The sequence below is a fragment of the Enhydra lutris genome, unplaced genomic scaffold (assembly GCF_002288905.1).
Source record: "Enhydra lutris kenyoni isolate GAN:26980312 unplaced genomic scaffold, ASM228890v2 scaffoldscaffold4, whole genome shotgun sequence".
Taxonomy (NCBI): Eukaryota; Metazoa; Chordata; class Mammalia; order Carnivora; family Mustelidae; genus Enhydra; species Enhydra lutris.
Window position 1 is genome coordinate 1587182 of NW_019154088.1, and position 69190 is coordinate 1656371.

Genomic DNA, 69190 nt, shown 5'->3' on the forward strand with positions numbered 1-69190 from the left:
TGCCAGTACTATGTCAAGTTGATTCTTTCAATTAATCTTCACAAAAGTCTAATGAGAGAAACACCATCATTACCAGTGTATAAATGAGGAGACTGAGGCTAATATGTTTGGACACACACACTGTCAGTAGCAGAGTTGATGTTCTAACCCAAGTGCATGGGCTCTAGAATCTATATTCTTTTTTTTTTAAAGATTTTATTTATTTATTTGACAGGCAGAGATCACAAATAGGCAGAGAGGCAGGCAGAGAGAGAGGAGGAAGCAGGCTCCCTGCAGAGCAGAGAACCCGATGTGGGGCTCGATCCCAGGACCCTGGGATCATGACCTGAGCCGAAGGCAGAGGCCTTAACCCACTGAGCCACCCAGGTGCCCCTAGAATCTATATTCTTAACTGTGGAATACTGCTGCCCTCACTGTTAATATATATCAGGGGGAACCTGGGAGGCTCAGTTAATTAAGTGTCAGACTCTTGGTTTTGGCTCAGGTCATGATCTCAGTGTTGTGAGACTATGCCCACAGAGTTGGGCTCTACACTCAGCCAGGAATCTGCTTGGAATTCTCTCTGCCACTCTTACCCTCACCCCTACTCATGTGCTCTCTGTCAAATAAATAAAATCTTTAAAAAATGTAAATCAGCATAAATTTTTGATACACACTTTGGAAATATAAATCAGTCTCCTTGATAACTGCCAATAGATCTAGACCTAGTATTTCTATGACAAAAGAAGTCTATTAAGAATGGAGAGGGCACGGATTGCATGGAGCACTGGGTGTGGTGCAAAAAACAATGAATACTGTTATGCTGAAAAAAAATTAAATAAATAAAAATTAAAAACTCTGATATAGACTATTAAAAAAAGAAAAAGAAGTGTGGATTAATAAATAAAAATTTATAACAATTTATTTTTTTCCACATTACTTAAAATGAATTAAAGTAGATCAGTGTGTCAGAAAATAATGACAAGAAAAACAAATTTTCAGTGCATATTTCAATATATTAAGAAAGGTTAATGGTGTTTTCTTAAAAAAAAAAAAAGAGAGAGAGAGAGAGAGAGACTAGGCTATACATGTAGTGCACATTCTCAGTAGCAGGAAGCACTGACTCTAAGCCAGTAGATGTTTCTCATCTGGATCTTTGAGTTGGTTATATTATCACTGTCATAAAACATCCTGATGCAGGTTCTTTATATGTAGAAGAAGTAGATGTTGGAGAAACAGGCCCAAGAACAGTTGTCGGTGGCCTGGTGAATCATGTTCCTCTTGAATAGATGCAAAATTGGATGGTGATTTTACTTTGTAACCTGAAACCTGAAAAGATGAGGGGGGTAATATCTCAAGGAATGGTGATGTGTCCTAGTTCACTTGAGAAGGTTGAAATCTTGGCACCTCCTAATGGGTCTATTCCTGGAGACAGAATTATTTTTGATGCTTTTCCTGGAGGCCTGACAAGGAGCTAAATCCTAGGATGATTTGGGAGGAGATCTAGCCTGATCTTTACTAATGATGTGTGTGTGACTACATGTAAAGGAGCTCCCTTTGAGGTGAAAGGGAAGGGAGTGTATAGGGCTCAAACTATGACCAATAGTGGAATAAAATAAAATTAAATGCTTCATTTACTGAACTACATTGGAGTTGCATTGGTGAATGAAATCAGCAATTGTCTCCCTCACAGTATTTACATTCTCACAGAAAATGAGGACAATTAAACATAAACAAAATGGTAATTTACAATAAATCTAAGGAAAAAAAATCAAGGTAAGTAAGAGTGGGAATGCCAGAGTTTTCATTTTAAATACAATGTTAAGAATATGCCTCACTGAGAACAGGACTTTTGACCAAAGACGTAAAGGAATACATGGGAGCATCCATGTGTACCTCTGGGAAAAGCAAAACACAGAGAGAACAGCCAGTGCGGAGGCACTTATGTGGCTGCTGCCTGATGATATTCAAACAACTCCTAGAACTAATGTGGAGTAAGGTGGAAAGTGGTTGGGATGATAAGCAACTGTAGGTGGAGCATAAATCCTACAGGGCCTAAGACACACCAGCACATGGCTTTCTCTTCTGAGTGAAGTGGTGAGGGTGAGTTTTGAGTAGAGGACTGGGGTTAGAACAGCTCTAATTGCTCCTGTTGGAAAAAGCAAGGATGGAAGCTAGGAGGCCAGATAAGCAGCAAGTTCACTAATTCAGACCAACTCTGATGATGGCTCATTCCACAAATGTACACTGTAAGATAGAAGTAGTCAGATGCCAGGTATATTTTGAAATTGTAGCTAATAAGATTTCCTGAAGATTATTTTTTTTTTCAAGTTTTTATTTAAATTCCAGTTACTTGGAGAGAGTCCCAGATGACAGAAGAGTAGGAGGTCTTAATTTCTTCTGGTCCCAGGAATTCAGCTAGATAGCTATCAAGACATTCTGAACACCTGCAAAATCAACTGGAGGTGGAAGAAAAGAATAGCTGCAACTCTATGAATAGAAAAGCGACCACTTTCTGCAAGGTAGAAGGTGTAGAGAAGTAAATCTGAGGCGATTTATGGGACAATAAACCACAGGGGCAGGGAGCCTCTGTCAGCTGGTACTAGCAAGTGATACAGTGGTGGAGCACAAAATCAAAACTTTTAGAAGTCTGCTCCAGTGAGGGACGTTGTTCAGGCTGCTAAGTTGGGCCGAACCCTAGCCTGTTTGAACCCTAGGCCAAACCCCCTAGACCAGGGGTGCCTAAGTGCAGCAGAGCACCCAGGCATCAGAGCGGAGAAGCCAGCTACAAAGACTGAGCCCAGGAGTGAGCTCTCAGCTCAGGGTTGCCATAAACCAGAAACCACAGCACAGTCAGGCCACTGCTCTCTGACCAGAGGCCCAACAAGTGGCAGAACTGGCAAGAACCCCCTTCCTCCCTGGGAGGAGTGGCACAGGAGTGCACCACAGGAATCTACAGGGTTTCATAACTCAAAAGGGGGCCATGTGCCTGAGATAGAAATGCTGAGTCACAGACTGAGTGAGCACAGAGTGTGGCTAGAGACCAGGGAGACAGGAGTGATTGATTGCTTTTCTCTGAGGGATCACTGAGGAGTGAGGCCCCGAGCTTTCAGCTCTGAGGACAGATATCAGGAGATTGCCATTTTCATTCTCATCCTCTATAGGTGCAAAGAAAGTCTTCAGAGAACAAAAACCACATAGAACAAACTGGAGCAGATTACTTAGCCTGGCCCTCTGGCAAGGGTGTACAATTCCACCTGGGGCAAAGACTTGAGAATCAATGCAACAGGCCCCTCCCCCAGAAGAACAGCAAGAGTATCCAGGCAAGACCAAGTTTACCAATAAATGGGAACTTCAAAACTCCAACAGTGAGTGAATACAACTCATAGAATTCATGGCTTTTTCCCCATGATTCTTTAGTCTTTCAACCTAAATGTTTTTTAAAATTTTTTTCTTTCCTTTTTCAAACAATTTCTTATTTTATCAACATTTTAAAATTCTTTTTTATTTTAATTTTTCCAATTATACTCTATCCTTTCATTGTATTTAATCATATATATGTATGTACCTATGTATGTGTGTGTGTGTGTGTGTATATATATATATATATATATATATATATATATGAACACACACAATGGAATATTACTCAGCCATCAGAAAGGATGAATTCCTACCATGTACATTGTTATAGATGGAACTGGAGGGTATTATGCTGAACAAAATAAGTCAATCAGAGAAAGACAGTTATCATATGGTTTCATTCCTATGTGGAATATAAGAAATAGGACAGAGGATCATAGGGTAAGGGAAAGAAAACTGAATGGGGAGTCATCAGAGAGGGAGAAAAAACTATGAGAGACTCTTAAATATAGGAAACAAATTGAGTGTTGCTGGAGGGGTGGTGGGTGGGGGGATGGGGTAATTAGGTGATGGGCATTAAGGGGGGTTACATGCTGTGATGAGCACTGGGTGGTATATGCAACTGAAGAATTACTGAACTCTACACACTGAAAATAATGATGTATTATATGTTTCTCTAATAAGAAAAAAAGTTAGTTTTGTCTGTTGTATTAGCTTCCTAGGGTTACCATAACAAATTACAACAAATGATACAGCTTAAAACTACAAAAATTTATTCCTTCACATTCTGTATGCAGAAGTGTGAAATCAAGGTATTGGCAGGGTATGCTTCCCTCAGGAGGCTCTAGGAAAGAATCCTTCCCTGGCTCCTCCAGCTTCTGATAGCCTCAAATGTTTCTCAGTTTTTCCTGCATAACTCTAAACTCTGCCTACCTGTCTTCATGTGACTTTTTCTCTGTGTAGCTCTACATCCTTTTCGGACTGTTAGGGGCACTCTCACTGAATGTAGGGACCACCCTCATCCAGTCAATTCTCATTTAGATACTTACCTTAATTAGCACTGCAAATATCCTCACCAAGTAAAATCACATTCTAAAAGTTTCAAGTAGACATAAATTCGGGGGGAAACTATTCTACATACAATGAGGCCAGACACTTGTTTCCAGGCTATTTTCGAGGCATAGCAGAGCTATCATTTCATTAATTGCTTTGTTATCTTTGCATTACATTCTTACATTAATTAATTAAATGCAATTAATTAATTAATTAATTAAATGTAATTTTAAAATTACATTTTTAACCTCCATTTTCTATTTATTCACTGACTGTAGAAACTTAGTGGGGACCAGTCCATAACAATTGTCTTGACATATCTGATCATACCAGGTCCTAAATACTGACTCCTTGTCCAGAAGAATACTTAAATCTAGATTGTTTCAAGTACTGCTCTCTACACTACCCCATCCCCTTCAAGGTTTGAAGAAAACCATTACCCTCCTCTCATGTACATAAGCTGTCTCTAGGCACAATAGAGCAAGTTGGCTTTAAGAATGATCCCTGCCTTCTCATTGGGCTGCACTTCTGATAATAAAGCTGTCTTTGCTTAAAACCAGGGTCTCAGGGGCACCTGGGTGGCTCAGTGGGTTAAGCCTCTGCCTTCAGTTCAGGTCGTGATCTCAGGGTCCTGGGATCAAGCCCCGCATCAGGCTCTCTGCTCAGCAGGGAGTCTGCTTCGCTCTCTCTCTGTCTGCCTCTCTGCCTACTTGTGATCTCTGTCAAATAAATAAATAAAATCCAAAAAAAAAAAAAAAAAAAAAAAAACAGGGTCTCAGAAATTGGCTTAACGTAAATTGGGTGCACAGACAAATTTGAGTTCCCTAACAAATTTGGTGAGCCAGCCAGGACTGGCCTGTGGCCATTATATTTATAATATAAATATAAATATAGATATAAATATAAATAAATAATAAATAAAATAAATCATTTTTAAAATTCAATTCCTTTGAGTGACTTAGAGTTGAAAGTTTCTGTATCACTTTTCTTTGACTCAAGTATATGAGAGCAATAAATTAGCCTTTGCATTTTTTTGTCTGTGGAGTCAGCTTCCCGACCCTCTATTTTAAACAATTTCTGGATTTGGAAAAGAGGTAATTTACAATGGGTTTCCAGAATTTGGTTAATACTGTTAGAGGTAGCACAAAATTATAAAGACATGCATAACTCCTAAAAACAGACTAGTTGGAATCTGTTCCTTTCCCTCCTAGCTGTGGAAAGTTAGGTAAGTTATCAAAGCCTTCTGCCTCTGTTTCCTCATACAGAAAATGGGGATGAAAACAGCACCTCATTTATAAGACTGAGAAATTCAAAGACTTCCTAGATAGCCTAATCATTTACTTAATTAATTTTTCAAATACTGTCCTTTAGATACAGATGGAAGAACTGCTTTTGGCCGCTCTCTCTTTAGTAGCCTCAAATAAGTCCTACTTTCCTTTAGACACACCAACCTATCTGACCAATTATGCTCAAAGTAAAATCATTTGGCAGAACAATTCTGAGCAAAGGGTTCAGCCTTGCAAATTAAAATGATGAGAAGTATATATATATTTAGTTCCTCTTGAAATTTGGAAGGTTCATCCATACTTTTAGGGAAGTTAAAGATTTAGTTTTGTAAATTTATGGTAGGCAATAGATTTGAAAATCATGAACAATGATTTTGAAATATGGATAATTTCTAGGTACTAGTCTGCTTTGCCTTTTTCAGAACACTCTAACTCTTAATGGTGACCTAATGAGTTGTGATGTCCCCTGGAATTCTGGACTTAGCTGATGGGTATTAGCAGATGGGAAGCCCTTAAAATAACATTAAAATTTGTCTGTGAAAATGGCTATTTTGGATAATGGTGAGATGGTAATCAGCTTGACTGCCTCTTTGGAAGGTATAGGCTGCATATTTGTTGCCTTTGGGGGACCGCAAAGACTCCAGACTATTCTTATAAATCCTTCCTAATTCTTGCTTTTTGTTAAAACATGAAAGAGAAACACAGATTACAGCCACTAGGTGGCAAGCAAATGTCTTGTAAACTTCCAGTTTTTGCTTAGTTTTAACACCTAACTTTAGATTAATTTTCTTAGCTTTCTTCTACAGTTTTAAAAGATTTATCTCTACCCATTGGGAATGTTCATAATAGCTCCAGTGAAATTAACAAATTTTTCCATGTCAAATAAGCCAAGTGCGATTGGTAGTTGTTATCATCCCCAATATGTGTCATTTTTATAAAAATGTGTAAAATATTCACCACACTGTAGAAAAATTAAAATCAGTAATTCTCCTTACTAGTGTACAGATGTGTCAGATCTTTTGTGACATATATCTATTTTGTTCTTTAGCATTCAGGAAAAATTTCAAAAGGTATTAAGTCCTTGACATGTCATGATCTAAAATATCAAATAAGATGTTGAAAAATAATAGTAGAACATAAGATTATCATAGCTGAAACATTATGCTGAATGGAAGAAGCCATGCTCAAAGGCTCCTTACTCGCACAGCAAAGAAAACAATAAACAAGCTAAAGGGCAACCTGTGGAATGGGAGAGGATATTTGCAAATGACATAACTGTTAAAGGGTATCCAAAATATATAAAGAACTTATACAATCCAACAACAAAAATCTCCAAATAATCCAATTACAAAAAGTCAGGAGACATTTTTCCAAAACAGACATCCGGGTGGCAACAGACACATGAAAAGATGTTCAATGTCACTCATCATCAGGGGAATGCACATCGAAGTTACAGAGATACCACCTCACACCTGCTGGAAGGGCTAAAATTAACACAAGACATAATATGTGCAGATGAGGATGTAGAGAAAGGGAAATCCTCTTGCACTATTGGTAGGAATGCAAACTGGAACAGCCACTCTGGAGAACGGTGTGGAGGGTCCTCAAAGAATTAAAAATAGAACTACCTTATAATCCAGCAAGTGCACCACTAGTTATTTACCCAAAGAATACAAAAATACTTAATACACTATTTATATCACCATTATCTACAATAGCCAAATTATGTAAACAGCCCAAGTGTCCATTGACTGATGAATGGATAGGAAGAAAGAGATCTATCTATCTATCTATCTAGGAATATTACTCCAGCATAAAAAAGAATGAAATGTCACCATTTGCAATGGCATGGATGGAGATACAAAGTATTATGCTAAGCCAAAGTCAGGCAGAGAAAGAATATGTGGAATTAAAAAAAAAAAAAAATGAGCAAAGGGGAAAAAAGAAAAAGAGAAGCCAACCAAGGAACAGATTCTTATCTATAGAGAACAAATTGATCGTTACCAGGTGGGGGTTGGGTTAAATAGTCATAGGGATTATGGAGGGCACTTGTGATGAGTATTGGGTGTTATATGGAGGTGCTGAATCACTGTTACACACCTGAAACTAATATTACACTATATGTTAACTAACTGGAATTTTAAAAAAAAAGCTTCTTAAAAACGTTATTTAGCATATGATTCTAATTATATCACAGTCTAGAAAAGGCAAAATAGGTATAAAAAACAGATTACTTTTTTCAGAGCCAGAGGATAGGAGAGAGGTGGACCACAAAGGAGCACAGGGGAATTTGAGGGTTGACAAAATTCTCCTATATTCTCAATGTGATAGTTACATGAGTATGCATTTTTCAAGACTCACAGAATTCTATACTAAAGAGTGATTCTTGGAGCACCAGTGTGGCTCAGTTAGTTAAATGTCTGACTCTTGATTTCAGCTCGGGTCATGATCTCAGGGTTGTGAGCTCAAGCCTTCATCAGGCTTGTACTGGATATGGAACCTGCTTAAAAATTCTCTCTCTCCCTCTCTCCTTCTCCCTCCCCAGTCGTGAATGCATGCGTTCACTCTCCCTCAAAAAAATAATAAATAATAAAGAGAGTGATTATTTTATGTTCCTAAATTGTATTTTGAAAATGAAAATAAAAGCTTGATACTGCTACTAAGAATTAATTGTAGAGGAGGAGTCAAGATGGCAGAGAATTAGCAGGCTGAGACTACTTCAGGTAGCGGGAGATCAGCTAGATAGCTTATCTAAAGATTGCAAACACCTACAAATCCAATGGGAGATCGAAGAGAAGAAGAACAGCAATTCTAGAAACAGAAAATCAACCACTTTCTGAAAGATAGGACTGGTGGAGAAGTGAATCCAAAGGGACAGGAAGAAAGACCGCGGGGGGAGGGGCCAGCTCCCAGCAGGCGGCGGAGCAACAGAGCACAAAATCAGGACTTTTAAAAGTCTGTTCCACTGAGGGACATCGCTCCAGAGGCTTAACCGGGGTGAAGCCCACGTGGGGTCAGCGTGGCCTCAGGTCCCACAGGGTCACAGAAGGATCAGGGGTGTCTGGGTGTTGCAGAGCTTACAGGTATTAGAACGGGGAAGCCAGCTACAGAGACAGAGCCGAGGAGTGAGCTCTAAACTCGGGATTACCTTGAACCAGTCGCAGGCTCGGTCAGCTCGGAGCGCGGCCAGAGGCCAGGGTGATGGGAGTAATTGGGCGCTGTTCTCTGAGGGTGCACTGAGGAGTGGGGCCCCAAGCTCTCGGCTCCTCCAGGCCAGAGACTGGGAGGCTGCCATCTTCATTCCCGTCCTCTGGAACTCTACGGAAAGCGCTCAAGGAACAAAAGCTCCTGAAAGCAAACCCGAGCGGATTATTCAGTCCGGCCCCTGGTAAGGGCGGTGCAACTCCGCCTGGGGCAAAGACACTTAAGAATCACTACAACAGGCCCCTCCCCCAGAAGATCAACAAAAAATCCAGCCAGGACAAAGTTCACCTACCAAGGAGTGCAGTTTCAATACCAAGGAGAGCAGCAGAATTCCAGAGGAGGAAAAAGCAAAGCACGGAACTCATGGCTTTCTCCCCATGATTCTTTAGCCTTGCAGTTAATTTAATTTTTTTTTCTTTTTCAATTTTTTTTTCTCTTCTTCTGCTAAATTTTTTTTAACTTTTACCCTTTTCTTTTTTAACGTTTTTTAACTAGTTTATCTAATATATATATATTTTTTTCTTTATTCATTTTCTTCTTTTGTTTCTTTTTTTTTTTTCTTTCTTTCTGAACCTCTTTTTATCCCCTTTCTCCACCCTCATGATTTGGGATCCCTTCTGATTTGGTTAAAGCATATTTTCCTGGGGTTGTTGCCACCCTTTTAGTATTTTACTTGCTCCTTCATATACTCTTATCTGGACAAAATGACAAAGCAGAAAAATTCACCACAAAAAAAAAGAACAAGAAACAGTACCAAAGGCTAGGGACCTAATCAATACAGACATTGGTAATATGTCAGATCTAGAGTTCAGAATGACAATTCTCAAGGTTCTAGCCGGGCTTGAAAAAGGCATGGAAGATATTGGAGAAACCCTCTTGGGAGATATAAAAGCCCTTTCTGGAGAAATAAAAGAACTAAAATCTAACCAAGTTGAAATCAAAAAAGCTATTAATGAGGTGCAATAAAAAAATGGAGGCTCTCACTGCTAGGATAAATGAGGCAGAAGAAAGAATTAGCGATACAGAAGACCAAATGACAGAGAATAAAGAAGCTGAGCAAAAGAAGGACAAACAGCTACTGGATCACGAGGGGAGAATTCGAGAGATAAGTGACACCATAGGACGAAACAACATTAGAATAATTGGGATTCCAGAAAAAGCAGAAAGTGCGAGGGGAGCAGAAGGTATATTGGAGAGAATTATTGGAGAGAATTTCCCCAATATGGCAAAGGAAACAAGCATCAAAATCCAGGAGGTACAGAGAACCCCCCTCAAAATCAATAAGAATAGGTCCACACCGTGTCACCTAATAGTAAAATTTACAAGTCTTAGTGACAAACAGAAAATCCTGAAAGTAGCCCGGGAAAAGAAGTCTGTAACATACAATGGTAAAAATATTAGATTGGCAGCAGACTTATCCACAGAGACCTGGCAGGCCAGAAAGAGTTAGCTTGATATATTCAGAGCACTAAACGAGAAAAACATGCAGCGAAGAGTACTATATCCAGCTAGGCTATCATTGAAAATAGAAGGAGAGATTAAAAGCTTCCAGGACAAACAAAAACTGAAAGAATTTGCAAACACCGGGGCGCCTGGGTGGCTCAGTGGTTAAAGCCTCTGCCTTCAGCTCAGGTCATGATCTCAGGGTCCTGGGATCGAGTCCCGCATCGGGCTCTCTGCTCAGCAGGGAGCCTGCCTCCTCCTCTCTCTCTGCCTGCCTCTCTGCCTACTCGTGATCTGTCTGTCAAATAAATAAAAAAAAAAAATCTTTAAGAATTTGCAAACACCAAACCAGCTCTACAGGAAATATTGAAAGGGGTCCTCTAAGCAAAGAGAGACCCTAAAACTGGTAGATCAGAAAGGAACAGAGACAATATACAGTAACAGTCACCTTAGAGGCAATACAATGGCACTAAACTCATATCTCTCAATACTTACCCTGAATGTGAATGGGCTAAATGCCCCAATCAAAAGACACAGGGTATCAGAATGGATAAAAAAACAAAACCCATCTATATGTTGCCTACAAGAAACTCATTTTAAACCCGAAGACACCTCCAGATTTAAAGTGAGGGGGTGGAAAAGAATTTACCATACTAATGAACATCATAAGAAAGCAGGAGTGGCAATCCTTATATCAAATCAATTAGATTTTAAGCCAAAGACTATAATAAGAGATGAGGAAGGACACTATATCATGCTCGAAGTATCTGTCCAACAAGAAGATCTAACAATTTTAAATATCTCTGCCCCTAACGTGGGAGCAGCCAACTATATAAACCAATTAATAACAAAATCAAAGAAACACACCAACAATAATACAATAATAGTAGGGGACTTTAACACTCCCCTCACTGAAATGGACAGATCATCCAAGCAAAAGATCAACAAGGAAATAAAGCCCTTAAATGACACACTGGACCAGATGGACATCACAGATATATTCAGAACATTTCATCCCAAAGCAACAGAATACACATTCTTCTCTAGTGCACATGGAACATTCTCCAGAATAGATCACATCCTGGGTCCTAAATCAGGTCTCAACTGGTATCAAAAGATTGGGATCATTCCCTGCGTATTTTCAGACCACAATGCTCTGAAGCTAGAACTCAATCACAAGAGGAAATTTGGAAAGAACCCAAATACATGGAGACTAAACAGCATCCTTCTAAAGAATGAATGGGTCAACCAGGAAATTAAAGAAGAATTGAAAAAATTCATGCAAACAAATGATAATGAAAACACAATGGTTCAAAATCTGTGGGACACAACAAAGGCAGTCCTGAGAGGAAAATATATAGCATTACAAGCCTTTCTCAAGAAACAAGAAAGGTCTCAGGTACACAACCTAACCCTACACCTAAAGGAGCTGAGAAAGAACAAGAAAGAAACCCTAAACCCAGCAGGAGAAGAGAAATCATAAAGATCAGAGCAGAAATCAATGAAATAGAAACCAAAAAAACAATAGAACAAATCAAGGGAACTAGGAGCTGGTTCTTTGAAAGAATTAATAAGATTGATAAACCCCTGGCCAGACTTATCAAAAAGAAAAGAGAAAGGACCCAAATAAATAAAATCATGAATGAAAGAGGAGAGATCACAACGAACACCAAAGAAATACAGATAATTATAAGAACATACTATGAGCAACTCTACGCCAACAAATTTGACTATCTGGAAGAAATGGATGCATTCCTAGAGACATATAAACTACCACAACTGAACCAGGAAGAAATAGAAAGCCTGAACAGACCCATAACCAGTGAGGAGATTGAAACAGTCATCAAAAATCTCCAACCAAACAAAAGCCCAGGGCCAGATGCCTTCCCAGGGGAATTCTACCAAACATTTAAAGAAGAACTAATTCCTATTCTCCTGAAACTGTTCCAAAAAATAGAAATGGAAGCAAAACTTCCAAACTCATTTTATGAGGCCAGCATCACCTTGATCCCCAAACCAGACAAGGATCCCATCAAAAAAGAGAACTACAGACCAATATCCTTGATGAACACAGATGCAAAAATTCTCACCAAAATACTAGCCAATAGGGTTCAACAGTACATTAAAAGGATTATTCACCACGACCAAGTGGGATTTATTCCAGGGCTGCAAGTTTGGTTCAACATCCGCAAATCAATCAATGTGATACAATTAATGTGATACATTAATAAAAGAAAGAACAAGAACCATATGATACTCTCCATAGATGCTGAAAAAGCATTTGACAAAGTACAGCATCCCTTCCTGATCAAAACTCTTCAAAGTGTAGGGATAGAGCACAGACCTCAATATTATCAAAGCCATCTATGAAAAACCCACCGCAAATATCATTCTCAATGGAGAAAAACTGAAAGCTTTTCTGCTAAGATCAGGAACACGGCAGGGATGCCCATTATCACCACTGCTATTCAACATAGTACTAGAAGTCCTAGCCTGAGCAATCAGACAACAGAAGGAAATTAAAGGTATCCAAATCGGCAAAGAAGAAGTCAAACTATCACTCTTTGCAGATGATATGATACTATATGTGGAAAACCCAAAAACTCCACTCCGAAATTGCTATAACTTGTATAGGAATTCAGTAAAGTGTCAGGATATAAAATCAATGCACAGAAATTAGTTGCATTTCTCTACACCAACAACAGGACAGAAGAAAGAGAAATTAAGGAGTCAATCCCATTTACAATTGCACCCAAAACTATAAGATACCTAGGAATAAACCTAACCAAAGAGGCTAAGAATCTATACCCAGAAAACTATAAAGTACTCATGAAAGAAATTGAGGAAGACACAAAGAAATGGAAAAATGTTCCATGCTCCTGGATTGGAAGAATAAATATTGTGAAAATGTCTATGTTATCTAAAGCAGTCTACACATTTAATGCAATTCCTATCAAAGTACCATCCATTTTTTTCAAAGAAATGGAACAAATAATCCTAAAATTTATATGGAACCAGAAAAGACCTCGAATAGCCAAAGGAATATTGAAAAAGAAAGCCAAAGTTGGTGGCATCACAATTCCGGACTTCAAGCTCTATTACAAAGCTGTCATCATCAAGACAGCATGGTACTGACAGCCATTTGTATGTCCTCATTGGAGAAATGTCTGTTCATATCTTCTGCCCATTTTTTGATATGATTATCTGTTTTGTGTGTGTTGAGTTTGAGAAGTTCTTTATAGATCCTGGATAGCAACCTTTTGTCTGTACTGTCATTTGCAAATATCTTCTCCCATTCCATGGGTTGCCTCTTTGTTTTCTTGACCGTTTCCTTTGCTGTGCAGAAGCTTTTGATTTTGATGAAGTCCCAAAAGTTTATTTTGGCTTTTGTTTCCTTTGCCTTTGGAGACATATCTTGAAAGAAGTTGCTGTGGCTGATATCGAAGAGATTACTGCCTATATTGTCCTCTAGGATTCTGATGGATTCCTGTCTCACATTGAGGTCGTTTATCCATTTTGAGTTTATCTTTGTATATGGTGTAAGAGAATGGTTGAGTTTCATTCTTCTACATATAGCTGCCCAGTTTTCCCAGCACCATTTATTGAAGAGACTTTTTTCCACTGTATATTTTTTCCTGTTTTGTTGAAGATTAACTGACCGTAGAGTTGAGGGTCCATATCTGGGCTCTCTACTCTGTTGCACTGGTCTATGTGTCTGTTTTTATGCCAGTACCATGCTGTCTTGGTGATCACAGCTTTGTAGTAAAGCTTGAAATCAGGTAACCTGATGCCCCCAGTTTTATTTTTGTTTTTCAACATTTCCTTAGTGATTCGGGGTCTCTTCTGGTTCCATACACATATTTGGATTTGCTTCAGCTCTTTGAAGAATACCGGTGGAATTTTGATTGGAATGGCATTAAAAGTATAGATTGCAAGGGGAGGTGAACAATGAGAGACTATGGACTCTGAAAAACAATCTGAAGGGTTTGAAGAGGTGGGGTGTGGGAGGTTGGGGGAACCAGGTGGTGGGTATTAGAGAGGGCACGGACTGCATGGAGCACTGGGTGTGTTATAAAAACAATGAATACTGTTATGCTGAAAATAAATTTTAAAAAATGATAAAAAAAAAGAAAAAGAAAAAAAAGTATAGATTGTTCTAGGCAATATAGACATTTTAACAATGTTTATTCTTCCGATCCAAGAGCATGGAATGGTCTTCCATCTTTTTTTGTCTTCTTCAATTTCTTTCATGAGTGTTCTGTAGTTCCTCGAGTACAGATCCTTTTCCTCTTTGGTTAGGTTTATTCCCAGGTATCTTATGGTTCTTGGTGCTATAGTAAATGGAATCGATTCTCTAATTTCCCTTTCTGTATTGTTCATCATCACTAGCCATCAGGGAGATTCAAATTAAAACCACATTGAGATATCACCTTACAAGTGTTAGAATGGCCAAAATTAGCAAGACAGGATACAACATGTGTTGGAGGGGATGTGGAGAAAGGGGAACCCTCTTACACTATTGGTGGGAATGCAAGTTGGTGCAGCCTCTTTGGAGAACAGTGTGGAGATTCCTCAAGAAATTAAAAATAGAACTTCCCTATGACCCTGCAATTGCACTAGTGGGTATTTACCCCAAAGATACAGATGTAGTGAAAAGAAGGGCCATCTGTACCCTAATGTTTATAGCAGCAATGGCCATGGTTGCCAAACTGTGGAAAGAACCAAGATGCCCTTCAACGGACGAATGGATAAGGAAGATGTGGTCCATATACACTATGGAGTATTATGCCTCCATCAGAAAGGATGAATACCCAACTTTTGTAGCAACATGGACAGGACTGGAAGAGATTATGCTGAGTGAAATAAGTCAAGCAGAAAGAGTCAATTATCATATGGTTTCACTTATTTGTGGAGCATAACAAATAGCATGGAGGACATGGGGAGTTAGGAAAAGGGAGTTGAGGGAAATTGGAAGGGGAGGTGAACAATGAGAGACTATGGACTCTGAAAAACAATCTGAAGGGTTTGAAGAGGTGGGGGGGTGGGAGGTTGGGGGAAACAGGTGGTGGTTATTAGAGAGGGCACGGATTGCATGGAGCACTGGGTGTGGTACAAAAACAATGAATACTGTTATGCTGAAAATAAATAAAAAAATGATTAAAAAAATAGTAAAAAAAAATCAGAAAAAAAAATTTCCAAAACCAACTATGTAGGCTTCCATTTTTCAACAATTTATAGGAAATAAATATAATATTATATGTTGGGTGAAATATATTTTCTGTTATGTATTAGATTAAGTAATTATGTTGTATTATCATATATTCATGTGCTCAATTAAATATGTAATATATTAGTATATAAATGAAAAAAAAAAAGACAGCATGGTAGTGGCACAAAAACAGACATATAGATCAATTGAACAGAATAGAGAGCCCAGAAATAGACCCTCAACTCTATAGTCAACTAATCTTCGACAAAGCAGGAAAGAATGTCCAATGGAAAAAAGACAGCCTCTTCAATAAATGGTGTTGGGAAAATTGGACAGCCACATGCAGAAAAATAAAATTGGATCATTTCCTTACACCACACACCATAACTCAAAATGGATGAAGGACCTCAATGTGAGAAAGGAATCCATCAAAATCCTTGAGGAGAACACAGGCAGCAACCTCTTCGACCTCAGCCGCAGCAACATCTTCCTAGGAACATCGCCAAAGGCAAGGGAAGCAAGGGCAAAAATGAACTATTGGGATTTTATCAAGATCAAAAGCTTTTTCACAGCAAAGGAAACAGTTAACAAAACCAAAAAACAACTGACAGCCTGAGAGAAGATATTTACAAACGACATATCAGATAAAGAGCTAGTGTCCAAAATCTATAAAGAACTTAGCAAACTCAACACCCAAAGAACAAATAATCCAATCAAGAAATGGGCAGAAGACATGAACAGACATTTCTGCAAAGAAGACATCCAGATGGCCAACAGACACATGAAACAGTGCTCCATATTACTTGGCATCAGGGAAATACAAATCAAAACCACAATGAGATATCACCTCACACCAGTCAGAATGGCTAAAATTAACAAGTCAGGAAACGGCAGATGCTGGCGAGGATGCGGAGAAAGGGGAACCCTCCTACACTGTTGGTGCGAATGCAAGCTGGTGCAACCACTCTGGAAAACAGCATGGAGGTTCCTCAAAATGTTGAAAATAGAACTACCCTATGACCCAGCAATTGCACTGCTGGGTATTTACCCTAAAGATACAAACGTAGTGATCCGAAGGGGCACGTGCACCCGAATGTTTATAGCAGAAACGTCTACAATAGCCAAACACTGGAAAGAACCTAGATGTCCATCAACAGATGAATGGATAAAGAAGATGTGGTATATATACACAATGGAATACTATGCAGCCATCAAAAGAAATGAAATCTTGCCATTTGCAACGACGTAGATGGAACTAGAGGGTATCATGCTTAGCGAAATAAGTCAATCGGAGAAAGACAACTGTCATATGATCTCCCTGATATGAGGGAGTGGAGATGCCACATGGGGAGTTAAGGCGGTAGGAGAAGAATAAATGAAACAAGATGGGATTGGGAGGGAGACAAACCATAAGTGACTCTTAATCTCACAAAAGAAACTGAGGGTTGCTGGGGGTAGGGGGGTTGGGAGAGGAAGGGTGGGGTTATGGACTTTGGGGAGGGTATGTGCTATGGTGACTGCTGTGAAATGTGTAAACCTGGCGATTCACAGACCTGTAACCCTGGGGATAAAAATATATTATATGTTTATAAAAAATAAAATAAAAAAAAGAATTAATTGTAGACTTTTCAGGAGTATCAATCACCTCTTACCCCTCTCTTTCCCCCATGGACTCTGAATCAATTTACCCATGGATTCAGAAACAAGGCAGAAACCATTATTAGTGTTAGTATTGATAAAGTTGTGTTGAACTTTCAACCATGTAATACAGGACTGTTTACAAATTTAATTCACTCTTTCCATCCAAGGACTGTAAGCTTTCTGAAACCCTGGATGTACCTCCTGGCACACTGTGGGCTCACAAAATATGTGAAGCAAAGTTGGAAGCACTGTATCTGGGGCAAAAGAGTAACTAAAAGTTAATACACATTGACTAGGGATTATCTACAAAATGTACTTTTTTAACACCAAATAGTAATTAACCAGGCACTCAGCTAAATGGCTATGTGAGGCATCATCTGTATGCATTTTCTACATATAGATTCCCAGTAATAGCTACAACTATAATAGCAGGAGTAATAACTACAAGCATTCTAGTAGTAGTAATAATGATTATAAAGATTAAAAACATGCCAAAATAATAAAAGAAACATATAAAGTTTTGTAGATTAAGTAGAGTTTATTAATTTTTTTCAAATTTGCATGAGAAGAAGCAGTGACGAGAGGATTTAAATGCATGTCTTCCAGACTCTACATGTCATGTGTTTAATTACTGACAAGAAAAGGGGTTTGCTCTTTAGCAGTTACACCTACTGGTTCCTTTTACAGAACATGAAATAGCTTCAAAATTCATTCCTTAAAATGTCCACACAGAAATTATTTCTTCAGAAACATCATCTACAAAGTGTGTTTTGAATTTGTATGTCGAGTCCTTATCTTCTTCATGGCTGATTTTACTTCTTGATTCCTTAATGTATAAATAATATGATTTAAGAGAGGTGTGAAAATTGTATAAAACACACAGAGAAAGGGCCATACATACATAAAGACACAGGGGGCAAAGAAGAGAGTCACAACCATGATGTGTGCTGACAGAGTGGAGAAGGCCTTGGCCAAACCACCAGCAGCACGGTGCCTGACTGAGTACATGATGATCCCATAGGAGACAAGCAAGAGGAGAAAGCAGACCAGGGGCAGGAGGCCACAGTCAGCAACAACCAGCAGTTGTAGCAGGTAGGTTTCTTCGCAGGCAAGTTTGATCACAAGGGGGAGGTCACAGAAAAAGCTGTCCACCACATTGGGACTACAGAAGGGCAAATTCAACATGAAAGCCATCTGACTAGATGAATGCACAAATCTAACTGTATAGGAGGATAACAGCAGCTGAACGAGCATTCATGGGCTCATGATGGTCAGGTAATGGAAGGGTTTGCATATGGCAACGTACCTGTCTATTGCCATGGCTACAAGCAACATCATCTCACCGCCCCCCCCCCCAAGGAGGTACATGAAGAACATCTGAGAGTAACATCCCCACCAAGAGATGGTCTTTCGGTTAGGGGGTGATTTTTTTAATGATTTCTGAAATGGCCAAGAGAGTGTACCAAAAAGCAAGGGGAATTCAAAATATACATTTCTGAAAGACAAAAATAAAAACAGCACATGAAATCATCATCGTGTTGTGAACCTGGAATCCAAAGACCTCAATACAACACCTAGCTGAGCTACTCATTGAGGGCAACACAGGATAAGTATCTCCTTTCCAGGGTTAAGTTTCCCCTTCAGTAAAATAAAAACAATCAGACTGCATGATATTGAATGCATCTTTGTACTTTAAAGATGTTCATAAATGTGATTATGATGGTGGTGGGTTCTACATTCATAGAATAATATTGATTTTTTTTTTGTCCTGGAAATGATAAATGCAGAAAATACAGCAAGGTTTCTAAAGACCCATATTTTGAAAGAGATTCTGGTAAGGAACTATTAATTAAACCTTAAATTATGTCTTACTTGTAAGTTTTTGTGTCCTGAGAAATGTATCTCCTCTTTCCTTCTCCGTTCTTGCATGAAACCCTCAGAGCTCATGCTAGTAACAATGATGGTTATTGCCCACTTTGTAAGAATGTAACCGTGTAATTATATATATGACATATATTATTATATATATTAACCAGTAACCATAACAACCATATATAATAACCATTATATATATAACCATATATATATAACCATATATATATATAAACCACTAACCATATATTAACCATATTATATATTAACCATAGTTTATATATATATATATAAACCAATATTATATATATATTAACCACATATATTAACCATATATATAACCATTAACTACTTCTCTCTACTTCTATCATTTCTACTTCTATATATTAACCATATATATATATATATATATATATATATATATATATATATATATACCAAGTATATATGGTATATATATACCAAGGATGCCCAGGTCCACAGAGAAATGGAACTGAACTTACTTCATTTTCAATTTGTATTCACTCATTCACTTGTTGATGGTTATATAAAGGATTGCTGTTTGGACTGTGCATTTTATTCCTCACAAGCTTCAAAATGACAAAATGGGGTGGCTTGAGGTAACTGCTTCATGTGGATAAGAGAAATACAGTTCTTTCACTACAGTCATCTAAATTTATGCCATAACTTTCCCATCAGCCCATGCTTATAACACCACTGGTTTTACTGGTTTGTTCAAAAAGATTATTTTCATCATTAATGGTTTTTTGGTTATCTAGATTCTTATAAATCTTTTTCAGCAAACAAAATATAGTCTTCCTTTTGTGTCATTATTGCTTACCAGAGTGGAGAAAATACTTTTAGGGGAATGTGCCTCATGTGAATCTGGGGAATAGCCTTGCATCTCCTTATCCTGTACTCCCACCAATTCCCTGCAATTTATGTTCCCAATCATCAGAAATAGAAGGAAGAAGCATCATGATGCTCTGCACTCTGTTTCTCTGAGACACCCCATGGGTACATTCATCCAACAGAGGATGTATTTTTTTCCCCGTATACACATGTCCTCTAGCCAACTTCCTACTCTGAGAACCTTGGATTGATGCAAAGTGCTAAGTCTTATTTAATATACAAAGTTATTTCTTTCTGTGTCTAGGACAGTTATATCTCCTTTCAGTTTTATGCCTAACCCTTTAAGGATTCATACTAATGCTTTTGGAATTCTCATTTTCGAAACTGCATTCCAAGAGAAAAGGACAGACTTCAAATATACATGCAGTAGTTTATACACATTCTAGCATCTGGAATACTGCACAACTACTCAAACATCTATTGAAGGAGTGAATGAATGAATGAAATATATAATGAATATTCAGGATCTAGATTAAAAACAGTGTTAATGCAAAATCCATGTAAATTACGAATTTTAAGCCTATTTTTAATTATCAAATTGAATGTAAGCAATTTTAAATAGAAACAGAATAACTGTTCAAAAAAAATTGTTAGAAGAATTTTCCCTAATTTACTTTAGAAAAATATCAAAGTAGCTTATACTAATGGAAGAGAAAACATGCCACACATAGCAGAAGGATAACTCTTAGCATTTTATTTCCTGGATAGCCTTTGAGAAAAGTAATATACACATTAGCACAGTGTGTGTGTTCTGAGTGTGTGTGTGGGGGGGTATTAGTATATATTTACATTTATATGTTTTTTATTAAGACAATAGTGTTCGATAGAATTTATTGAGAGAATAGTATTCACATGCATAGTTATTTTCCTTGGGTTTGTCAATATGTTAAAATTCTATTCCTATGAGTAGATGAAAATCTACAGCATTTTACAACTATATAGAATTCAATTTTGTTGATGATGCACAATGTAAATGCCCATGAGTACAGTTTCCTTTAAGGAATTGAATATTACTCATAAAACTTTGTTTTCATCCTATTTCTGTCTTCTTTAAAAACCTGCAATTACATAACTCTATTATCAATCCCCAGTTCACCAAGGCCTTCAAAATCAGCCTCTCACCACTCTAGATATCCAGTACTGTTTTCTAATAGTGCAAAAGCACAATATCTGTTTTAGTAGAAACAAATTCATGGCTTTCTGCATTCCCCTTCCATTTTTTCCTATCTCTACATGTTTTCTTCTTTTTAGGTAGATGAACTTCTCCATCCATAAAACCATATTCTTAGGGACACCTTGAGACTTCTTTCCTATATAATAGAACTTTCCCTAGTACAAAACCCATAACAATTTCCACTGTACTTATGGTCCGTCTCATGTGCTCTACCATTTATGTATTCTCCAGGTATACCGTGTGCATTAGGTATTAATATTCTGAAATTGAAGTAACACTAGAACAAGAGCTAGGAAAATCTGTTCTTATGTGAGTTCATCATTTCTGCTTTTGTGATTTTTCTTTCCCCAGATCATTTTTAAGCTCCTTGAAAATAGACAAATTACTCATATTCTCCACAATACATGTTATAAAGGCCATCAATAGAAATGTTGAAGTGAGTAAAAACAGACAGATATTTAACAAGAAAAACTTAAAACTTATGTCTCATTAATCAGCCCATTTTGTTGAGATTCTCAACGAGTGACCCTTTGCTTATTTGGGTAGTCTGGACAATATTTTTCCCTTTCTTTCAATGCGTTAGCCTCACACAATTTGTCCAATTTCATATGATCTAATCATGAACTAAGAGCTTCAAAAATGTTGTTGCTATTATTGGATTCTGCTCAACTTCTAGAAATCTTAAATATCTAAAAGTACTTAACTTGTAGGCTCACACGCACTCTCCTTTCATCACTATTTATAATTTAAAAATACTGAAACTCTCTAAATAGCTAATTTATTCAGTCCCTATGTTAAAGACCTGCTATGCATCATTATGCAATACACTGAGGATATTTATGTGCTAATTTTAATTAATTAAAAGGAAAGGTTAACTGATCTATTTAGAACGTTTTAAGTGATATATACTAATGAGGCTGGAAAATGCTCAGAAGTATTATTAAATGGAAATAACCCAATTTTGAGATTATTTACAAAGACTGATTAGACCTTTAAAAAAAAAAGAAATGATGAAAGTATGCAAAGTAAGAAAAAAGAAAAAAGAAGGAACTTTGAAGAGGTGGGGGGGGTGGGAGATGGGGGAACCAGGTGGTGGGTATTAGAGAGGGCACGGATTGCATGGAGCACTGGGTGTGGTACAAAAACAATGAATACTGTTATGTTGAAAATAAATTAAAAAAATGATTTAAAAAATTTAAAAAAAAAGGAACTTTCAAGAGAACACACTGAAGTAATAAAGATTGAATTGCACTTTTTTTCTACTTCTATCATTCAATTTTAATTATTGTCTATTACTTTAATAATGAAAAGAGAAATGTTCACAGAATAATGGAGCTAAATACTAGTAGACCTAGTACAAGACTGAACAAAATTTATTAAAAAGCAAACAGGTTGCTTTAAAAAAAAACTGACAGTGATGGGAACATGTCAAAGGAGCCAACTGAAAGAGCTCCCAAGGACCAAAGCCGGAACAATTTGAGTGACCAAATTAATAAAGTATATTGGATTATAACTCAGAGTGTAAAATAAAAGTTCATGAATCTACACTGGTACAAATAAATAATTCAACAAATAAGTAAAGAAGATAAAATTTTCCCATGCATTAAAATTCCAAATAATTTATGTAAATATTTCATGTTCAAAGAGGTAAAGCATAGCACCCCACTCCTTAAGTGGTCAGTGTGCATAACAACTTCCTTCCAGGGAGGACAGGGTGAGAAGCAAGGGAAAAGGTAATTTGAGAGTAAAGAAACCTGACAAAGACCGCCTCACCCAGATAATAAAAGTCAACATAAGCAACAGTGATTAGTCTCACTGACATTATGTATCCATGATAGGATAAAATGGCACTTACCTCTGTGGACTTCCTCCCCCAAATCTATCACCCCAGTATAATCATTAGGAAACATAAGACACATTCCAATGCAGGAGCATCTTGTAAGATACCCAGCCAATAACAGTCAAAACCTTCATGGTCATCAAAAATAAAGACAGTCTGAGAAATTGTCACAGCCAAGAGGTGCCTAAGGAGACATGAAGACTAAATCCAATGTAGTATCCTGGATAGGATTCTGGAAGAGAAAATGGACATCAGGTAAAAACTAAGGAAATCTGAATAAAGTGTGGACTTTAGTTAATAATAATGTATAAATATCAATTCATTAGTTCTGACAAATATACTATAATAGAGGAAACTGGATGCAAGGTATATGGGAACTCAATGTAACTATCTATGAAATTTTCCTGTAAATCTAAAAATAAAGTTTGCTAACAACAACAGAAAAGTAAAAAAAAAAAAATCAAAACAAAAAAAAAACCACAAAAAAACCCCCACAACTTTTTGGAATAATGCATTAGTGATATTTAACTGTGGAATAGATAGTTTTATTGAAAGTCAAAGAATTTTTCTACTTTTTTGTTTTGTTTCTCTTTTGAGATTTTAACTTTCACTAATCTATAATTTTCTTTAAAACACTTTTTCTTTCTTTAAAAGATTTTATTTCTTTATTTGAGAGAGAGCGGAAGAGAGAGAGCATGAATGGGGGGAGGGCAAAGGGAGGGGAAGAATTAGTCTCCCTGATGAACAAGGAGCAAGAAAGAAAAGAGAAAAGAGAAAAAGTTTATGTTTTCAAAGCAAATATTTGGATTATCTGACCAGCATCATCTTTTCCCACAGAAACAAAGTTCCTTAGCTTTCTCCTTACTGTAAACAATTTTCTGGCTATTGTAAAATGGCTGAGGAGAAAGATATATAAACTTTGACATCAGCATTTTAATTCTAATGCATAGACTCACATGCAGTTAAACTGAGCATTAGAAGTAGAAATTTATTCATAGGTGACCATATGCAACAAATTATGAAGAGAAAAGACATACTGTGATTGATCTACTAGTTGCCTAACCTACAGAGAGCAGTCATCCAACTACTTGAGAATATAGGAGTGATTTATTCTATTAAAATGTACTTTTTAAAAAAAAGTACTTGTAACCTTAAAACAGAAGAACCTGAAATAAGAGCAATTATTTCTTAAGTCAGATTTGCCAAAAATAATGTTCTTGTCCACATGATACTAGTCAACTTAGCTGACTTTTATTTGTCTGCTTGTTGACCACAATGGGATAAACTGAAGTATTAGTCTGATAGGTTTATAAGCACAACACATTATAAGGAACAACACATTTCTTTGAAAACAAATGCAAAATTTCATTCAGCAACTTACTACCTGAGGAGGCACTGTTTGCCATGAATTGCAAATGCTCTTAAATGTTTATTGGTAATGATATTGACATCATGAAATGTGACATGGAAACTCTTTAGCAGATGGAAAATAAAATCACTTGAAGTATATCAAAGTATACTCAATTATTTAATTTGCCCTGCATTGTCACACTTACAATGAGAATTCTCTGTGTCTGTAGGATAACTAGAATGATAATGCCTTCTAGCACTCTCCAATGTCATCATAGTGTTCAGTTCCTAAAGGACTTTCAACATTTGATTCTACCTATGAACAAAGAAATTAAAAGCCTGTATCTAGATATGGCTCTATATTGTTTTGATGTATGTTAAATCTTCCCCTATGACTTACCGGTGTTACAGTGCTTCAGAACATTACTTGAGTCAGACACATTGAAACCTGGAGAGCAGCTCTTTCCAAAAATAATGGTATTTCCTTAAAATAATGACAGATATGAATATTTTACTTAAAAAAGAGTCATATAGGGTGCCTGGGTGGCTAAGTGGGTTAAGCCTCTGCCTTTGGCTCACGGTCCTGGGATCAAGCCCCACATCGGGCTCTCTGCTCAGCGGGGAGACTGCTTCCCCCTCTCTCTCTGCCTTCCTCTCTGCCTACTTGTGATCTGTCTGTCAAATAAATAAATAAAACTTTTAAAAAAGAGTCATATGTATTGAGAGAGTGGTGATAAAGAAATGTATTTTGAGACCTAACAAAACCCAAGTGATGATTAAATACCAATGGGAATTATTAAAGATGTCATATTGTTTTCTATGAGTTACAAGAGAGAAAACTTTTTCTGGCATTGTATATTTACCAAAATTTTTATGTTTTATTGAGGAAATATATCAGGAAATATATCAAGGAAATATATCCCGACTATCAGGTCGGGATATGAAAACTTACTTGAAGAATATTAAAAAGGATCAATCATAAACATATACCTACCATTTACTGTATACTAACTTTAGGCCTGGCACTATTGTAAACATAACTGGAGCTATCAAAATAGAAGACATAAAGATAGAAAGCTGGGGAATTGTAGTCCCACCATTTCCTTATTCCCATGTCCAGTTCCAGAAAATGTTTCCTGTAGAGTATCCCCTTTTCTCTCTTCCATATCCAATTAAAAAATACATTTACCCAATACAACCAGCTAGATCTTCATGCCTCTCCACTCCAGTTTGAAGTAACTTTGAACTGCCTGTTTCCATTTTCAGTGAAACCACTGCTCCAAGAGTGATAGGACAAGCGATATGGGGTGCCTGGGTGGCTCAGTCAGTTGAGGGCTGACTCTTGATTTTGCCGCTTGATTCTGGCTCTGGTCATGGTCTCAGGTAGTGGGATTGAGCTCTGCTGACCGGCTCCACACTCAGAGCAGATGTCGGCTTGAGATTCTCTCTCTCACTCTACCCCTCCCCTGACTTATCTCTCTCTCTCTCTCTCTAAATAGATAAATAAATCTTAAAAAATAAAAAATAAATGTGATACAGCCTTGTAATCCAATGTTTCTTCAATTCTTTTTGTAGATTAGTAATAGTCAAGTGCCTTTTTTTTTTTTTTTTAAGATTCTGTTCATTTATTTGACACAGAAAGAGATCACAAGTAGGCAGAGAGGCAGGCAGAGAGATAGGGGGAAGCAGGCTCCCTGCTGAGCAGAGAGCCTGATGCGGGGTCCCAGGGTCCTGGGATCATGACCAGATCCGAAGGCAGAGGCTTAACCCACTGAGCCACCCATGTGCCCCCAGTCAAGTGCCTTTCTTGATCAGAGGAATTTCTCCCCACGAAACACACTGATAGACTCTCCAATATTATAAAACTTTCATTGTGTTCTTGGTGGCTGCTTCTGTAAGGCTATTATGGAACCATGTATCACAGTCCTTAACTCAGGGAATGAGTGGGTGAGCACTGGCATGCTCTGCCCCAGGGAACCCCGAGGGAGCATCACAAATTGAGAGCATAGCTCCTGGCTGGGTTTGCCAAAACTTGCCAAAAAATCCAGATAAATTCATGGCAAAAGAAGCCAGTAACTGGAGACAAGGATTTGGAAAAGAGGGAAAAATTTAGTTCTGGTGCATGTAGCTGGCTGAGGTGGCTCAAGCCTTACAACAGACCTCTCTGCTGGCAAGATGGACACCTAGAGTTTTCTAGTAGAGGTTTAGGAAAGTACCTGCAAGACAGCAGGCAAGGAGTACGTGATCACAGGTGCGGGTTGGTATGTGTTTTTAGTCCCTGATCATGTCCAGGGAAGAGGACCTGTGGGTGGTGGTCTTCTAGGCATTCCATTGCTATGAGATAGGGCTTTTTTGATCTAGAGGTTGGGGTGTTTCAGTAATAAGAGGTAACTGCTGGGGTCTAGATTTGAGCAAGTAGGCTTGCTAACAAGAGGATTAGCAAATCCTAGAGCTGAATAGGTGTCAGTTCCATTGAATTCCCATTTTTAGACCACTGGGACTTCTGGAAGGAGTCCAGTATGATCCATTTGTTGTTTCTGTGCAGAGAAATCTGCCTTCAGATTTCCAGAGAAATCTTGTCTTCAGAGAAATCTGCCTAAAATTGTCAGATGACAGCCTTCCTATGAACACTGAGTTAAGTCCACAGTGTTCAGACTGATGGCTTTGGTGGGTAAGAGAGAAGTATGTCCACTTTTTCTCTGCTTGGATGTTTCCATATCATTTTATTTCATTATCTCCAATAGTTGGCTCAGGAATCCCTAAAGCATCTGACAAAAATCTTAACATTCCAATCTCTTGCCTCAGTACCATGTCTTTCTTGGGTGGTTTCTACATGACTTGTTTTAATCTTCCTCTAAGTTCCCATAAATGTGCTCATGACTGAATGCTTGAAATGAGAGTGGTTTTAGTTTCCAATTACCTATGGCCAATTTACTTACCCGTACAGCAAGATTCCCTGGCTTAAGTGACTATCAACAACTAAAGGTATCATTGAGCCATGAGCCTAATTACTTCTGCAATATGAAGTAAGGGGCACTTGACAGCATCCATCACGCAGATCTCCCCTTACCTTCTTCATCAGAGTTTGACTGTCTTCAGGATTTACTGTGGCTGATTTATGAAGAACAGCAGACTTCATTATGGAAACTACGTCGATAACCAAAGAGCATGTTTTGATTTGATCAGGAAAGGGCCAAATAGTTTAAACCTGAGATATGTCCAGATTAGTAGCCATTAGACATATATGGTTATTTTAGCAAACTACTTTTCCTTTCTTTTTTTCTCTTCTTTTGTTCTTTCCCTCCTCCTCTCCTCCCTTTCTTCCTTCTTCTCTTCCTTCCTTTCTCCTTTCATTCTGTTATTCTGTCATTCCAGTCCCACTTCTTTTTCTTGGTTCTTCTAGAATTTATATTATGCAATTTTAAATTCACATTCTAGTACCTTTAAATAATATTATACCATTTCACCTATACTGAACTTCTCTACCGTCTAACGTCCTTTGTACTATATTGCCATGTCATACTTCTATTTGCACATATTATAATTGTAGTAGTCATTAAGCTTCATTTAACATTTCTGATGGCCATGAAATATTTAATCTGTTATTTGCTCAAAAATGTCTTTTTTTTCACCTTTAAGTTTGAGAAGATAGTTTTGGTATAGAATTCTACTTTGAGGTTTTTTTTGTCTTTTCATATTTTAAAAATAGTGGGCATAGTTTCTGAAACTAGTCTAGAGTTGTCAATATCTTATTCTTCTCTATATATCTTTATCTCCTCTGACAGATATTAAGACTTTATAAATTGCTCAATTTATTGTACGTCTTAAAGTGATTATTTTGTATTTTATGTATGTATGTATGTATTTTATTTATGTCTCCTCTGACAGATATTAAGACTTTATAAATTGCTCAGCATTTATTGTATGTCTTAAAGTGATTTTTTTCATGAAGCATTCAAACCTAATTTCGTTCTGTGATTTTAAAACATTTTTCTTTTAAAACATTAAAAAACAAGTATATAATCTTGAACAGATAAATGGATACTCTGATGGTAATTACTATCACAAATTTGCACAAGCTCAAATGAGTTTTTATCTGAAGGCCTTGATATATCATTTATGATAAAAGTTTTATGGGGTTTATGACAAATATTTCCATTTGCACATTGTAATGAAGAAAGTGAAGCATAGAAAAGACTTAAAATTGCTAGCATGTCCTTTACCATGTCCTACAAACACATGGATTTATCAGTCTCTTGCTGGTAGAATTACAGTTAAATAAAAAGAAGAAAAAGATGTAGCACTTTCCTACTATTCTTTCTTGTAATTATTTTCTAACTTGTAAGGAGAAAAATAAAAATTTGATGAAATTATGAAAATAATAAAAAAAATAAAACATTGGAATGTTTCAGTCATTGTCAATGCCTCAATGTAGTGCAATGTGAGCAAGAAGGCTTGCTAATGAGAATTAGCAAATCCTAGTGCTGAATCGGTGTCAGTTCCATTGAATTCCCATTTTTAGACCAATGGGGCTTCTGGAAGGAGTCCAGTATAATCCATTTGCTGCTTCTGTGCAGGACCTTGTCTTCAGAGAAATCCACTTTATGTTATCGTCAGATGATTTCTCCTTGTGGACACTGAGTTAAGAACTCAGTGTTCAGACTAATGGCTTTGGAGGGTAAGAGAGAAGTATGTCCACTTTTTCTCTGCTTGGATGTTTCCATGTCATTTTATTTCATTACCCCCAATAGCTAGCTCAGGAATCCCTAAAGCATCTAACAAAAATCTTAGCATTCCAATCCCTTGCCTTAGTACCACATCTGTTTTGTGTGGTTTCTATATGATTTGTCTTAATCTTTCTCTAATTCCCATAAATGTGTACATGACTGAATGCTTGAAATGAGAGTGGTTTTAGTTTCCAATTACCTACACCCAATTTACTTGCCTGAAATTTACTCTATTTAAATTTACTTTACTTAAATGATCACATTCTAGTACCTTTAAATAATATTATACCATTTCACATATAACATACTGAACTTCTCTACCCTCTTATCTCTGTACTATATTGTCATGTCATACTTTTATTTGTACATAAAATAAATGTAGTAAATTGTCATTATAGCTTCATTGAACATTTCTGATGGCCATGAAATAATCTTTTATTTGTGCAAAATGTTTTTCTTTCACCTTTAAGTTCATGAAGATTATTTTGGTATAGATTTCTACTTTGAGAGGGTTTTTTCTTTTCATATTGTAAAGAGATTGTGCATAGTTTCTGGGAAAAAAGTCTAGAATTGTTAATTTCTTGTTCTTCTGTATATAATATATCTTTTTTCCTTTAACAAATTTTAAGATCTTATAAATTGCTCATTTTCAGCATTTATTGTGTGTCTTGATTTTCTTTCTTTTTTCCTGACACATCCAAACCTAATTTTGTTCTGTGAATTTGCACTTTCCATCAGAATTATTTTTAAACATTATTTTTCAAATTTTTTTTTCTGTCATCTTTGAATCTAGTACCACATGCATTGGATCATTTGATTCTTTTTTTAGATCATTTGATTTTTTTAAATTTATTAATTTTTTTTATTTTTTTATAAACATATAATGTATTTTTATCCCCAGGGGTACAAGTCTGTGAATCACCAGGTTTACATACTTCACAGCACTCACCATAGATCATTTGATATTTTTTATAGGTCACTGAAATTCTGTTCATTTTTTCCACAATTTTTTTGGCTTTTGCTTTAGCTTTAGCTTAAATGGTTTCTATTTTCTATCTAGGGATTTTTGTTGTTGATATTCTTTTGTCTTTGCAATGGAATTTCTCAATTTCTATATTTTAAAATTCCATTTGACTTTTTTTATGTCTTTTGTTTTTTCTGTCATGTTTATGTTTTCCTATAATTTCCTGATTATTTAATAGAACCTGTTTTTAGAATCTTTAAAATTCCATCATCTAAGTATTTTTGAATATGGTTTTCTTGGTTGTTTTTTTCTCTTGGTTATCTTAACTTTTCTTGCAATTTTTATTAAGTATTTTATATTTAAAATTTTATATTTAAATTTTATATTTAATATTTATATATTTATGTTTGTACTTATTATTACTCAATGGAATATATCAGTCAGTGCTTCTCAACTGAGGGGGATTTGGTAATATCTGGGGATATTTTGGGGTGTTCCATGTGGGGACAACTATTGGCATGTAATGGATAGAGGCCAGGAATGCACCTAAATATCATAGAGTGCTCAAGGCAGTCTCCCACAAAAGAGAATCACTGAGCCTAAAATGTCAATAATGACAAGACTGAGAAACCCTACCATACATTATGAATATTACATTATTGAATTTTTTGGTATATTTTCAAAATAAGAACATTGTTGGCAATACGTATTTGAAATGTCTTTTCTGGTATGTCAACTTTTCTTTTTTTAAAGTTTTTATTTAAATTCCAGTTAGTTGATATACAGTGTAATATTAGTTTCAGGCATACAATGTAGTGACTCAACACTTCCATACAGCACCTATTGCTCCTCACAGCAAGTGCACTCCTTCATCCCCACCATCTATTTCACCCATGCCCCCACGCACCTCTCCTCTGGTGACTATCAATTTGTTCTCTAGGGTTAAGAGTATTTCTCGGTTTGCCCCTCTCTCTTGGCAAGTACTCATATGCTTTGGACACAAAGAGGTAAGTAGATACTTCACAACTGGAAATATTCAAAAAGTAAATAACCATATGAAAAGCTATCTTACATCATGAAATATCAGGGAAATAATAATTAAACCACAATCAAGATTCCAATATATCTAAAAAAATTGCTAGGGGCACCTGGGTGGCTCAGTGGGTTAAGGCCTCTGCCTTCGGCTCCGGTCATGATCCCAGGGTCCTGGGATCGAGCCCCGCATCGAGCTCTCTGCTCGGCAGGGAGCCTGCTTCCTCCTCTCTCTCTGCCTGCCTCTCTGCCTACTTGTGATCTCTGTCTGTCAAGTGGATGAATAAGATCTTTAAAAAAAAATTGGTAAAATTAAAAAGGCTTCATAATACCAAAATCTTGTAAGACTATAGAACAACCTGAACTCTACACTGCAAGAGGGAGTGTAAAGAAGTACAACTACATTGCAACTCTCTGGCACTTTTTAAAAGACATGCCTACCCCCATGATCTAGTAATTCTACTCCACAGTATATCTAAGACAAATGTGTGATTATGCCCAGTTCTGGAAATAATACATAAACCCCATTAATAAATATGTTATTTTCTTTAGTGTCTGAGCTACAAATGTATGAAGTAATCAATGGTTGAATTAATCAATTCAGAGATGACAAAAAAAAAGTAGTTTTAGATATTGCTGACCAAGCTGTTCACTAAAATAATAGCATAATTAGATAAAGTAGTGGTTGTATAGGCCATAGTCCATTTGTTGACATCATAACCATAGGCAGTCCAATGTGAGAAAGAAGAAACTATTCAGCTATTGCTTAACAAGAAAGAGATCAAATAAAGAATGGCAAATTGCTTTCATTTTAACCATGAAGTGTTCTGGCACAATGCAGTATCAACAAAGCTTACAAACCCAAAAGGAATTAATTATAGAAGAAAATTAGAAAGGTATTAGAGAGATGTGACCCTTAGGAACCAGTTATTTCCATTAAATGGTACTCTTCTCTTCACCTTTATTCAGATAAGATTAATGAAAGAGATTTTTGTGACCATCAAAGTTTTATAAGAAGTTTTCTATTTATCTCATGTTTCTAAATTCTTCTTACTCTGGACTTCGGAAAATTCAAAGTTATCCACATTTTAAAGAGACAGTTTATATGTCTGCGTCTGCTCACAGAAACACAATTACATTGTTTGGTTGATAATGCATTCTTTCTGTCTCTCTCTCTCTTTTTTATTGTTCAATTAGCCAATGTGTAGTACAGCATTAGTTTTTAATGTAGTGTTCAACAATTCATTAGTTGCACATAACACCCAGGACTTATCACCGCATGTGCCCTCCTTGGTACCCATCACCCAGTTACCCCATCCTTCCTACCCCCCTTCCTTCTGTAATCCTCAGTTTGTTTCCAGGAATCCAGAGTCTCTCACGGTTTATCTCCCTCTCTGATTTCTTCCCATTCAGTTTTCTGTCCCTTCTTTATGGGGAAAATCTACACACTAATGAGAGATTCTGAATAATCTAGCTTGTCAAATGTATGGCTTTTAATTGCTGAGGGAATTCATTTATAAGATGCAAGGTTTTCCCAGGGTCATTAATTGACAAATTCCTCATGTTGTTGCTGTGGTTTCAAAATAAAAGGGAGTTCTCCTTCATTAGAATGGGGACACACAAAAGGAACATGGAAGAAGTGGGGACATGTGAAAAACTCCTGAGTCTCAATGACTTTCAGTTACAACTCCTAAAGCAAGAATAAGGTATGGAGAAGAAAAGTTAAAGATTTTTCTATGTTTCCATTTCATTAAATAAATTATTTACTTTAAAAATTTCCAATTTCAAATGTAGAACATGTTTAATACATAGTATTTGTGATAAATCAAGAAATATAGAAAAATACATACCAGATATATAATTATACATCCAAAATAAAACACTAAAACACTTTGATGTATGTGACCTCAACGTATATTTTACTGAAATTAAACTCTCTTTTTCATATATTCAACCATTGTTTATATATTTTCTTAAACATTTTTATTTTAGCTTGGCTTTTTATATAGGTCTCTTGAAATTTTCTGTATCAATGTATAAGACTTTGATATTAAGGACATATATATTTGGCTACTTTTCTCCAGTTCAGCTTTTGCCTCTTAGAATTTTGGGTATGTTTTTGAGATAATAGAGAGCTTGCTCATCTTCACTGAATAAATCTATTAAAACCTTAACTTCTGTGGTTTCTGCCTTTGTCATGATCCTAAGCCAATATTATAAAATATAACAAAGCATGATATTCACTTATTTATTTCTATTATTTATTATTTGAACTATTATTTATATACTTAAGTATTTAAATTCATTTTTATTAACGACTGTGTAGCTCACCAGCTTATTTATTCTCAAGTAACTGCAACTTTATCCTAAACAGTATTTTTAATATAGGACTCTTTTACTAAAAAGTCTCGGGTGTTTTACATCTGTTTATTATTCTATCTATTCTTAGTAAGGTAAAGTATCATTTCATTACTCTAGCTTTGTAACACATTTTAAAATCAGATTTGTCTCTCTCGTTGTTTTCAAGAATTGTCCTGGAATTCTCAGAGGACACTTTTGGAAGGGCTGGTGGGAAAAGGGGACAGAAGACATCTTGCCTTTTTTGGTGAGTTGCTTTGTCACAAGTGGATATATGACACAGAATGTATTTCCAACCCTGGCTGTCTGTAATAGATTGCCAAATCCATACTATCATCTTTAGTGCTGCTGCAACTCTAAATGTTTTAGGGAATAGATGATAAACCAGCATAGCCTGTTACTATCCCAAGCTGCAAGTTATTTACAGATTATTTTGCAAGTTCTTTACAGCTATATGTAACATAAATGACTTTCTGATTTGAAGTCCCTAGCTAAATATCAACTACATTTTGGGGAGCATTGATTATTTATCTAAGATCTAATTCAACTTCATTAAATTTTACAGAACCTGACTAATAAAAATTAGAATCTGCACTAACTCTAGAAGCTAAATAGACCAGAGTTAAGCACTCTTGATACTTCAATAAATCTATGTTTCTCTGAGATTTCTCTGGAATTTGTACATGGGTGCATAATTTTTCATAAAATGTGATAATAATCTATTTAAAATATTTAATATAATGACATTTTAAAATTTAATAACATATCTTACACATTTTCCATATAAGCACATATAGATCTCCATTTTAAATCATTCTATTAATGACAGGATTTGGAGGAGATTTCCAAATATTACTTATTAAAGCTAATAGTACAATAAGTATTTGACCATTTCCCTGTGAAAACTTATACTATAAATCACAGAATTGAGGGTTCTTTTTAAAAATGTTGCAAAGTGAAATCAAAATATAATGCCATGCCACAATTTTTTGTTTCTCATATTGTTAATTTTAGCCATTCTGACAGGTGTAAGGAGATATCTCATTGTAGTTTTGATATGTATTTCCCTAAAGATGAGTGATGTGGAGAAAAGGGAACCCTCCTACACTGTTGGTAAGAATGCAAGCTGGTGCAGCCACTGTGGAAAACGGTATGGAAGATCCTCAAAAGGTTAAAAATAGACCTACGATAGGATCCAGTGATTGTACTACAAGGTATTTACCCAAAGGATACAAAAATTTGAATTCAAGGGCGTACATGCACCCCAATGTTTATACCAGCATTATCAACATAAACCAATTATGGAGAGCCCAAATGTGCACTGACTGATGAAGAGATAAAGAGGAAATGGTGTATGTATGCAATGAAATATTACTCAGCCCTCAAAAAGAATGAAATATTGCCATTTGCAATGACATTGAGGGAGCTAGAGAGTATTATGCAAAGTAAAAAAAAAAGTGAACTTTCTTTTTTTAATTGGAGTATCCTTGAAACACAACAGTATATTAGTTTCAGGTATTCAACACAGTGATTCCACAAATCTATATGTCATACTCTGCTCAGCTCAAGTATAGCTACCATCTTTCACCATTCAACCCTATTACAATACCATTGACTATAGGCCCTGAATTTTACTTTTTGTTCTCCCATGACTTATTCATTCCAAAACTGGAATCCTGTGTATCTCACTCACTTTCATCCATTTTGCTCATCCTCCCACCCCTATCCCTTCTGGCAACCATTAGTGTGTTCGTTTATATGTGGAATCTAAAAAAAAAAAAAAAAAAAAAATCAAATGAATAAAGAAACAAAAAGCAGAATCCAACCTACAAATACAGAAAACAAACTGATGGTTGCACCATTTTTATAATAGCAATACTTCAGTAAAAATAATTTTTTTCTCAGAATTTTGTTATGATAGGATATCATCTATTCATTTTTAAAAGCCACACCCAAAATAGTAAGATGTTAAGTGAAATACACTTATTCTAGTAGTTTTTTATTTAAATCTGTGAAGCAAAATGATGAAAATATAAATATTTATTTACTCTAAATAATGGTATGAATATCTCAGTTATTTTATTCTTATACTTTTCCAAATTCTTACATTTCAAAATATTTTAAAACTATATTGTATCTATTTATATGAATTAAGTCTTCAGATATAAACTCTTTTGTGTTTTTTTCCATTTCTTCATTTTTTTTCAGATGTCACTTTTTTTTAAGTCTCAAAAAATTTGTTCTGTTACTACTATCTCTTCGTGGATATCTGCTTATCTTCCTTGATACTTTACTTCAAAATTTCTGGCTGGCATCATTCATGCTTAAATGGATGTCATTCCACATGGGTCTGCCTTAGTCATCTAGAAGCACATGGATCTGTTCCCTACAGATCCTCTTTTGTTTATCAGAACTCTACAATCATACTCTCTTACAAATAATATGGATGTTATACCAAATCCATTAGGATGTTTAGCCACTTGACAAAGAATGTAACTTAAGCGAGGCAGTAGGAAGCTAGCAGCAAGCATCCATTTATGTCATATCTGAGCACTGTACCTTCCTATCTACTAACTTCATATAGGCTTGGAGGTAAAGTCAGAGCCCATGGGATAAGACCCAAACATCTGAGTCTTTTCTCCACCTTATGGAAAAAGAAAATGAGAAGCCACCTCAATTTGGCCAACCCTAGATTCAACTGTCCAAAACTCAGTGTTTATTATGACTGCTCATCTGATTTTCAGCAGCCACTACAGAACTGACTCTGAGACTTGCCATGTTTTATATTCCATCTACTTTAATTTTTCTTGGTCCTGTTTTTCAGTTAGAAAATCACTTTGGCATCATCTTCACTGATAGGCAGTGCAGAAATAGATTTCAAAATGGAAGATTTCCTTTTCTTTGCCCATGGATGACCAATAAATCTAAACCTTATCCTTGAAAAAGGTGGAGAAGAACTTCTAAATTCTTTCACCAACTCAGATACTCACTTTTCTCAAGATTAGTGCAAATATGAGCTAAGTAGTGCCGACTATAATTTTCTTCAAATGTCTGAGTTTATGGCAGAAATTCCTCATAAGCTTTGTTAAGACATTCTGTCTATTCTTTTTTTCTTAAACTTTGGATTCAATGTTGTTCAAAACTTTTGATTCTTTTTGCACATTTCAGTGGATTTTAGGGAGCAAAGTTAAGTGTATATATATTTCATCTCTCAACTTTAATTCACTGATTTTAATCTATTTTGATCTTGTTTTAGGTAACATATGCCAATAACCAAACAAATGGAGAAACAAAATCACTCCATGGCGTCTGAGTTTATTTTTTGGGCTTGGTAGAGTTTCCTGAGTTACAGATTTGCTTTTTCTTGTTTTTTTCCATTATCTACATAGCCATTGTATTAGGCAACCTCATCATTATCTTTGTGGTAAAACTAGATCCTCACTTACACTCTCCCATGTACTTCTTACTGGCCAACCTCTCCTTTATTGATATGTCCCTGGCCTCCTTTGCTACTCCTAAAATGATCTGTGACCTAATTAGTGAATATAAGGCTATCTCCTATGAAGGCTGCATGGCCCAGATGTTCTTCCTTCACCTTTTAGGTGGAAGTGAGATGATGTTGCTTGTAGCCATGGCAATTGATAGATTCATTGCCATTTGCAAACCCCTCCATTGCAAAACTATCATGAGCAACCGTGTTTGCATAGGACTTGCACTTCTGTCCTGGACCACTGGTTTTGTGCACACTATGAGCCAAATGGTGTTCACAGTGACTTTACCATTCTGTGGCCTCAATGTTGTGGATAGCTTTTTTTGTGATCTGCCTCAGGTCATCAGACTTGCTTGTACTGACACTTATATCTTGGAATTATTAGTCATTGCATTTAGTGGACTACTTTCTTTGTTCTGTTTCATCTTTCTGTTCATCTCCTATAGTATCATTCTGATTACTGTCCGGCATCGCTCCTCCAATGGGTCTTCCAAGGCTTTATCCACTCTTTCAGCCCACATTACAGTGGTGGTACTGTTCTTTGGACCTTGCATCTTTATCTATATATGGCCTTTCAACAGGGTGTCCATAGATAAGATCCTTTCTGTGTTTTACACAATTTTCACTCCCCTTTTAAATCCAATCATCTACACATTCAGGAATAAAGACATGAGGAAAGCAATAAGAAAAATAAAGACCAAACAAGTGAGTTCCAGATCAACCTTTTAACTGAAACATTACAATCATCAAAGTCATCATCATCATTGTTGTCATTACCATCATCATCCAAAGATACTGAGGTATTTAATTTTGTATCAACCATAAGTCACATTTTTGGGAAATGGTAATCCTTCCCTACACAAGTATATATATGCAATAAAATATCCTGAATCATGCAACCAAATACAAACTATTCAATATAATCATTCTTATATGTTGTAATTTTCAGTTTTTTATGAAATAAAGGAGATTCTAAATAAGTATTTAGTGAGTTCTAATCATGGGTTAGGCACTTTGCATGTGTTTTCTCTTAACTTTACAGCAATGAAAATAGAGCACATTATTAACATATTCTCAGTAGAAAACTGAGAATTCTTTCATTTAATGAACTTGCCACTGTAAGTACTAGACTGAGAATCAGATCCTCCCTCTAACTTCAAAATCTATACTTTTATAATAGATTGACTTTATAGTAAAATTTTAATAACATTCATAACTTTGTCTCCCATACCCTCTTTTACATGTTTTCAATAAATAACTCTTTCCAACAAGAAGATAAATTGATCTGAAGGTCAAAGTCACCAGCCATTTCAGTCTCTTTATATCTCTGATTTCATAGAACTTATTAAGCCAACTCAAAAGACTGATTCCAATTATCAAGGTATACTAGGATTAGTGTTACTCAGTAGGGTAGAAAAATCATATATGAAATTCAAGTGATTATCTGTGGGGCCTCATAATATTTGCATATCAAGTAATAAAAGCAAATGAAAATGTTTTCCACAGTGGCTCCATCAATTTACATTCCCAATAACAGTGCACAGGGATAACATTAATGGTGACTAGGGGTGACTACATATATTATGTGAGCACTAAGTAATGTATAGAACTGCTGAATCAATATATTGTACATATGAAACTAATATAATATGTTTATTGTATTTCAATAAAAAAGTAAATGAGAAAGGCATGAGCAAATAAAATTTTAAATTTAATTCACTCCACCAAGTAAAGAATCCTCATTATTGGAGATATTAGATGAAGACAAAAGAAGAAAGCAATTGGAAGTAAAAGAAAACAATGAAGGACAATTGAGTCTCATGACCCATTAGTAGGAAAACGATGATTATAATAACTAAAATATTTTCCTCCTGAGTTGTGGCAACTCAGTTCCTCCTATATTATGGCAATTGTGTATTTATTGTATTTATTAAATTCCTTTTTTTTAATTTTTCCTCACCAAGATGTTGGTGATTAATTTTACCATTTAGTCTCTAGGTTACAGAATATTCCTGTGAGATTATGACTAAACTAGAGGAGATCCCAACACTCCATTGACAAGGATATAGTAATTTATGAGAATATTTAGCTTATGATTGGAGAAAAAGGGGAGAATGTCTTAATTTGTATGTAGGATAAGTGAATCTTTAGGTTGAAGTAACTGTCATTGATTGGAAGTTTAAATAAAGATGGAATGATGTGCATGGATGCTGAGCAACCAAATGGAAAGATGATTCTGGATGTTTCTCTTTTGACTATCAGCCCCTTATTAGCTCTTCTGTAGTCCTCTCTCTATAGGAGATAGCTACAAGCCTAAAAATTATACTTCCTGAACTCCCTTGCAAACTTATTCCTATCAGGTTCTATCAGTGGGAGACATTAATATGATATTGGACGGCAAGAAAAAGGGAGAAGCTTTACATTCCTCTGCTTTGGGATCAGGTAGCAGCAGTATTGGGCAGCTGTGGACTTCAGAATTATTTTGGGGGGCTCAGCAGCATCAGCAAGTGAAGGATCCAAATTTCAACAAGTGCATGAGCTCTTATCTTCTTACTCAGTAATAGGATAGAGGTTTCAGCATCACTAATGATGACACTGATCTGGCAACATTTATGGGTTCTGGGTAATGTCTTTTGCTCACCCAGCCTTCAAGGTGGAATTTTTTATACTTACCCTCAGTAATATCATTTTCTCCTTTCTGTTCCTCATCTCTGAGCTGTAAATTTTTATTTTCAACTTTTTACTGAGCCATTCCCCGGGTATCTCGAAGACATTTCAAGCCCAAAATATAAAAACTAAGTAAGTTACCTAACTTCCTAAACCTGTTATTTTTCCTGCACTCCCTATTTGAATTAATAAGATCTTGATCAGATTAATGGTCCAATCTAGAAGCCAAAATTTACTATTACATATATACTATCCTATTACATATATACTGGCACAGTTAATGGTGCTGTCATTCTTCTGAGGTTCTATTCACTTTTCCTCATTTTCTGTTTTACAACTGTTCTTAAGATTGCATAATTGCTACAGATGTATCTTCAAGTTCCCTGGTTCGTCCTTCTGACTGCTCACATCAAACGGTGAGCTCCTCTAGTGACTTCTACCTTTGAGTGAATTATTATACTTTTCAACTTCAGAATCTCCACTTTAAAAAAAATAATAATTTCTATCTGTTTTGATACCCTCTATTTGATGAGATATTGTCATCCTTCCTCTACTTCTCTGGGCATGCTTTCCTTTAGTTCTCAGGATATATTTATAATAGTTACTTTGAAGTTTGTTTTTCTACTAAGTGCACATTGGAGTCCCCACAAAAGCAGTTTCTGTTAATCTTTTATGTCATGTAGTGGACATAGTTGTGTGCTTCTTTATATGTCTCATCAGTTTTGTTTAAAACTGGACATTCTGGGGGGCGCCTGGGTGGCTCAGTGGGTTAAAGCCTCTGCCTTCAGCTCGGGTCATGGTCTCAGGGTCCTGAGATCTGGCCCCACATCAGGCTCTCTGCTCAGTGGGGAGCCTGCTTCCCCTTCTCTCTCTGCCTGCCTCTCTGCCTACTTGTGATCTTTCTCTGTAAAAATAAATAAATAAAATTTAAAAAAAAACATGGACATTATTTATTTTTTTATTTTTAAAGTATTTTATTTTTTTTTTAATTTTATTTTTTATAAACATATAATATATTTTTATCCCCAGGGGTATTTATTTATTTTTGAGAGAGAGATAGAAAGAGAGAGAGAAAACGCATGAGCCAGGGGAGCAGCAGAGGGAAAGAGAAAAGCAAACTCCCCACTGAGCAGGATGCTCAATCCCAGGACTCTGGAATCATGACCTCAGCTGAAAACAGATGCTTAACTGACTGAGCCACCCAGGCACCCCAAAACTACACATTTTTAATAATGTATTTTAGCAACTCTGGTTACTGATCCCTCTCCTCTCCAATATTGATGTTAGTGAAATTGTTTGATTGGTCGGTTGTTTAGTTCCTTGGCTGAATCAACTCTGAAGTGTATTGTCCCTGCAGTGTGTACCCTATGATGTCCCTGCTCAGATTTTTTCCTTGTGTTTAAGTTTTTTTTTAATTTAATTTAATTTAATTTAATTTAATTTTTTTTCAGTGTTCCAAAATTCATTGTTTATGCATCACATCCAGCTCCATGTTTTTAATTACCAGCTTGGTTACCTTTGGGACATCATAAAACACTTACTGTTTGGTGGTTTTGCTTAAGTCTCCTAGGCCAGGTAGAATTTTACACTTAACTAGTAGACATGTTGTGTGGCTTAGAGGCAACTATCACAGTTTAGAGTTTACATTTTTGCCCATTTATTGAGGGACTAATAGCTGGATGCTCTAAATCTAGTGTTTCCTGAGAGGTGCACAGACTTCAGCACTCACACTGTCTTCCTGACTAACAGGAATTTGTGTGACTTTTTTTTTTAAAGGTTGGCTTCCTAGAAATTGCTCTTGGTTTAGTGTTGCTCATTTTTCAGAGATAGAGCTGAGATAGAGCTATGGAGTTTTTCATCCTTATGGTATGCCTGTCCTTCTGTGCAGAGCCTGAGTACCATTGCACAGGAGTTGAGGGCAGGGATACAGCCCATTTCTCCCTAAGTGACATCCTCCTGTGTGAGTGGGCACTACAGAAGCAAAAGTCTTGGTCATCTGAACTTTCCCCTTCTGACATGAACTTCAATTCTAACTAAGCTGGAGGAAAGGGATGCTAAGGGGGGGTCTTGGTGTCCTCAGCCTGCCATGTCTACAATACAGTTGTTATTTATTGCTGTGTTAAAAAACATTTTTAAGTGATTGCTATTTTTATATTTCACTTGTTTTTTAATGATTTTATTTATTTATTTATTTGAGAGAGAGAGAGAGAGAGAGAGAGAGAGAGAGACCGCACATGAGAAGTGGGGAGGGACAGAGGGAGAGGGAGAAGCAGACTCCCGGCTAAACAGGGAGCCTAATGTGGGAATGGATCCCAGGACCTTTGGATCATGACTTGAGCCAAAGGCAGACGCTTAACCAACTGAGCCCCCAGGTCCCCTGTGCTAGATTATTTAGTATGGGAACCACCCTCTTACAAATTTTGAAGCACACAATGTAGTATTGTTACCTTTAGGGGCACTGTTTTACAGCAGAAATTCCAGAATTTGATCTTGCATAGCTGAAACTATATACCCATTGAACAGCAACTGCCCATTTACCCTCCTCTGTCCAGGCTTTGGTCACTACCCTATTACTTTCTGTTTCCATGAGTTTGACTGCTTTAAATACCTTTAAATTCCATAGGTGGAATGTCTGTTACATAAGTAGATGTGGAATGGAGAAAGATAACCTCACCGTTTCCTTGGTACTCACCTAGAGTATAACCTCTTCAAGACTTAAGTCCTTACCATTCCAGGGTAAAACCTAAGAACAAAATGCTAGCCTGATTTGTGCAGAGAGGGAATCCCTATTTTCTTCACCATACCTGCACAGCAGAGTAACCAGAGTGCAGCAGAAAAGAGCTTCTACAATATGGAGCTCTGAAAGGAGACATGGGGTCGGGGGAGGCTTAAATGCTAGACTACTATTCTTAAGATTTAGTAGATTTTCTTAAAGGACCACTTCTCTATTTTCTATATGATTTGGCCAATTTCTGAAGACTGTACATTTTTGTTCTCTGAAAGATTCACGAATGAAGTGTTTGTTTTTTTGGGAGAGAAAGTACACTAGGCTCATCACTCTGTCAGTCCAAAAGTTCCTACCTTATCTGATTCTGATATAGAACATCTGCAAACAGTATTATGGAACTCACCACTTACTCTGTTCAATGTGTGATCATTTCTGTACAATCCGTTAACAAATTTTCATGATTCTACCAGATTATTTATTTAGTTTTTTTTTATTTTTTAAAAGATTTTATTTATTTATTTGACAGACAGAGATCACAAGCAGGGAGCCTGCTTCCCCCCCTCTCTCTCTCTGCCTGCAGAAAGAGAGAGGGGGAAGCAGGCTCGCCACTGAGCAGAGAGCCCGATGCAGGGCTTGATCCGAGAACCCTGGGATCATGACCTAAGCCAAAGGCAGAGGTTTTAACCCACTGAGCCACCCAGGCACCCCTCTACCAGGTAATATAATCAGAACCTCTTCTCCATTACCCTCTAAGGCCTTAGGTCACACTTTCATCATTTTTTTATGTAGATTATTAAAATAACACAGTAATTACTTCACAGCACTACTACCATCATCCTGTGAAAACTCAATTCTTTCAGTCTCTATTTTACCATTTCAAGCACTCCCCACTAGTTATAGAATATATTCTAAACTACTTAGGTATTTAAGACCCTTCAAAGTTCTTATTCTAACCTAACTTTCTGTCCCCATCGAAAACTCTCCCTTCTTTGGGGACTCTAAGAAACAAACTGAGGGTTTTAGAGGGAAGGGGGGTGGGGGGACGGGTGAGCCTGGTGGTGGGTATTATGGAGGACACCTATTGCTTGGAGCACTGGGTGCTGTACGTAAACAATGAATCTTGGAACACTGAAAAAATTAAATTAAATTAAAAAAAAAAATCTCCCTTCTTTACCACCCAAGTTACCACGTACTTCAAACATACTAGCTATTTTCTCTTCATTCAATAAATCAGAATATTCTATGCTTCCATACCTCCCTACATATAATTATTTCTGCCTAGAATTTTCTTCTTCCTTCTCTGTGCAGCCAATCAATGCCTACCATTAAAGACAAAGTTGCCTTTTTGAGGAAAGATAGCCTCTTTTAGGAGAAATTTGCAATTTAGGGTCACTATTGAATAATAAGATTCTGAGATCCTTTAGGACAGGTTCCTGACATACATTATGGGCCCAAGAAAGTTTGAGACTTGCTGAGTTCAGTACCTATTGCAAAGCCTCACTCTAGCCACTTGAGAACTAGTTGTAAAGCGTTTCCTTATATCTTAGAGCAATATCTGCACTATAAGAACTTACACAACTAGAAAACAATTTTAAAGTTAAAAAATCAAAATTTTGTTTCCAGAATTTTCTTTAGAGGAAATCAAAGGACAGTATATTTAACACTAGAGAGTGAAAGGATATTAGAGAACAGAAAGCAAATTCACTCAATAAATTGGCCAAAAGTAAGAAATTAAATGAAGAATGAATGCTAAATACAATCCTTATCACCAGAGAATATGCAGTGATGCATTTGGGAATATTGAACATTTGAGGACAGGAAAGGAATACTTGACGAATTACAGAATTTTACCCTCACCAGTAATAGAGGGTGAATATTCATTCAAGAAGTAAAGAACTGTAATTGTGGGAAGTACAGACCAGGAGGAGTATTAATTGGGTCAATATCCATTGTTGAACCAAAAGAGAAGATTTAATTAAACAGTCATTACAATTTATTTAAACCCACTGTCCCAAAGGAGGGTGAATACATTTTAAGCTCTTTCTAGCCAATTCATCAAATATACAGAAAAAATGTGAACATCTATTTACGTGTCTCAACTTGAAAAGATAAGTAAGCTTCATTCATATTTAATATTCAGATTATTTTTGGTACTCAAAATTAATCTGTATAATACCTGGTCACATTACTTATGGTATTTAAGTTGGTCTGTCTGAAAAAGTATGAGTGAACCAAAAGACAGAGAGATTTAGAGCGGTTCATTTTGCAGCTATTTGCTTTGAACACATTGCTATGTATTACAGCTTAGGTGTGCCAAAATTGGGAGAAGGGAAAACTGAAGGATTATGTTATTTCATTTTAATTTGATTTGTTCTCCAAAACTTTATAAGAAGCTTAAATAGATTTGTGTTAATAAGCCTTGCATTGAAGATAATTTTAGTTATAAAAATTCACATAAATGATTATAAAATGATGGGGTTGACAATTTTACACATAATATGAACCTTTGTCAGCTTAATCACAAAGTAAAAGAACAAAAAGTTGTGAAAACTGACAATAAGCTGGCTAAAAACATTCCAAATTATTGACAAACATTATATTACAATATGAATTTACTTCCATTATTTTTAACAATGAACCTGATAATCTATACTGTACCTTGATATATTAACTAGTGATCATAAGCAAAACATTTAAAAAGTAAATATAAAATTCATAAAGCTCTATAAATTTTTGCAGTATTAATATTCACCAGCTAATAAACGAAGGGTTTCAATTTTTTACTGAACATATTCTTGAATGTTTCTTACTAATAGCAAAAGGATAAAAGCCACATTCTACTGAGAAAATAATTCTGTTTTCAGCCACTGTAAAAATGACTTACACAAGCAGTAAGACAATAAATAAAATGCATTTCTTATCAGCAAACAATATCAAGAAGTACACAGAAAACATTCTAATGATTTCAAATTAAATGATTTGTGGTGGAATCAGATTTGTCTTATGAGAAAGGAGTTTTGCATTATACAAAAGTATGGATGATTTTAACATCTATATCTAATCATCTGTCATCAACTGTAATGACTCCTATGATAAACATGATGTCTTGACAAAAACCACATTAAGCCATGGGTTAAGTGGTGAATTTGACTGGAATTAAATAAGAACTTGCATATAAGTGACAGCAATATCAACCAATTTGAGTTATTCACGAAAACCTTTGTTGACAAGTTATTGAAACAAACATTGAAGCCTGTGTACAAAGTACACCAAGATCATCAATTATGATTAATTTTATAAAAGCAATACCTCATAGAACAAGAATTTATGACTATTTTATAGTAAAAGGGGTAATGATTATGAAACCATTTTGTGTCATATAGATATTCTTTGAAAACCACATAATTATTAAATTAAAATAAGCACAAAACAGTTGTATCATCAATGTATCATTTCAAATTTTAAATTACTTAGCATAATTTATTTAACTTTGTCTTCTAAAATTTCTACTTCCTGAATATATGTATGTTGTATATAATATATGCTGTCAATTAATTTATAGCATATAGAGATCTATTTTTATGTTTAGGATGTTATATTCAGCCTGGAAATTATTTATAATAATAACTAATAACTATAATAATTATTATTATTAATAATAATTTAAAAATTACAAAAAGTTGTCAGAAGGAAGGTAAGAAGATAGTTTAAAGTAATACGAGGGAAAACAATCATCCGTTAATTCAAAGATGTCTAGAATTCATATAATACAACCAATCAACGAACACTCTCCCACCCAGTGTGATCAAGCCAATGTCCAGAGAGTACCGCAGCACGTTGCAGGGCCAGAAATTAAGAGTAAACTTCTCTCCTGGTCATGCCAGGACAATAGCCTCAGTACCCTAACAACTCCCACTGAAATATGGATTCCCAGAGCCCCAACACATCTGCCTCCAAAGTGATTCACATCCTTATAAAAGAAGTAGAAGATAGTATATATATTCATATACAGAGTATCACAGACAGTGAAAAGCTGATTTATAATTTTTATTATCCCCTCGAACATATTGTTCTTCATATTGTATCTTTAGAACAGGTAAGTGGAAACATCATAGAGAACTAATTTATTAAAAGTTTTATATACTGAACATGGTATTTTAATTAATTTTGTGTTGGCTGAGAGGAATATGTTGTGGCTTTTGAGATATCAAATTCTCTCTCACTGGGAGATCACATTACTATTTCACAGTGACATACAGCCAGGAATTTTTATACAGATTTAAATAATATATGTTCTCGGGGCACCTGGGTGGCTCAGTGGGTTAAAGCCTCTGCATTTGGCTCAGGTCATGATCCCAGGGTCCTGGGATCGAGCCCCACATTGGGCTCTCTGCTCAGCAGGGAGCCTGCTTCCCTTCCTCTCTCTCTGCCTGCCTTTCTGCCTACTTGTGATCTCTGTCAAATAAATAAATACAAAAAATCTTTAAAAAAAAAGAATATATGCTCTCAACATATTGACATGATACTGACAAGTAAAACTTGTCAGTAGATGGTTAGTAATTAAAAATGATGACAAAAATTAAGAAAAGCAAATTGTGAGCAACCCATTAACTCAGACTACATTGAAAACAATGTAATAGCTAAAAACTCAATTTTTTCTTTTAACCATTTCAGGTGCTGACAGGACATGTAAATAAGCACATGATAATGAGAGCTAGAGAAGGAGCAGGCAAGGGAGAATTAATGACCAGAACCAGATAGCTAGAAGAATATCTGTATAAAACTGACAATTACACCACAAATACAAATGAAAATCTTAAAGAAATAAATAGGGAGAAGTCCTGGGGTGCCTGGATGGCTAAGTTAGTTAAGCATTCAACTCTTGATTTCAGCTCAGGTTCTCCAGGTTGTGAGATTGAGCCCCACATTAAGCCCCACACTGGGCTCTGTGCTACATGGGAGTCTGCTTTGGATTCTACCACCCTTCCCTCCTCTTGGCTCTCTCTCTCTCATAAATCAATCAAATCAATCAATCAACCAATAATTTTTTAAAAAGGGAGAAGTCCCTACAAAATGTTCATATTCAAGGGAATGAACGAAAGTGTGAATAATTCAGGAATCTCAATTATGAGTATTTAAAATAGTATGGAAAATAGTAACAAACTTCTTTAACAAAAACAACAAGCTTCTAAATACATAAGATAGTCAAAAATATAAATCATAGAGGGGACATTAAGAAATTTAAACTTGGGGCACCTGGGTAGCTCAGTCAGTTAAGCATCTGCCTTTGGCTCAGGTCTGATCCTGGGGTCCTGGGATTGTGCTCTGTTGGGGGACTTACTTCTCCTTCTCTTTCTGCCTCCCACTCCCTCTGCTTGTGCTCACTCTCTCTGTCAAATAAATCAATAAAATCTTAAAAAAATAAATTTAAACCTAATTTGGATCAAATATTCAGTATATCGACTATCTCATAGTGAAATATATTTGAGTAAAAGCAGCCAGATAGTACTAGAAAACTGTTTAAAACAATGAAATTAACATATTAACAATAATTTTAACTTAATAAAACCAAAAAAATGTATAGTAGTTTGAGTTTCATTGAATATAATTAATATACTCTGAAATTTACCGACTTTAAATATACATTTCAATGATTGTTATTATATTCACAGTTATGCATCCATCACCACAATCTTATTATACATCATTTCATCACCACAGAAAGATAACTCTACCCACTTACACTCACTCCCCAGCTCAAGGTGACCACTAATGCACATTCTGTTTCTATAGATTTGTGTTCACCAGATATTTCACATAAATAAAATCATACATGTGGCCTTTTGAGTCTTGCTTCTTTTACTTAGTATAATGTTTTTGAGATCCTTCAGTACTTTACCATAAGTATGCATAAATTTTGAGAAACATGAAATAAGTCAAAATTGAAATTTTTCTTTTTTCTTGAAGTCTTAAAGTGCTGACAATGAAAGAAAAAAAATATTTACTAGACTCAATTATATATTTTTAAAGTTTTTATTCAAATTCCAGTTAGTTAACATACAGTGTAATATAAGTCTCAGCAATTCAACACTTCCACACATCAAGTACTCATTAAGACAAGTGCAATCCTTAATCCTCATCACCAATTTAACCCAACTCCACCCACCTCCCCTCTTGCAACCCTCAGTTTGCTATAGTTAAGTGACTCACTTGTTTTTAGATTAAGTAACATATATTATATACATGTAAGGAAGAGCAGAAATGCTCATATCCAACTAAATAAAACAAGTCTTGGCTTGTTCCTTTCTTAATGGGGATTTATATGGAGAATTCTCTGGATTGTAATCTTGGATTTAGATGAATGATTCAGATTCAGTGCATGCCATCTTTCTGTGCCTAGTCAGAATCTTACACATACACCATCTCACCTAATACCACATCTCTTTAGGGTGGTCCTACATCTAAGATATGGGAAATTTATTTAATTATGTGGACCTAGACTTTTCATTTGCTAAATAAGATGTAAGAAACTATATAATATATAATTATTTGTCCTTAAATTTCCTCAAAAGCACATCATAAATGGAGTAAAAGTAATTATAATAAAATGTGCAATTGCTTATTGAAGAGGAAGAAAATTTTCTTCACTAATAGAATTTCTGTCTAAACTATATGATTTCTTTTCTTTCATTTATATTGCTTTTGTTCACTCATAATTAAGAACAGGTATATTAAGTGTAGAACTAAAGAAACAATTTTAGAAACTTGCTTGGGAAAGGAAGGAGAGGAATAAGAGAAAAATATGTTGGGAAAGCTATTGACATAAATGAATGCCAGCTTTCCCTCTAAATTAAAATGAAAAGGCAAAATAAAGCTGTAATGTAGACTTTATTAATACTAATTGCATTATGCTTAACTATATTCATTTCATATCCAAGTTTTTCTGTTGTCTTTATATCATGGGGCATGAAATTCTATGTAGCAAATGTATTCATTCCAAAATTGTAGCTGGCATATTCATTTCATCTAAGAATCATCGAGACTTGCGTTTCTCCAAAGTGCATGTAATCATTACAATTACTTTCACAAAGGTCTCCAAAACAAAATTCCTGCTCACTCACCTGATAATCATGAAACACAAACCTTTGGAAAGGGTGTGCTTGGTGGCTGTCCTCTGTGTGCTCTTCCAGACCCACTGTCATCATTCAACATCTACTCTATCTACTCCTGGACCTTGACTGACAAGAATATCACTTTCATCTTAATTTTCATTAATTCGTATGCATTATTCAGTTCTTAAAACATATCTAAGATAGGAAAGCAATTGAGGGAATTAAGGCTGGATAATGGTGGTAGGACATTTTGATAAGGGCCTGAGTAGAAATAAAGACAAGGAGAAAGTTACAGGTCATCGGATAAAAGAGAACTTCCTATGCACTTTCTTATCTGCATTCAGTCCCTTTTCTAAATGTATCACTCCTTCTACTCACAGCTTTAATATTTTCTTCCTATAAATCCTCACATATGCTCTAAGACTTCTCCTTTTTGTTTACTGACCCTGAGGATTATGTTTATTTTTTAAGTGTTTTGAAGACAATAACAAGTGAGCCTGAAGCTATAGCTGAAAGTGTCACTTGGAATTGGTCTTCATTCTTTAAAAATTCTTACGGTGTGTCACATACAACATGTGCTCACTTAAATATTTTTATTTGGTTTATTCCTACTTTTTGTCTGATAATTATGTATCTCTAGATTGTCTCTTGAAGCGGGGCGGTGATTTATTCTGTATAAGAAAATACAGTGTAGGGGCACCTGGGTGGCTCAGTGGGTTAAAGCCTCTGCCTTCGACTCGGGTCATGATCCCAGGGTCCTGGGATCAAGCCCTGCATCAGGCTCTCTGCTCAGCTGCTTGTGATCTCTGTCTGTCAAATAAACAAATAAAATCATAAAAAAAAGAAAATACAGTGTAATTAACTGTAACATAGAAGGATTCCAATATACCTGTTGAAGCATATTTCCTAAGGAATTCACATGGAACATATGAATTCAATCAATACTTGATAACTTGACCATAAATATATATTTAATTTTGGAGGCAAGGGGCGGGGGGTGGGAGGTAGGGGGAACCAGGTGGTGGGTATTAGGGAGGGCACGGATTGCATGGAGCACTGGGTGTGGTGCAAAAACAATGAATACTGTTACGCTGAAAAGAAATAAAAAATTTAAAAAAATATATGTTTAGGGGCGCCTGGGTGGCTCAGTGGGTTAAAGCCTCTGACTTCAGCTTAGGTCATGATCCCAGGGTTCTGGGATCAAGCCCCACGTTGGGCTCTCTGCTCAGCGGGGAGCCTGCTTCTTCCTCTCCCTCTCTCTCTCTCTGCCTGCCTCTTCACCTGCTTGTGATCTCTGTCTGTCAAATAAATAAATAAAATCTTAAAAAATATATATATATGTTTATTAATATGGACCCAATTCATGATCAGACTGACCGGGCTTGAACAACAGGTTTGACCCTTGTTAGCTGCGTTCCTGTGTCATTAAAGACTTCTATAATATAGTTTCCTTATATGCAAAATGAGGATAATAATACTCCCCTCTCATGATTGTTATGAGCATTGAATGCGTTAATGTATGTGAAACACTTAGGACAGAATTTAGCACATAGTAATCACTTAATAGTTATTGATCATTTAATCACTCTAGATCCTATGAACAATGTCTAAAAAGCCAAGTAAAAACTCTTTAGTATAATATGTTAAAACCAAAGTAAAATTTATATTAGGGTTGGATCATTTCATTATTTACTTCTTTATTCTTTATTTACACACAATGCATACATTCCTCACCGTAAACAATAGTAATACAGGAATTGAGAAGAGAAGTTCATAAAGATCTAAAGATGAGTCCATTTTTGTGACATTCTCAGTATACTATACAACAGGAACTAAAAAGCATTAAATTTTTAATGAACTAAAAGACTTTCTTCCTTGTACAAATTAGCCTCTATATTGTGTGTGTGTGTGTGTGTGTGTGTGTATGTGTATGCACATGTATATTTTCTTTATTTTAGAAATTACTGAATGATCAATAAATGACTTCAGTAGTGTAGGACAATACTATTTCCTAATCTTCCAAATTCTATATTCCTTATATATTGCTGTAACATGATCTCAAAAGGTGACAGCAATTGTGATAATAAAAGGCAAATATCTATTTACCTAATTTTTCTAAGTGAGCAAATTAGTGATAGTCAAGGTCAATTGATAAAAGAAATCATTTGATCGAATAAAACAATAGAAAATAAAACCTCTACTCCATCAGTGCTTTTTAATTGCTGCTTACCTATAAGAATATTGTTTCAAAGTGATGTGATCCATAAAATAATTTCAAATTATAGATGGTGATGCTGAGATATTTAAAATTATATATCATATGGTTGCACTTAATTGTGGAGCATAAGGAATAACATGGAGGACATTAGGAGAAAGAAAGGAAAAGTGAAGGAGGGAAGGAAAAGTGAAGGAAATTGAAGGAGTAGACAAACGATGAGAGGCTGTGGACTCTGGGAAACTAACTGAGGGTTTTGGAAGGGAGGCGGGTGGGGGGATGAGTAAGCCTGGTGGTGGGTATTAAGGAGGGAACATATTGTATGGAGCATTGAGTGTGGTGCAAAACCAATGACTCTTGGAACACTGAAAAAATAACATAAAATTTTTAAAAATAAAAATAAAATACTTGACGTTTATACAAAAAAGCAGAAAATTTTAAAAAGGTAAATATATAAAATTATATATTCTCACATCACCAACTATTATCATCAAGTAGAAATAGGTAAACATCAGTGTTAATTGTGGCTTTATTTTTTTCATTCCTTTTTTTTTCTTTTTCCTTAATTGGAGCCTAACACAGGGATTGAACTCACAACCCTGAGATCAAGACCCAAACTGCAATCAAGACCTGAGGTGAAATCAAGAGCCAGACACTTAACAAGCAGAGCCACCCAGGCACCCCTTTATTTTCTTTGTATAAAAGAACTTCTGGAACCTTTTTGAATCAAGTAAATGGATCTTAAAAATGGATCTGTAGTGACAGAGTTTATTTTACTAGGATTTTCTGGACGATGGGAACTTCAGATTTTCTTCTTTGTAACATTCTCCTTAATCTACAGTGCCACTGTGTTGGGAAATATTCTCATTATGGTCATAGTGACAATTAGTTCCAACCTTCATTCTCCCATGTATTTCCTCCTTGGAAACCTCTCTTTTCTGGATATGTGCCTCTCCACTGTCACAACACCCAGAATGATCACAGACTTACTCAATGAACACAAGACCATCTCCATATGGGGCTGCATGACCCAGATGTTCTTTATGCACTTCTTTGGGGGTGCTGAGGCAACTCTTTTGATAGCCATGGCGTTGACAGATATGTAGCCATATGCAAACCCCTGCACTACAGGACAATCATGAACCAGAGGCTGCTGAGTGGATTTGTAATATTTTCATGGACAATTGGGTTTGTACACACCATAAGCCAGATGGTACTAACGGTAAACTTGCCTTTCTGTGGCCCCAATGTCATAGACAATATATTTTGTGACCTTCCCCTTGTGATTAAGCTTGGTTGTACGGACACATACACCCTGGAATTCTTTGTCATTGTTGACAGTGGGCTGCTCTCATTCATCTGTTTCATCCTCCTCCTTGTCTCCTACACTGTCATCCTGATCACTGTACAACAAAGATCATGCAGAGGACTCTCCAAGGCTCTGTCTACAATGTCTGCACACATCATTGTGGTCACTCTGTTCTTTGGACCTTGTACCTTTATCTATGCCTGGCCATTCAACAGTTTTGCAGGCAATAAAGTCCTTGCTGTATTTTACACTGTTATCACACCCTTACTGAATCCTATTATTTACACTCTGAGAAATCAGAAAATGCAAAGGGCCATGAGAAAATTACAGTTCCAACATGTTATCTCTACACAGAACTTCTAGACTTGAGCACTATATAATTAACACAACATTCAAATACTGTGCTAACAGAAGTTGAATAGGTTGTATATAATATACGCTTTCACTCTTTGAGTGACCAGTGCAGAAACATAACCTGTGCAGAATATCATAAAATGTTTTAATTCACATTTACTGCTGCTAAAATACATAATGATAGTGACCCACCTACAGTAAAATAGACGTTTGAAATCACTGAGCACTTTTTGATAGATATTCAATATATATTTGTTAGTGAAGAAATAAATATTTTAAAATATGGCAAATACTAATAGGGATAATTTTAGTAGATATGATGTGTTAATGACATTCATAAATTTATACTATCTTTAAATGAGGTACCAGTACAAACCATGAGTGAAATAATCTGAACAACAATGAGAAAGATAAGATTCTAATCTCTTGATCCAATGAGACGAAAAAGTAATAATAAATAATTAAATTTGACAGTAGAGTGAATATAAAATGCTAAAGAGAATATTAAGATACCAGAGGGAAGGAACCAAAGCAAGAACAATTTCAGTAGAACTAAAAAGGTAGTCTTGAAACCAAATGCTCCAGGAAATATCATTAAGTATGTACAGTTGACTTTCAAACCTCAATAAATAAAAGTAGAAGCATATTTCTTGATTTTAGGTACTATATCATGTAACTTTGTCTTTCCAAGTGCTTTACATGCACTACCCTTAAATTTTCCTCTGGTAAATTCATAATCCTTATTTTAATTATCAGTTGAATCTGATTTGGTTGTGAGTGTTGAGGAAGAAGCAGTGCATGCTAAATTGGGAATCCCATACACATTGATGGTAATATTAAGTATTCTTTCCTAATTCAAGACAGCAAAGTTTCTTGTTTCCTCTATGCAACAGCTTTCTAACTGTTCCTTAAGCACTGTATAAGTTCTTTCTTCCATTGAATGCATTCTCTACCAGCACCCAGAGTGGTGTGATTAAAATGCATTCTCAGTGTTTCTTTCCTGGCTAAAACTATTTTGTGGCATTAAGACACAGGTTCATATCCTTCACTGGCTGTCAAAACCTATCCTGCCTCTGGAATTTATCTCTAATGTACTTTTTCTTTCATAATGTTACATCACAGTGACTTTCTTTCAAATTCTCTGAAGTGTCAGGTGTCTTAATTTAGGACTATTTCCATGCTGTTTCCTTCACATAGAATGAACTTCCTTCACTTCTACACCTAGCTAACTTCCTCCTAGAGTTTAGAACCTGGAAAAAATACCACATTAAAAAAAATATTTTTAAAAGATTTATTTATTTATTTATTTATTATTTATTTATTTGAGGTGGTGAGGGGCAGAGGGAGAAGAGCAAGAATCCCAGGCAGACTCCCTGCTGAGCATAGGGTCCAATGCAGGGCTCAATTCCATCACCCTGAGATCATGACCTGAGCCAAAATCAAGAGTTGGAAGCTTAATGACAGAGCCACCCACACACCCCAAAATCAATTAAATATTTTAAAAGAAGGTAAATAAATCATATTTGAGGTCCAGTATGAAGCTTCAGCTCTATTCCAGAAGGGTAAACCAGCACTGAACCAGTGCCCACTTTAAGAACATCTACAGAATAAAAAAAAAAAACAAAAAACAAAAAAAAAATCTACAGAATACTGTTGCCTAGAGATCCTACAAATTTGGGAAAGTATTGTCATTTGGGCTTTGTGCCCTAACTGGGATGGATATTGTCTGGAGGCCATGCTCAATGCACAGTTTCTGAGAAATAAGAGAGAGAGAGATAGAGATTATTAGAAGAAGCCTACCTAGGAGAAGCAGACAGCGAGAAAAAAACTGTTATCCAAATTGGATTCAGAATGTAGATGAAAATAAATGGGTCCTTCACAAAGGTTGGGCTTGTCATCATATTCTTTGTATATTCCCACACACCAGTGTGAGAATTTTCTTTTAACTTGCTACTTAAGGGTATACACTCAGGCATTTGGCAAAAGGAAACACAAGTACTTGGTGAAAAAAAAATGTTACTTGAAAACAAGTTACACTGAACTCTCAGAGAAAGGTTTTACAAATAAAAATTCATAATCAAAAATCACAAGACAAACAAAAACATCCCAGAAAATGGGATGGTCAGGAGAAAGTGAAAAAACAATGCATGAAATGGGAGGAAAAAAATATTAATAAGTCATGGATCTCATAAGGGACATGGGTACAGAATATATATACAACTATTACAATTCCAGAATTGAAAGACAAATGCTTGGAAAATGGGCAAAATATCTAAGTAAAAAAGTCTTCACAGAAGATATACAAATAAGCACATGAAAAAATGCTCAAAATCATTAGTCACTAGAAATACAAATGAAAATCACAGTAAGATACCACTTCATTACCATTAGGATGGCTATAATCACAAAAGACAGATGAGAACACAGAGAAGTTGGAACACTCATACACTGCTGGTGGAAAATAAAAATGGTGCAACCACTTTGGGGAAAATTCTAGAAGTTCATCTAAGTGTTAAACATATAGTTACCACATGACGTAGCAATTTCACTCCAAATATGTATACAACAGAAATGAAAACACATGCCCACATGAAAGACTGAACATGAATGGTTAAAGCAGTTACAGTCATGGTTACTTTATTCACAAAAGTAAAAAAATAAAAAAAAGAACCCAGAATCATCAACTAATGAGTAGATAAACCAAAGGTGGTATAGCTATACAATGGAATATTATTTGGCAATAAAAAGGAATCAAGTACTGACAGATGCTATAATATGCATGACTCTCTTGAAAAATTAGGTAATGTACAAGAAAGGAGGCACAAAAGACCACAAATTACATGAGTCCATTTGTATAAAGTGTCCACAATAAACAAACCTTTAGAGGCACAAAGTAGATTAATAGTTACGTAGATGTGGGGTGAGGGAAACAAGGATGTGGTCTTTTTTGACTGGCTTCTTTCCTTTAGCCTAATGTTTTCAAGACTCAACCACATGGGCATTCATCAATACTTAATGCTAGAGCCACATCAGCAACATGGAAGAGTGGGGAAATCCCTCCTTACCCCCATAAGCACATCAATTCATCCACAATTCATGTGAAAATTCCTTTTTTTAATAAAGATTTTCTATATTTATTTGACAGAGAGAAATATCACAAGTAGGCAGAGCAGCAGGCAGAGAGAGAGAGGGCGAATCAAGCTCCCTGTTGAGCAGAGAGCCCAGTGTGGGGCTTGATCCTAGGACCCTGAGATCATGAACTGAGCCGAAGGCAGAGGCTTAACGCACTGAGCCACCGAGGCGTCTCTTGAAAATTACTTTTGAGAAAAATCAAAAACTAACTGAAAGTCTCCTGCATCCCTGGAGAATGCAAAACGAGGTCCACTGAAGCATTCAAGGAAATTTAGGACACCCTCTCACTGGAGATCCTGCCCAGATTTTGGAGTCCTAGAGTTTTCCCTCCAGTGCCTTGACCTTACCATAAAACACCCGCCTTGCCTGAGTGTTTATATTTTGTTGGAGCTGTGTAACTCTGTGAGATCTTTAGTCTACTTTTGTCTATGGTACTTCTACTGCAGGAGATAAGGACATCTTTCTAAACTATAAAAGAATTCCTTAGGTCCTTAAGCTTAGCCTATAACTTCTTGTTATAGTCTTCTGTTTCTTATTCCAAGGCATTAATACAACTTAGCAATAAGCAAACAACTCCACTATTTATAAGAATTTTTCTCCCCTTATCTTTCAAATAACTGGATCATTCACTTACAATAGCATTCCTTTTCCCCAAGATGTTTCCCCAGGTCACCACCACTGAAATCTTTAGGCTTTTTGTTTTTTGTTTTTAAGCAGGTTCCACTCCCCCTGTGGGGCTTGAACTCATGACCCTAAGATTAATAGTCACCTGTCCTACTGACTGAGCCTGCCAGGTGCCACACCACCATTGAAGTCTTAAGCAATCAGGCATTTATATTATGGCAAGATGTGTCTGTGTCCATCTACCACTCGTAATGGAGTCCTAGTCCCACACCAGGTAGTGAGTAAACCAACCACAATCCCCATTTATCACCTGTTTTCTCAGATCACTCCCAGTGCCACTTATGTTAGTTTAGGTCATCTGAGGAGACACATAGACAAAATTAGTCTATGAGTGAGATTACATTCACAGTGGAATACTACTCAGTAATAAAATTTAAAAACATTTTAAACCAGTACATGCAACAACATTGATCCATCTCTAAGGCATGTTATTAGAAAATACTAAAAAAAAAAAAGTGTACATATTGTGAGATTTTATTTAAATGAAATTTTAAAATAGACAAAACTGATATTTAGTGATAGAAATGAGAATAGTCCACATCCCCTCCAACACACGTTATTTCCTGTCTTGCGAATTTTGGCCATTCTAACTGGTGTAAGGTGGTATCTCAATGTGGCTTTAATTTGAATCTCCCTGATGGCTAGTGATGATGAACATTTTTTCATGTGTCTGATAGCCATTTGTATGTCTTCATTGGAGAAGTGTCTGTTCATGTCTTCTGCCCATTTTTTGATATGATTATCTGTTTTGTGTGTGTTGAGTTTGAGGAGTTCTTTATAGATCCTGGATATCAACCTTTTGTCTGTACTGTCATTTGCAAATATCTTCTCCCATTCTGTGGGTTGCCTCTTTGTTTTCTTGACTGTTTCCTTTGTTGTGCAGAAGCTTTTGATTTTGATGAAGTCCCAAAAGTTTATTTTGGCTTTTGTTTCCTTTGCCTTTGGAGACATATCTTGAAAGAAGTTGCTGTGGCTGATAGCAAAGAGGTTACTGCCTATATTCTCCTCTAGGATTCTGATGGATTCCTGTCTCACGATGAGGTCTTTTATCCATTTAGAGTTTATCTTTGTGTACAGTGTAAGAGAATGGTCGAGTTTCATTCTTCTACATATAGCTGTCCAGTTTTCCTAGCACCATTTATTGAAGGGGAACCCTCTTACACTGTTGGTGGAAATGCAAGTTGGTGCAGCCACTTTGGAAAACAGTGTGGAGATTCCTCAAGAAATTAAAAATAGAGCTTCCCTATGACCCTGCCATTGCACTATTGGGTATTTACCCCAAAGATACAGATGTAGTGAAAAGAAGGGCCATCTGTACCCTAATGTTTATAGCAGCAATGGCCACGGTCACCAAACTGTGGAAAGAACCAAGATGCCCTTCAACGGATGAATGGATGAGGAAGATGTGGTCCATATACACTATGGAGTATTATGCCTCCATCAGAAAGGATGAATACCCAACTTTTGTAGCAACATGGACGGGACTGGAAGAGATTATGCTGAGTGAAATAAGTCAAGCAGAGAAAGTCAATTATCATATGGTTTCACTTATTTGTGTAGCATAACAAATAGCATGGAGGACAAGGGGAGATGGAGAGGAGAAGGGAGTTGAGGGAAATTGGAAGGGGAGGTGAACCATAAGAGACTATGGACTGAAAAACAATCTGAGGGTTTTGAAGGGGCGGGGGGTGGGAGGTTGGGGGAACCAGGTGGTGGGTATTGGAGAGGGCACGGAACGCATGGAGCATTGGGTGTGGTGCAAAAACAATGAATACTGTTACACTGAAAATAAATTTTAAAAAATTTAAAAAAAAGGAAAAGAAAATATTAAATGTTTACTTCCATCAAAAAAAAAAAAAAAAAAAAGAGAGAGAGAGAATAGTCATCAGCCCTGATGGTGAATATTTCCTGAGAAGGAGCCCAAGGGAAATTTTTGTGTGATAAATGTTTTGTAATTTGATAAGCGTAGTAGTTTCATAGATGCATGCATAGGGAAAAAATTCAATATATACATAAAGATTAGTTCATTTTAATGTCTATAAGATATTTCTCATATCATACAGGGCATTAAAAACAGGTTAGTGAAAAAAAAGAAGAACAAAAGCAGTAAATAAAGTGGTTTAAAGTAGGATATAGGATGATATAATTTTAACAGTACTAGCAATAAAAGAAAATGTTTTGATACATTGTGGAAATAATATTAATTATTTTAGAGCAATATCTTACCTTGTTTTTTTCTCTAGGATTTACTGTCTTTATTTTTTTATTTTTATTTATTTTTTTAATTACCATGTAATGTATTATTTGCTTCAGGAGCACAGTTCTGTGAATCATCAGTCTTACACAATTCACAGCACTCACCATGCTTGCTTTGTTTCTTTACAAGAAACCTCATTTTTTCTCCCTTGAGGGGTCTCTAGCCAGCTGTAAGTTCTCGTCAATGTCTAAATATATGCCCTAAGGTGAAAGTAGGCTTGGGGGAAAGGAATTCTAGGTTGGCTGGGCTTAATAGATATCTTAGATATCTATTAATAGATATCTAACAACATTTAGTCTACATTTTTCTATTAAGTGTATATCAACCTCTCAGTTCAAACTGAGAAACATAGTCTTCAGAGTTATAGGTCATTTCACATGAATACAGAGAGCTTTAGTCTTCTTATTTGACAAGATAACATGTTAAAATTTTGAGGAAAATAGATTCCTGTCACAATTTCATTATAAATAAAAATGGGTGACTAATAAGAAGAATCTCAGAGGTTCTATTCCTCTATGTTTGTATTAGAAACTGTAATGTTTAGAAAAACATTCTAATTTTTAATAGAGAAATCAGTTTGTCTCTCAAGGTGCAATGTGTAATGCAAAGGGTTCTTCCTTTTATATTGAATTATCTTCTATGATGATCTGTTCCTTTCCCTAATAGTAAAGTGGGTTTTGTTTCAAGAACTTGAAGGCTGATTTTGAGTTATGACTTCTGAATTCTGAATTGACTCCTCTTTGCCTAGAAATTATAAAGCAATGAACTTCTCTATAGGATCAAACATCCATCCAATAAAAAGGAAAGAAAGAGAGAGAGAAAGAGTGAGAGAAAGAAGAAGAATATATATATATATATAATAAAATGATAGTATCTGTTTTTGTCCTGTTACCTTAACATCAGATCTCTGCATCAAAGCAAGCTCAACCTCTACTTATTTTTGTTACTCTATATTTCATATAACTAGGGTTAAAGTTACTAGAAATGGGGCGCCTGGGTGGCTCAGTGGGTTAAAGCCTCTGCCTTCAGCTCAGGTCATGTTCCCAGGGTCCTGGGATAGAGCCCCACACCGGGCTCTCTGCTCAGCAGGGAGCCTGCTTCCTCCTCTCTCTCTGCCTGCTTCTCTGCCTACTTGTGATCTCTGTCTGCCAAATAAATAAATAAAATCTTTAAAAATAATTTAAAAAATAAATAAATAAAGTTACTAGAAAGAGTCCACTGTCTGATATGATCTTCAAAATCAGTGTACTGCTATTACACAGGGATATTTTTAAATTTTTTTCATTGTGGATAAGAACAAACTTAATTGTAGAACTATGAAGTATTATTAAATTCAAAATAACATACAGATTCAGGACCTAAAATAGATGAGAGAAGAAAACTTCTGGAATGGTAGAAAGTAGCAAGCAAGCTTGAATCCTAGGGACATGGCTGGAGTAGAAGCACTGATAAGCAGGGTAGCCTAGGGGAAATAGGTATCAGAGAACAGCCTCACATCTCTTCCTGTACTGGTACTGCTGCCTCCAATTCAGCCACTAAATCTGCCAGTGAAACACCAAACTTACCACACAGCTCACCTGCCTCCTCTGTTACCTCTTTAAATGTTCTTGGATTTCTTCTCTCCCTCTCTTTTTCTCTCTCTTTTTTCCAAGCTATTGATTTCTTCTGCTTTCAATATCAGCAATTTATGTATGATTAAGGAAAAAAGAGTGTAAGTCACAGGTTGTGTTATACTATCAAGACCTCTAAGGCTTGCCCAAAATATTGAAATCTCGTTGTTTCCTAGTCATCCCTTCTTTGCTAACCTGAATATAAGAGATACACTGTTTGCTATTACATCATGTAAAATGGAGATAGTTTATTTTTTCAAAATTGAGATACTGTTATTTTTAAAATTTCAAACTAAAATAACTCATTTTATTAAAGTTTAATAAATGAAAAAAGGTAAAGAAGAAAAAAATAACATCCTAGAGGAAGGGGTTTTTCATTACTAGGATTTAGAGAGGTGTAACCTATATAGTTTCCAGTGAGTAGCAATCTAACTGGTCACTCATGCATTGCTCCAGAAACATTGGAGGATGGAAAAGAGAAGGGCCTCACATATCATAGTGACTTGTTTGGGGAAGTGTCTTCAGAATAAATATGGAATGTGGGAAATGTATAAATTTCCTTAAAGATATGGCTCAAGAGTATTGTAGACAAAGGGTTGACCGCACCACATGATTATTTTAATCCTGTGTGTGATAAAATACAGGAAGACAGAGAGATCCTAAGAAGAAATACTTATATCAGTTTTCAAAAGATTTTACAGAAAATATGGAAGGCCTAGGACAGTCTCTCCCACTGGCAAAAACAAAGAAAAAAACTTCATGAAAGAAATAACTTCAGAATAAGGAATAAATCAATGACGTGGCTCTAAGTCCATTTGATAAGCCTTCAGAAACACCAGAGACAGTGCCTAGTAGAATCTTGGCTGGAAAATAGAATCTCCAAGAATCTTACAGGTTTTTTCCACATTAGCTAAGAACACTTAAAGCAGAAAAACATCTGTCTCAGAAAGAATTATAGATGTGGCTTTTGGAGCATGAAGCATACACAAAAATGATTCCTTAGATATGCACAAGGCTTTTAAGAGAAAAATTCTGGCAAAGCAAAAGCTACGTTGGACTAAAAAGGACAGAGAGTGCACAATAGAGTCCTCTCGGCAAAAGGTTTGAAAAGACACTACAAAGGAGATGACATCCAAGTAGCAAACATTTGACAAGTTTCTTGCTACCATTCCTCATCAAAGATAAGTAGGTCAAAACTACAAGTAGATGCTACTACATGCTAACTTGAACTGCTAAGTTCAGAAGACTAAAAATACAAATTGTGAAGATAAAAAACATTTTTCTCTCATATATTGAGAGTAGGGGTGTAAAATGTTATAGTCACTATAGAAAGCAGGGTCTTTTCTCAAGCATTAAAAATATCCTGACCCTATGTTCCAGCAACCCAACTCATATAAATAGGACCACAGAATATGTATCATTTCTATTATTTTCAAAAACATACAAAACTAACCCATGTTGATAAAAATAAGAATAGTGGTTATTTTGGGGGATTTCCTTCAGATCCTGAAAAGGATCTCAAGGAACTTTCTTATGTGTTGTAAAGACTATCTCCCTTTGTCATGGTCAGAAGGTACATACATGCTCAAAAACCTACCTAACTGTATACTGAAGGTTTGTTCATTTTATTGTACATAAATTATTCACTCAGTAAATTACAGAAAGAAATAGCATGTACATGCATGCACACACTTAATATTGACCCTCTACTTATATTTCTGTTAATTTTTCTTTTATGCAGTCAAAAAAATGACACATTTAGGTTTAATTGTTATATAATTAACAATAACACTGGGATAGCCAAAAAATTATAAATAACTTATATTTTACTCATTAGGGGAAAATTTAAAGTTATATATTAATGAACTGAATAATAATAAGCAGCCATATAAAGAGTTAGGAAACTCTTTAAGCATCAACATGAAAAATTTCCTAAGATATACGTTAAGTGAAAAGTAAGGTACAAGATATTGTGTGATATGTTTCAAATACATGTTCAAAAGAGGGAAAAAGAATGTACATAAATATTATTTACACAGTCTCAATTTCAGAAACTTACACGAGGAATCGATCTTTTCTTCACTTGTACCATGGGTTATTGTAACATGTAACATGGGTGACTGTGATGGGAAGATTTCTCACTGAACATATTTTTTTTTTAAAGATTTTATTTATTTATTTGACAGAGAGAGATCACAAGTAGACGGAGAGGCAGGCAGAGAGAGAGAGAGAGAGAGGGAAGCAGGCACCCTGCTGAGCAGAGAGCCCGATGTGGGACTCGATCCCAGGACCCTGAGATCATGACCTGAGCCGAAGGCAGCGGCTCAACCCACTGAGCCACCCAGGTGCCCCTGAACATATTTTTTTAATTTTAAAAACATGTGTATCTATGCAAACATATTTCTTTTTTTTCTTTTTTTCTTTTTTTTTTAGTTTGAGAGTTGAATCTGTTTTATTACAGTCTTACAATGACAGTTTCTACACTATTTTACACAGCATTTTCAGAGTATTTAACATTTACTTTGACAGCAAAGCTGTGGAAAGAAAGGTTCTGACCGAGTGGTTATGGACGAAAAACCAGGTAAGAAGCTTGACTTTAAGGAATAATTTGTATCCTGTTAATTGTCCTATGGGTCTTAATGAAATGAGATAGACTATAATCCATTCTTAGTGGGCTAACGAGGCACATCTGAAAAGTTGGCACGTATATTGGAAGTTCCTTGATGATGAATGATGTCAAACATCTTTTCAAGTACCTGTTGGCCATCTGTATGTCTTCTTTGGAAAAATGTCTATTCAGAGCCTCTACTCATTGTAAAATCAGACCATGTTTTGTTTTGTTTTGCTATTGAGTGGCATGAGATCTTCATGTATTTTAGATATCCACTCTACTCCAAGTCCTATTTCTATGTTCCCTTTTCATTGACTGGCACCACCATTCATTTGGACAGGCTAGTTTATCTCTCATCCTATCGACCACTGAATTTTGAAATTTTTACCTTCAAAACATCTTTTGAATTCTTCTGTCAGTTTCCAACATAGTCTGAATAACATTTTTTTAATGTGGAGTATTGCATTATTAGCCTTAAAAATGGCTTTCTTGTATGCAATCTGACCTTCACCCTGGCAGAATAACCCTTTCAAATATGAATCTGTTGATACCACCACTTAGACAAGACACTTCAGAAATTCCCCTTTGCATTTAGGATAAAGACTATTTCTTTTTTTTTTCTTAATTTTTATGCAAACATATTTCTTATGCAAAAAATAAATGTATGTTTAAAACAACAGTTTTTTCCTATTACTAAACTAATCTCGTCCAAGTCATTCCCATATTGCTAAATTGCAATGCTATTCGTGGTTAACTCATCTAAATTCTGGGTTATTTCTGATTCCTCTTTTCAGATACCATGTCTTTTGGCAAATCCAAATGATCCTACCTTAAAAATATTAGTAGAGTTCTCTTTATTTTTTTCTGCTACCTACTTCCTTCTTTCATCTTCCCCCAAGCTAAGTCCCCAGACTCTCCTGCAGATAGTACAGCAAAATCTTCAACCTGTTCTCCTTGCTTTTAAAACTTGCATCCTTCATATCTCTTCGCAGTAGCCAGAGTGGCCTTGAGATTACAAAAGCCCTATTATAATTACACAGATAAAATAATGACTAAATGCCATATCCTGTGCAACTGCTGCCTACCTCTCAGACATGATCTTGTACTTTCCTCCAGTTTGCCCATCACTTAGTCACCACTACAATCTCCTTTTTGTTTCTCAATGCACCAGCTTTTTTGCCTTCATGGTCTTTGTATTTGCTCTTCCCATTGCCTGTTACGCCCTTCTCTCAGACCTCCTCAGAGCTAGATTTAGCTAATTATTCAACTTAAACGTCACTTCCTCAAAAAAGACTTTTCTAGCATCTAACTAAAAGAACACCCTACTTGTCTGCATTTGTTCTCCAAAATATCACTCTCTTATATCCTTTCATTTCTGACATTTTTAAAATTTAAATTCCATTAGCCAGAATAATTAGTTTTTGTAGTTTTCAATGTATTAGTTCTCTATAACACCCAGTGCTCATCACAATATGTGCCTTCCTTAATACCCATCACCCAGTTATCCCAGCCTCCCACCTACCTCCCTTTCCACAACCTTCAATGTGTTTTCCAGAGTCCAGAGTCTCTCATGGTTTGTCTCCCTCTCGGATTTCCTTCTATTCCTTCCCTTCCCCTATCATCTTCTGTGCTATTTCTTATATTCCACACATTTTTTTTAAGCCTATCTTCTTTACTCTTTGACTGACTCCCTTCACTGGCATGTTAAATCCTTGACACCAAGGGCCTTGGATACCAGAACCACTGCTGAACAGCAGACCCGCCCATACAATAAGCCTTCCACATGATAGATACTTAAAACATTTTTGTAAAAGAAAGCAATGCCTTTCCACAGTTTCTGATTGGGAAGTATCTGAGGACTCCGTGACACTTTCCCCAAGAACAGACATTGTGAGTGGAACCAGGACTACAATCTTGTCTTCTGAATTCTAGTCTTGTATTTTTGTCACTGCTGGATGCCTTGTGTAGTAAACTACTTCAGGTCATCATGAGATACAACTCTTAAAACGCATACATGGACACCCACACCCACACACACACACATCTTTTTTTCTTTTTATTAACATATAATGTATTATCTGTTTCAGGGATATAGGTCTGTGAATCATCAGTCTTACACAATTCACAGCACTCCCCATAGCACATACCCTCCCCCCTGTCCATCACACCACTATCCCAACCCTCCCACCCACTTCTATTCCAGCAACCCTCAGTTTGTTTCCTGAGATTAAGAGTCTCTTATGGTTTGTCTCCTTCCCTGGTCCCATCTTGTTTCATTTTTCCCTCCTTTCCTCCCACAACCCCTCACCTTGTTTCTCATACATGGACACACACACACACACACACACCCCTTTCTTTTGATATTAAAAATTGCCAAAGATGAATAAGCTTTCTCAGCTGAGAGGAGAGGCCCACTATAGATTAGTTAAGAGTACCATATTACTTGTAATCACCTCTAAAGCATCGTGGTAAATTCTGAGAAGTGAGATCTTGGCAAGTCTGTAATTAGATGAAACCACAACAACATAAAAAGAAAAACAAAAGACTTTGTATTTCCAAAGATCTCTCCTTTCTCCACCCTCTAGTTTCCTACTCCCTCCGCACCCACCCCCACTCCTGTTTTGGTAACTGCACATGCGGCTTTGTGGTATAGCATCTCTGTAGGCATGGATTTTCTGTCCCTTCATCTTTTCTCCCTGTTTTTTTTTTTTTTCCATATATGTCGTGTCACTTCTTTTCTTCTGCTCTTTTATCTTTTCCAATTATCTTATATTTCTAGCTTTCTAACATTTCAAGAAGTAAAATTATTTATTTGCAGCACAAATTTAATAGGAAAAAACTGCAAACAATATTATCTCCATCTCTTTATCTTTTTTCTCCACTTTTCATCATCTCCCACTATACCTCTGGCTGAACTGGACATAAATCTGAATGGAAGTATACTTGACTGTGTATTGCATTTATTTTATAAAAGTTAAGTTTATTGCTAATTTTAATATGAGTCAGATTTATTGCATCTTCTCTTTTAATGTATAACAAAGAAACTAAAATAAATGGATTTTTGTATGATTAAGTATTTTTTCTTTACTGTTGGAATACAACCCGGATCCCCGCCAGTGTGACTAGGGTGGTGTTGAGTCCTGTGAGAAAACTCCAGGAGATGGAGGGGAAAAGTCTTCCTGGGTGGAGGCCCAGAGTAAACATGGGAGGATCCCTGGAGTGTTTTCAGTCTTCCTTTAGATAGATCTGATAAGTGTGGAGAATCCAGAACTTGCTATTGTCGTTTAAATCTAAGAGATACTGTCATTTAAAGCTAAGAGATAATCGTTGCTGTTCACTTGTCTCACTTGATTGCCGCATGCAAATCACATCTCACACGTAGCCCGTGCCCTGCATATAAATCTACATCTGTTTGTAATCGGATCTTGTGGAAGGTATACAAGAAGAAGTGATTGTAAGAGGTAAAGGCGACTACTGATCATCAGTCGGTGGTCCCCCCATCACTTCGGCTCCAATCACCAGGATCCCCACCTCGCGAAGGTGACAACTGGCACCCAAACAGGGACCTGAAATCGACGAACAGTCACGCAGTGATCCGAAGACCCTCCCAGAAGGAGTTTAAGTGAGAATGATGGGGCAAAATCAAAGTGGACCCAGACTTTTCTAGCATTAATACAACACCCTCTATCTCGGGTAGGCGCTTGAGTATCCAGACGTCAGTGAAGAACTTGTCTGGATGTTATTTGCAAATATAATCCTTGGTTTCCTAATGAAGGAACCTTGGAAGAGACAATTTGGGAGCGCACATGTCATAATGTGGAAAAGTCTTATGGACAAGGTGAAAAAATTCCTGTGGAGTTTTGGGTTACATGGGCATTGGTAAAAATGGTAATTTTAATTCTTAGAGGGGAACCTAAGGAAGAGGGTCTTAAGGCTGAAACAGCCGCCTCTCTGCATACATACGAGTTAGATGATGAAACAACCCTACAAATTCAAACCGAAAGTAAAAAATTATTTTCCGGCCAAAAGGACAAACGCCATTTTTCTCCTTTGGCCACGGCACCTCCGATTTTCTCCAGGGATGAGGACAAGGAAATTGCAGCAGACCTCTTTGGGGATGAGGGAAATGACACTGGGTTGGATGATAATTTAAGCATTTTACAATTAGGACCAACAAAAACTAAAAAACAAATTCTATTTCTATACTGTCTTTCTATACCGTCTTGCCTCCATGAGCTGCACTTAGTTTTCCCTGTAACTTTTCATGCTAATGGGCTAAATACTTATAACGGGATGCCGATGGAGACTGTAAGAGAACTTAAAAAGGCATGTTCCATGTATGGGCCTACTTCTCCTTATTGTTATGAATATTTATCCAGTTGGGGCAATAACGCCTGCTGGATTCCCTATGATTTTCAACTCATAGCTAAATGGTATTAACCTCTTCTGAATTTCTACAATGGAAGATGTGGCTTTCGGAGAAGGCACATGAAAAGGTCAGGAGTTTAGGACAGAGAGGAATGTAACAGCTGTTACTTACGATATGCTCATGGGAACAGGAGCTTGGATGACTTCTAATCATCAAACTCATAACATCCCTCTTGCAGCCCTTCCCATGTATATGATGTGGCCTTACAAGCCTGGCAAAAAATTAATTCAGGTACCGATTATACAGCCAGTTATACAAAAATACAACAAGGGCATAAATAGCCATACGTTGATTTTATTGGCGGGTTAAAAGAATCACTGGAAAAGCAGATAAGAGGAGAACAAATTCAGGAAATACTCTTAAGACAACTAACATATGATAATGCTAATGAAGATTGCCAGGCCCTGATTCGACCTTTTAGAGAATCTGGCAGTGTCATGGATTATTTAAAAGCTTGTCATAAGGTAGAATCCTTTAAACATCAGGACTGAGTAATAGCATTAGAACCCATGGATGTTCAAAAACAATTGCAGGCAAAATGTTTTAATTGTGAACAAACAGGACACATAAAAAAACAATGCCATCTCCCTCCCTGTCTGGTTACCCTCTCTTCTTCCAATTGCCTGAATAAATCCAAGGTTCAACCCCCTAATGTTTGTCCCCACTGTCGATGAAGCAAACACTGGGCCAAGGAATTTAAGCCTAAACCAATAAAGATGGAAATCCTTTGGGGAACCCTCATCAGGGAAACTTCCTAAGGGGCCAACTCCAGGCCCCAATAACTATTCAGTTTGTACCCAACAGCGACTCTCAGTAATGGACTTAGTCCCCGCTACTCAGGGGAGCGCTTGTCTTGATATCCCTCTCCCTAAGGCTTGCTTTATATATCCATCTCAATGTCTTTATAAATTGTCAGCAAACCTATACGAACCTATACCCCCAAATATGGTTGGTCTCCTGCTTGGATGTAGTAGTTTAACTAAGAAGGGATTTATGGTACATACTGGAGTTACAGACTCCGATTATTATGGTGAGATTCGAATTACAGTTTCTGTCACTGTTCCTTGGACCTTTTCAGCCAGTGAAGGAGTCCCCCAACTTTTGGTACTCCCCTATATTATGCCTATTCAATCTTCAAATTTTAGGGAAGGAGGATTCGGCAGAACTAATAAAAAGATTCATTTT

At 36.2% G+C, this 69190-nt stretch overlaps 3 protein-coding genes and 1 pseudogene across 3 annotated transcripts; 3 read left to right on the forward strand and 1 right to left on the reverse strand.

The window, feature by feature from the left end:
* LOC111159321 overlaps nt 1-1598 on the forward strand; it is a 2650-nt pseudogene extending 1052 nt beyond the window's left edge.
* Nucleotides 1599-17934: 16336 nt separating this feature from the next.
* LOC111159332 (olfactory receptor 4K13-like) lies at nt 17935-27465 on the reverse strand. Its single transcript, XM_022521734.1, is given in 2 exon segments — nt 17935-18618; nt 27397-27465. Coding segments are annotated over 2 exon segments (753 nt in total).
* A 9223-nt stretch (nt 27466-36688) lies between these two features.
* Nucleotides 36689-37626, forward strand: LOC111161787 (olfactory receptor 4K13-like). The gene is given in 2 exon segments (XM_022525748.1): nt 36689-36725; nt 36728-37626. Coding segments are annotated over 2 exon segments (936 nt in total).
* A 14727-nt stretch (nt 37627-52353) lies between these two features.
* On the forward strand, nt 52354-53291 carry LOC111138838 (olfactory receptor 4L1-like). Its single transcript, XM_022490742.1, is given in 2 exon segments — nt 52354-52708; nt 52711-53291. Coding segments are annotated over 2 exon segments (936 nt in total).
* The last annotated feature ends 15899 nt before the right edge of the window (nt 53292-69190 follow it).